Here is a 71,750-nt window from a genome sequence, read left to right on the forward strand (position 1 = left end):
GATTCAGGAACCTTCAGCTCATGAATAAAGCTTTTTTCACAGACACCTTATGACATTAACTATGGCTCCGTTCCATTTATGTGTCCCAGTGACCAGCATGCACCTGAGAACACCTGAGAGGCCCGACACTGACGTGTGTAAATGGAATCCAGCCATCTTTAATTAAATGTAATTATTAGGGACTGAAACGTCACACTTGTAATCAGTAACATCTCAAAAGGCTGCATTCCATTCAGGAGTTTTAAAAGTTGTTGTTCCTTCAACAACTTTTAAAAAAGTGTCTCCGTCTCATGACATCACCACCAACTTCCTGTTGTCTGCTCAGTCACGACGAGGTGTGATCCTTCATGTGTGAACCAACAAGAGGCTCTGGAAGACACACAGTTCACTAAAGGACTTATTGATGGTCAGTATTCCACAGCTGATCATCACTATAATGAGACGAGGCAAGTTACAAGAAGGAAGAGGGTCTTTTATTATTAAAGCTTATTAACTGAAGTACAGACTGATAGTCTCATTAACCATTTACAACAATTCAGACTTACTGACAATACAATCTGTTGTGAAACTGTAGCCTCTGACAAGCTGCTGTGCCTCCAGACGCTTTATTTTCCATTAAGCTTGACTTGAGGTTGTAAATGTCACAAACACCGAGTGCACGAGGCCTTCAAGGCTTGTATTTATATATATATAAAGGGTATAAACCCTGACCTTTTGGAGTTGTAAAGTTTCCTTCCAACAGCAGCCGTGTCGACTGGTTAACCAGCAGAACGATCGTCAACAGAGAAACTACTCAAACAGCTTTGGATGCAGCCTCCTCACAGCCTCCAGAAATGTGCTGCAGGTTGCTCCAACAGCTAAAGTTGGTCTCCTGTTGGTACAACACATGTGATTTACCTCCTTTTGTGGGCTCTAATAGTCAATAACTGTTAACCCCCCCCCCACACACACACTCAGTGATGAGGCAAGCACGCTGTAAAAGAGAAGAATTGCATTAAAACTAAATCTAACTTTGTAACTAACTTGTAGCAGCTGATAATGAAATGATTGATAACCTGGTTATTCCTTCATACGGGAGACAACATATTAATAATACGCCTGACAGACGTGACTGACATGTTAAATAATAATGAAGTTTTCACATTCACATCTTTACAAGTCACAAACACTGCTACACACCTCCACCCAGCAGCCATGACTGATGCGTGACTGGTTTTAATGTCCACACACTGTCCTCAGAAGACTGAGACTCAAAGGATTTTATTTTTAATAATTAAATAATATTTAATTTAATGGATTACACCAGTTTACCAAACAGCAGGCTGCCTGAAGGATACAGGAGCTAAAAGCATTAAATCAACAACAAAACGACTCCTTCCAAAAGCTCAAGCCCAATAAAGACCAGCTAAAATAAATTAAATTAAATCAAAGAACAGTCAAAATAACTTCTATGGAACTAAATTATAATTCTTTGACTGGAAAACAAATGAAACACAGTCACATCCAAGTTATCCTCATTAAAATGTTTGTTGAATCTTGTGGGAAATGATAAACCATGTGAAGTGCAGAAGTGGCTCGTGGTGACCCGTGAACCGGAGCACTGGACCGAGCCTTTCTGCAGAAATCTGCTTCGGATGTTAAAACAGAAACCAGTTTGATGGGAACAGGAAGTGACGGTCCCGAGATGAGATCTTGATTCTTCACAAGACACAGACGTTGGTACTTTTATTACTGTATGTGCTGGAAACATAGAGGTATTTGTAATGTTTGCAAGCACCAGAGGTATTTCTTTGTTTCCAGGTAACGTGTGTGATCCAACAGGGTGAAGGTCGCCACCAGATCCAGGGTTCATCTTACTTACAATCATATCTTCACGTCTGCGCGTCACGCGGTCTCCGACCGTATTGGAATTGGTATTCAAGTTTTTATTGCTGTAAAATGAGGAAAGCTAACGAGCCTGACTGTTTCTGTTCCTCCACCTTGTTCTCTGCCTTTATGTGAATATTTGGCTCATAGCTCAACATGTGTGGAAGACACTGTGGAGGTTGACTGCACCTCCAGCACCTGGCCAAACTATTCTCTGAGATTACGTTTTAACACAGAGAAACACTATTTCATTTCAATTCATGGCTCTAAGAGTTTTGAGTTAAACCTGAAAGATTCATCGATGGGAAAACCGACATCAGTTTAAGTTCCTTGGCGGTTTGGTAGGTCGTGGTCAATGAACGCAACTGTGAGGCGACAAAAAAAGTCTGATATAAACATGAAAAAACGTCTCATTTCAAGCAGAACATTAAATCTTCCTTCCAGCAGAGAGCCAGGTAAAACATCATAAATACTTTCAAAACTCGCACAAATAACTCGGTCGGGTCGAGTGAAAAGTCGGCGTATTCATCGGAGCCCCGTGATCTTTGGGAAATATTTATTTGCCGTCGTCTCTCTAAAGTTGATATCACAGATGTTTCTGTTATCCTCCAGGACACTGAGGAGCATGTCGGTGTGTTCACAGTCAACTTGCCTGATTAAAGGAGAAACGATGGTTTTAAAAAGGGAAAAAAAAAAAAAGTCAAGTCCTTGTTGAGGTTCACACTGTCTGCAGAGGAGCGTCATCTCCCAGGTCAGGAGAACCATCTGTCGCTGAGGGCCTGAAGCAACAGATTTTCATCATCTGATTGTTCTGGGTAGTCTGCAGCATGAGGACACACACACACACACACACCTTTATTTTGAACTACTTACACTGTGAATTATAATGAAAAACCTATGAAATGTGTCGTTGGCGTCTTGTTCTGGTTCTACAGGTGTGACCGAGACCTCAGACCATCACCGAAACAGCTCTGAAAGAGATACTTACAGTTTGAGTTGTCAGGGTCGAATGAGTCAGAGCCATCCTCACTGCGGTATGAATGGTCCGAGTCTTCTGACTCATCATCATCATCATCACTGTTGTCATCATCGCTGTTGCTGCCAAGAAGATCTGCAATCTGGGGGGGGAGGAGAGAGAGAAAAACCTTACTGGGGATCCTTCACAGCCAACAGCTGCGACACCACGAGAAACATCTGGACGAGGTACTGCACGTATAGTTATCGTTCCATTTCCATTGTCGGGCCTTCAGCCAGAGCGACCAACAGAAGCAAGCAAACCAGCCCAAGATCCGACCAGTCGAACCACTTTCCTGTGTGGTCCTGGATCAGATGTCTGATCCACGAATCAACGTGACAGCTCAGCAAAGCAAACAAGACAGGAAATTATATTTATTTCTTGTAAAGCAGCTGCTAACATTAGCACACGGCGTAGTGTACACTTCAGATCAGATTAAACTGTGATTGAAATGATCGCTTTATAATGATTTCATGGATTGCGTTAAATAGCTTTCAGTATTGTGAAGACGTATGTAAAAAGATCTGCTACCTCTTCATCTGTGGGGGAGTTGGGTCGCTCGTCGTTTTCCGGGTCGTCGTTATTGGCCAGCTCCTCTATGAGCGGGTCAGTGTCCATGTCGTCGTCGTCGTCGTCGTCATCGTCGTCCGTATCTGAGGAATCGTCATCGTCCTGGTCTTCATCATCCTGGAGGAGCAGAAAATGCGTTAAAAACACTGCCGAGTCACCATCATCCTGACTCACGATGAGCCGTATTGATTATTAGTAAGTACTACACTTCAATTAACATCTTGTTAATGTAATGTAGATGAATGTTATACATAATTACAGAGTTAAATGTGCAGCCCTCACAAACACGAGACATTTGATGCAAACTGTTGATTGAAAACTAAACTTCCTGCTCTGAGACGAACACCACGTCTCACCTGATCATCATCGTCTCCCTCCTCGGCCAGTTTCTGCCGTCCCACCTCGTACAGCCGGCACACCGTGTCCAGGCTCACTGTGTCCTGGTTCTGCAGAGTAAATGTGGACGAGACAAATACGAATCTGTGGTTTCAAATGTCATCTTTCAATTCGATCAAAACAAAAAGTAATCTGGTGAAAGAAGTTATACAAATAAGTATATAATTATAAATGTGAAACAATGAGTCGTTAACATTTTCTTTTAGTCCAAGCAGACAATCGATTCATTGAGAAAATAATTTTCCAGATGAATCAATAATGAATACAATCAGTTGCAGCTCTTACAGGGAGCACAAGAAAAAAGAAAGACAGAGCAAACAAGATTAAAACAGTCTTTTTACATGTTGTAGCACGCAGCCTGCTTTAATGTGCATCATATCTGTGTCAGGATTTAAAGCTCAGTGCAGGACTTTCACTGACCACAGGTGCTCTGGACCTGCTGAATCGGTGTATTTATATCATTACATCGCGAGAGTTTTATTTCCTGTTGCTTTAGAAACCACAAATAAATCCAAGTCTGGAGAAAAACAAGTCAGCTGAATTGCCAAGTTCAGACACAACATGTGCCTTCAGGAGATGTAACACATCCTACAATGGCCATATTGGAGGTCCTCTATTCTTGACTAATAATCTTTCCAAATGTTTAATCAAAGAACTTAAAAGAGACTTGAGCCAAAGACAGTTTGGGTCACGTTTGAAAGACCATAACATGTTCAGGCTACTTCCAAGACAACATGAACGCTGGTGAGATGGAGGCTAAAAGTCAAGTGAAGTACCTCAATGACAGCCAGGTAGCAGTCTTTGGAGTCGGTACACAGGTCAAAGATGTTCCTCTTTACGTCCACGGTGGCTGGAAGAAAACAAAACCCAAGTTCTGAGTTATGAAGTAAAGCCGAGCTGAAATATAAATTCACTGTCCTACAAGCAACTGGTGCGTAAAAACAGGAGAAGCAGCTGAGATCGGCTGAAGCTGAAGTTAGAAGGAGAAGGCCGGTGTTTTTAGACCCAAACACAAACACTTTACATTTGTTTTTCCTGTTTAAATCTGGGTTAAAATCAAGGTTCAGTCGGTCTCAACTGAGGTACCACATGAGCCTCATTCAGACCTGGAAAAAAACATTTCCAATGAGCTTTAAGTCTGAAATAAACAGGAAGTGCAGCCTACTGATGGGCTTGTAGTCAGTAGCATCAAAGGTTCTGAAGGACGAGCCGAAGGGACTCTTCATCTGCTGGTCCATAGCATCATCCTCATCATCGGCTTGCAGCATTGCTGTTATACACGTGGGGGGGAGACAGAGAATAACTTGATTCAGTCCATCAAAGACGGCCGTCTGTCACCGTGTCAGTAAACATGCGGCTCCAACAGTACGTTGTTGAAAACAGGACGTACCTCCATACATAATGGTGGCGTTGCTGTTGAAGACCACCCTGCACTGGTCCAGAGCAGGGACAGTGTGCAGGAGGTGGAAGGTCCTCAGGTCCCACTGACACCCGCTGTCAAGGCTGACAACAACAGTCCAACGGTACAGACACAAATATGGAGTGTCAGCTAACTGACTGGCCACGCTTTATGCTTGGTAACTGTTAAACTTACAGTTTGTAAAGGATTAATCATCTGACCGTTTGGATTTCGTAATACTTTCCTGGAAAATGTGATTTTAAGAAGAAAAAACATTTTTTAGATTAATTCATCATTAATTCCAAACGTGTTTATATTACCGCCTAACACATGTAAACAGTAAATATTAGTTCAAAGTTCAAACACGATCACTTGAAGGAATAGTTTGACACTTTGGCTCAGAAACAAAACTCCCGTAAAACCGCAACAACTTTTTGTACGGATTGAACAAACGAGATAAAACATGTTAATCAATGAGCTTTAGAGGTGCCGGCAGAAAGATTTAGTTACCTTTGGACTGAGCCAGGCTAGCTGGTTCCCCCTGTTCCCAGTCTTTATGCTAAGCTAAGCTAACCGGCTGCTGGCTGTAGCTTCATATTCGCTGTACAAACATGAGAGAGGTATCAATCTGAACATCTAACTCTCCAATCTCCCAAAATGTCAAACTCTTCCTTTAAATGTAGATTTCATTTCAACTGTTAGGCTCTTAAACATCACAAGACAAAACAGACCATCCACTAACATGGCGAGAACTATTTTCATCAAGTCAGGAGATGAAGAAGAAAGTAAATGAAGGTTTGGTCTCTTGCAGTTTTTGCCATTGAGCTTTATAGAGCACAAAACACAAAACAGGTGCAAAGCTCGTGTTTTAAAGTCACTTTCGATAAATATTCTAGAGAAACAGTTTAAAAACCACCAATCAGAGGATACAATCTCAGTGTTGACGATGACCTCCAGGCCGTTAGGGTGGAAAACTCCACTGATGTTCATGTTGAACTTGTCGAACTTGTGAATGGCCCGTGACGCCCGCACGTCCCACAGCACCCCGTCATTCAGCACCAGGTCGTCGGAGGGGTTGAAGGTGGCACAGTTCCTCTTGTAGTTGTTGGCCAGGGCGGGGTCGTTCAGGGTCAGAGTCTTCTGACCCGTCTGGATGTCGTAGATCTGCAGGGAGAGAAATGATAAGGAAATATGAAAAATGTTCAAAAGAGAAGAATATAAATGTTGAATGGGGGCTTTGGGTCAATCTTTTCTGGTTTGACGTGCATTCAAAAAGAAAGAAGAGACAGAGAGAATTACTGACAAAGAAACATAAGAGGTAGCGATGAAAAGAGTTACAGACTCCGTCCACTGGTTACTAACATGGAAGAACGTGAGCTCGGGTAACGTACGTGAGCGACTTGGTCCTTGGTGCCGATGACTCTGTCCTGAGAGAGTTTACTGAACTCCACGTAGTGGTCGTCTACAAACGAGTTCCTGGGAGATAAAACAAACAACATCAAACACCACAGTCCAAACACCATGAGAAGCCACGGTGTGTGAAGTTAAAGGTGTGTGTGTGTGTGAGCTTTACTTCAAGCTAAAGACGCCATCCATACTCCAGAGAGCAGATAAGGGGACGCTCCAAGAAGCAGAGGTGAGCAGCAATTTCCCATCCTGAGAAACATACAAGTTTTAATATGCGTTTTTTCATTTAAAATTATGTAATTTTACACAACCTTCATTCAAGGGAAAAGACTAAAAGCAGGTAGGACACCGTTAGCAGTCAGTTTTCAGATGTAGCTGTCTAGTTAACTGGAATACACAACACAAAACCCAGAGTTCCCACAGGAAGCAACAAACATCTGCTGATGTTTTTCTGTTCCACTCTCGATGCGTCATATTTAGGGATCACATGCTATTTTGGTTTTAGCACAAAACTACCATAAAAACTCAGTTAAAGCCAGAGTGTGGAACAACCTCACGCGAGGCTGATGAGCCCCATCACCGCCAGCTAAATCTCGGTATTTTTGTAGTGATGCTGATTTGCTTCCGGTCTGTCCAACACGACAGCAGGTGTTTTGAAATGTGTGTGTGTAAACATACCCTGGAGGGTTCGAGGTGTGTGATGGCCGATGTGTGGCAGGTGTAGTTGGCCTCCTCCTCTCCGGAGAAGACATTGTAGAATTTGAGGTGACCGGAGCAGGTTCCCAGCATCAGGAAACGCTCGCGAGCTGAGAAGGCACAACAGGTGAAACCGCTCTCGTCTCCGTCGCCCTCGTGGAAGACCGACATAGGACGAAACCTAAACAGAGACAAAAATAAATAAATTTAGCAAGGGGAGAGACACAAAGACCGGTAGAGAAATGATGAACCGGTTTACAAGTTTACATTTTCTCACCTCATTTTACAAAGTTAAAAGTTTGACCTCGTTAGCTTGAAATAAACTGAAATGTTCAAAGTCTTTTACTCCACAGGTGAAGTGTCTGTTCATTACCTGCTAAATATCAGATGTCTATCCAGACACCCTCTGTCCACGCCTCCATATTTCGGGTACAGCACCCTGCTCCCCAGGCGGGCAGTGAAGTTGGGCGATGCCTGTCGCCTCTGCTTGGGCTCAGGGCAGCGGTGGGGGGTGAAAAGGGAAAAGGGGGGGCAGGTGGTGACAGGATTGGGGCAGCGGGCGTGTTGTTCCCTCAGGTACTCGGTGATGATGCTGTCGAGGGTCGGGGGGGAAGGAAGGTGGCGCTCCAGCTGCTTCTTCATAGCTGGAGTCTGATCACGAGAGAAGAAAATGGCCACAAGTTGCTTCACTAATTTCAATGCAAGTCGACTTTGGGCTGGCAGATCCAGTACTGGAGGATCATTGAAAATACAAAACACTTGATAAAGCTGTGATAAGAAGTTTCTGTATGACCATTAAAAAAAACTTTCTTTACTCCAGAAAGACGCCAAGTTCTCAGAGCCAAAGGCGACTTATGCTTAAATTGTCTCCCAATTACTTTTACATTTAGCATAATATAAAAACAGAGTGATGCAGGAAAACAAAGAAACCTTTTTAGTATCTACTTATCGATTAATGGTTTCAGCTTTGAATCAATAAATAATGAGAGACACAACACAAAGTGCATCACTGACCTGTATGAAAGCGCCGTGGTCAGACTTCTGTTTCAGCGCGCGGAGTTTTTTTCCTGAGCTGCAATGGGACACCGAGCGTTCCCGTGTGAACAAAATCCGGCCAACCAGATGTGAGCCCTGCCCGTGAGATGTGGGATGAGGATGAGGATGAGGAGTAGGGGGGAGGGCAGAGGTAGACGAAGAGGAGCATGAAGGGTGAGGAGTGACGAGGGAACGAGAGGAAGCGGAGGCAGCAGCTGAGGACACAGGAGAGGATCCAACGTGACCCGCAATACGAGCTGCGATCCCGCCAGCTAACCGGCAAGTCCTAGGAATCACTGAGGAGGAGGAGGGAGGGGTGGCACAGGAGGAAGAGTTCGGACAGAAGGATCCTATGGGTAAATTTGCCTCTTTAACGAGCGTGTTCGCCGTCTCATGGAGCCCTTTGGCCACGAGGTGGTTTCTGATGAGCATGAGGAGTTCCTTCTCAGAAAAGGTGATCCGCGACTGGGCCACCACGTTAGCCCTCTGCAGACGAGCCAATGAGACGTCGGTACCCATGAGGAGAGGCTTGCCGGACACTCGCTCGGTCAGCTCGGCAGCATATCGGCAGAAACGGACGTGCTCGCTTCGTTTGTCCTGCAGCACTGGCTCCTTCATCAGCTAGGGAGGCAAACAGAACATTTCAGTCTGACTGCAGATGGTCTTAATCTTAGTTTAGCCTGTTGGTAATTTCCAACTGTAACGTGTTGTTCTTGCATTCAGCTTCTGTTGACTTTGACAGCTCTGATCCTGTGCTCACCTGCTGAATATGGCTGCTGGTGAAGAGCGGCAGTTTGCTGATGATCTGTCTGATCGCGGAGCTGCGAGAGAGTCCAACCAGAGCCTTGCAGGCCAGAGCACGGATCAGGTCTGCATCTGTGATGGGCATCTTCACCGACAGCAGAGACAGAAGCACCTGGGGGAGACACATATGGGAGTGTGGGATGGTCTTTTAATATTTCGTTGAAGGAGAAGACCGTGTTTGATCACGGTGGCAGCAGGCTAACGCAGCATACATACATTTGTAGACATTCCTTTCTTCTTGCTTTATATACATTTTCTCATGAAAACTCACATGAACCCACGACTCTTCTGCAATTCTTAAAAATCAAACGCAACATCATAAAATTGTCCTTTCATTCTTACCTTTATACCGTTGTTGTTCTGCACTTCTTGCCACATGTGGGCCAGCACTCTGTTGTGGGGAGCGGAGGGCTGCTGGGGGTGCAGGGACGGCCTAAGGGGGGCGACAGCAAAAGCACCCACAGTGTTCAGGCTCTGGTCTGGAGCGCACACACAGTTTATTATCACCTGGGGTGGGACAGGGAGAAGATGGGTGTTGGTGTGGAGTTCAGGTTGGCAGACAGGAAACAAACCCAGAAAGAATTTGAACTGGACACAAACTGGTAACTGTCATCCTCTTAAACTGTTGTATTTGATAAACTAATGGAAGGTTTTGTCTTAATACAGAGGGGTCCAAAAGCCTGAGACCACTAGTCAAGATGCTTCTGTTTTGCATTTGTTTTGAATGTAATACTATTTTTTCATGACAAATGATAATATCAGCTGAACAATTAAAAAAGCTGAATCTGTTCAGGAATTTCAGGTATGTCCCCCTTTTGCTCTAACGACAGCGTGCACTCCAGCTGGCATGGACTCCCAGCATGATCTGAATATGTTCCAGAGGGCTTCTTGTGACGTCACAGAAGGCTTGGCTTTCTGAGTCTTCAAGTGCCCCCCCATAAATAGTTCAATGGGGTTGAGGTCAGGTGAGTCAGGACCCCTTGGTCTTCTTTGGTCTTCAAGTAGTTCTTGCAAAGCTCTGAGGTGTGTTTGGGGTCCTTATCCTGCTGCAGTATGAAGCCCTCTCCACAAAGATGCAGACCAGAGGGTCCAGCATGTCTCTGAAGGATGGAGTGGTGCTCTTCCCACCCCAAGAGTTTGGCCTTGTTTCCCCTTCTGAGAAGTGGTTTAGAAACTGCTGCTGGTCCTCTGAGACCACTACAAGACAGCCTTCTTTTGACAGGACTTTTGCTGATTGGAGTGTGGCGTTCTTTATTTAGCAGACTGTGTATCTGTGATGAAGCTGCTTTTCTATCTCTCAGGGAACTAAGCTTGACGTATTGATCTTCTGATGGTGTGGTCACTGTTGGTCTGCCTGATCGAGCTTTGGATACAAAGCGTTTTAGAGTTCCATGCACTGCCCCCTTAGAAACCTTTAGTCCGGCCATGATTTGACTCTGAGAAAGCCCCTCTTTGCTCAGAATAACAGTTTGACTTCTGACACTGTCACTTAGTTCTGGTGCCATGTTTCCCACTATCACAGTGCTGCTTAGTGAGCAATGACCTGCTGGAAACTTGAGGCGCAGCCATATTTAGAATAGGTGAACACCGGCTGCAAGCTGAGGTCATTGAACGAGCCTCCGATGAGGAGCACTGAGAACTCTTCTTGAGAACATTACTGGACTCGGTGAAACCATGAAGCATTGTTATTGTGGATACTGGTTGCATATTGTTAACGGTGGAATTAGCTGTGAAAAAGATTTCTTTCTCTCAACACTGTAGACAGAGCACGTAATTCAACAGAACTACGAGTCTACAGCCATGCTAGCAGCTCTGAGAGGCTTTTAGCTCAATTCATTTTTACCATGTTCACCATCTTAGTTTAGCGTGTTAGCATGCCAACATCTGTTAATTTGCACTAAGCACAAAGTACAGCTGAGGCTGATGGGAATGTCACTAGTTTTGCAGGAATTTAGTCATGAATAAAGTTGTTGGACAAATTATAATTTTGACCTGATTATGGCGCTAGATGAATAGTCAGAGGATCACGTAAGTGATAACAATTGATGAAGACCATGAATGCCTGTACAAAATGTCATGGAAATGTCACTATTAAACAAAAACGCCAACCTGTTGGTGGCGCTAGAGGGAAAGTCTTTGAAGCTTTGATGATCCATCACAGTAGGATTCATTCTCAGGAAACATGAATGTCTCAACAAAATTATACACAGATATTTCAGTCTGGAACCAAAGTGGTGGACAGACGGACACACGTGCCGCTAGCTTCCATCTCCTTACTTGCAGTGCAGACTTCTGGATCTCGGCATCGTTGACAAACACCTCCCCCTCTGCGACACCCAGAATGATGCTCATACCTACAGCAGACAAACAGAGACACACTGATGCACATCCAGGACAAAGATCCAAAGGCTGAAACTCCAAAACATTTCAGTAAAGCAGAACTGAAAGTGCGTTTTACTGACCCACAGTGGAAACAGGCGACCTGGTTTCATCCAGAACCTTTACAGTGTCCGCCAGCACCAACTGGACTTTGGGGACCACCATCAGGATGGCCAGGATGTCCAAGGAGTAACGCACTGTGTCACTCCTGGACACACAGACGGACACAATGAGACAGAAAGTGAAGAGAAAGGGTGCAGTTAATCATCAGTGTTGTGAACGTGTCAATATATACTCACACAGGTGGACAGAAGAAAACAGCATTGAAAAAGGTGAAAGCTGTGTGATTTACATAAAGTCAGCCGAGGTCTCCCTTCGCAGTTCACTTCTGCATTTGTTTGAGAATTAACATTTCTTGGATTTACATGATTATGACTAACTACTGACAGCGTACTTGTGCATGCAACTTTACCTGCCATAGTAAGTCCTCCAGTCACAGGCTGTAGATATGAGCTGCAGCATTAAAGGGACACAGGACAACTTGTAGAAAACCTCTACTGGTTCCCAGTGGAGCTGAGGAGGTCCACACTCGATGAGGAACTCCATCATCTCAATGATCTGCTCTCTGGTGTACGTATAAGCCTGGAAACAGGGAGCCACACACATTTACAGAGTTTATATGTGAGAAGATGAACAGCGTTCCTTCTTTCATTTCTTTTCTAACATTTCTTTAGAAAGAGAAGCAGATTTAAGCTTCTTCAGAAGTGCATGACAGACGGCCGGACAGCTTCGCGAACACCCTCCCCCCCACATCTTTACCACGTCGGTGGTGTTCGGGCATAACCCGACCTTTACTCAAAAGCAGATATGAACAGTGTTTGCTCATGAAAATGGTTGACAGAAAATAGTTTGTTTTGGTTTTTAAACATCAGTATATAATATTGTTACATCTAGTAATTGAAAGGACATGATGATGATACAACAAATACCTTGTAAAATGGCTGCTGGGGAACGACAGTACTTCCATCTGACGAGTGCAGGGACTGTTTGACCTGTTCAGCCTTTACTGCCAGGTGAGCCTCAAAGTACCTGAACAAAGTCATCAATAATCAATTAATGCTCAGTGTATTTTATGCACATGTAATAACATGGTGCTTAAAAGATGCTCACTGCTGCAGGTTCGATGAGTAGATACAGTAATGTATGAGACAGAGTTCTGCATGATTTAAGACTTTTACAAACATCACCGTGAAGTAAATGAACTGACAAACTGAAACTTGAGCATGAAAACGACTACAAGTCTGACCCTCTGAAAAAGTCATCATTTTAAAAGTAAATGTTTAACAAAGTAATTTTATGCAACATTTAACAAAATACAAAACTTTTAAAAAGCCTGACTGTAAATAATAAAAAGGAAAACTGGAACGCTGGCTTCTTCACCTCAAGTTGGGATGCATATGTTTGCATCCAGCGACCACCTGCCATTTACTTGCATACATTTGTGCAGTTCTACCCATCTATACACGCATCCATCCATCGTCGTACCTGCGCAGGGCCATGCAGGTGTGTTTGGCTGTCTGTCGGCTGGAGAAGACCTGGTCATCACTCATTACGGACACCTCGTTCTCTGTGTTCAGGATCTCCAAAGTACTGACCTACAGAGAGAGAATGAATGAATCACAATGCAAAAGTTTCCAATTAAGACTTTAGGTACCAGAATTGATTAAACAATAATATACTCATATTGAAAATACAACTTGCTCCACATTTAAAGCACTGAGGCGATGTAAGATGACAGACGCTGTACTGACTAAGTTGACCAGCCTGCGCAGGCCGTCCTGGTGGTCGAAGAGCTGCAGCACGGCTCGGAAGGAGAACGAAATAGAGAAAAACATGGTGGCGTGGCAGACGCCTGAAGCGTGGGACGACTCCAGCAGCCACAGAGCGTAGGACACCATGTCTGACAGCACACCGTCTGGAAGCGTGCACACCTACACACACACACACACACACACAGTAGAGATAAAGGATACAAAGGCTCAGTCTCATTCTAGCCAGTTCACCCTCGGCCCGTTCACTCCGCCTCAGTTTGTGCTTTCAAACTGAGATTTATCCAAAACAAAATCAATGTGAAAACCCCGACTCTCAATCCTCCACAGTAGCACACTAACTCTATCTAAAGCCTGATCAACTGCCATGAAACTTTTACTATTCTATAAAATGGATAAAACCAAATAGATTTACCCGATAAAAGCCTACTACTACTACTTGTTTCAGAAATAGTAATTCTAACCTGAAACAGAAGCTAAACCGTTACCCTTAATTTAACCGCTTTAAGAAGTCTGGAGCCGCTAAAATGTCAATTTTCAAAAATCATCTTCATTTCAAGGTCTAACCCACCAGTGTGTGTGTGTGTGTGTGTGTGTGTGTGTGTGTGTGTGTGTTAACCGTACCCTCTCCATAGCATCCTGATTGTATGCCAGGTAGTACAAGCAGAGTGAGAGTCCGGTTGCTGCCATAGAGGGCCTCGGGATCTCCAGAAGTTTTTGCACTCCTCCATGAGAGATGAACTCTGCTGCAAACTTCTTATGGAGGAGCAGTGAGGCGAGATACTGAAGAGACAAAGACGTTCTGATTCCATTAAAAGGCCCCATATTCTGCTCATTTCAGCTCTATATTTTTATTCTGGGACTCCACTGGAGTAGCTTTGCATGATTCACAGTTCAGAAAAGTCCTTATGTATCTTGTCCTGGCTCTTCATGCAGCCGCCAGTTCACCGTCTGTCTGAAACAAGACAAACTGAACAACCTCCAAAAAACCTGAAGCGTAGTCCTGAGCAGAGCGCTCCAATAACTCAGACAGGCTGAACGGGGGGATGAGCGTCCCTGTACTTGGTGGGCGTGCTGTGATTGGAGCAGATGACCTGCTGGGGGCGTGGCTGGTATAGTTGTGACATCACAACCTTACTGAAGTCCTGGCGGCTCGTTTAAAGGCACAGTGTCAGAATACGGGCTGTGTGCGTTTCTCCGAGGACTGAGCGTTTTGATGCTTTCACAGTGTTTATACAGCATCCATACAGCATCTAGCTTTATAATCAAATAATAATAATAATAACTGTGCCTGCCGTTTTCCAGTTGTGTACAGAACACCATACGCATGACATCCACATGACTGAGACGTCTGGGTTTAAACTGGAGGTGGTGTAACACGTCCCTGTGTAGACGGACCACTTTTGTTTCAACAAGTCACATTAAAAACTAGGCAAACAAATGAGAAAGAAAGATGAGACACTGCCGAGTAAAGTCTGCAAACTCTATCTTTGGAGCTCAGCACGGCCCCACCCACAAAGGTTTAGCTTATCCTTCACAGACAGACACGTCCTCCTGTTTACTGCTGTTTTTAGAAACGTAACTGATCAGAAAATGTACAACATTACATATTGTTTTAGGGCAGAATTTAGAATTTAGAGAGTTTAAGAGTTCACTTGTATTAAATGTGTATATTAATGTACTTGACTAATGAACCGACTAACTGACTGTGACTGAGTGTTGTATTCAAAGTAGAGCAAAGCCATCAGATTTGAGAGCAGCGACGAGGGACATATGGACTGGGTGGCCTGGGGAGGATCTAACAAAATAATCTACTTCAGCAAATGTCCTGCTATAGCCATGATGTTGTGTTTGAGGACGACAGTCTTACCAGGAGGGCATCAAAGGTGAGCTGGACATTTTTGGTCTGCCTGAGGTCTATGTAGTTCATCAGCAACGACCGGGTGTCCAGCTGCATGAAGACGGCAAGCAGCTGCAGAGGAGAGACAGATTATTGACTTCACAGGTGGTTTAAGAAAAGTCAGTAAAATAAGAGATTAAAAGATGGAGGCTGAAGATACTCAAAGAACCCACTGCAGCCTGAGGAGGAAAGAGTCTACACTGGTTATGGTGAGAAACACTTTAGTTTAACGTCAGAATATCAAAGAGTGCAGTGCAATTTTTTACAAAATGTCTCATTTTAAAGTTTAAAGGGGAACTCCACCATAACGTCCGCATGAGAGTCTGTTTACAGGTGAGTTCGACTGCACATGTGGGGACGGAAGGTTGTCTAAAGCCTTTAGTGTCTCCAGAGGGAGCTGTGTGAAGTCTGAGAGAGTCTCACCTCCTGGTAATCTCCGAGCGGGGTCAGATACTGCAGGATGAGCCTCTGCTCCATGGCCGGGCTCAGCGGTGACAGGCGGTAGTCAGAGCCAATCACCATGGAGCTCACCTCAGACCAGGAGGTGCTGTTGGCCGGCTGGTCGCTGGAATCGTTTCTCTCCCCCTCCTCCTCAGTCCTGCAGGAGGAGGAGGTGAAGTTGAGTTTCTGCTTAGCCTTCCTCCCGTTTTCCTTCACTGCTCGCCTCTTCCCCCCTCCTCTTCCTCCCTGCCTGTCCTCCGTCTCCCTGGAGGCAGGGTCCGGGCTCGCTTGGTAAACAAAGTCTGGAAGCAGACGGGTCGAGCTGGATCCGCTGCTGCTGCTGCTGCTGCTGCTACAGCCACCATTTTTCAGGGCGGAACTGAGCAGTGACAAAGGTTTGGATTTGGCTTTTGACATTGGCCTGCTGCTCTCTCCGTCTCTGTCTTTTCTCTCTTCCTCCTCTCCCACATCTCCCCCCTCCGTCTTGTCTTGATGGTCAGTCGAGATGCTTGAGGTTTGGTTGGCTTCAACCTGAGAGTCCTGAGGTAGATTCTGGGGCACCTTGGTGGGACTAAAGTGACTCTTGGCCTCTTCAGTTTGCAGCTCATGCAGGCGTTGAATCATGATCGGTACCTGGATGTTCGGAGGAAACAAGTGATGTTATAAGAATCACAAAGAGTTTTCCAAGATGCTAACTCAGCCACATATGGGACTGACTATCAGAAAATGTAATATTTCATATAGCTGAATATACACACACACACACACACACACTCACGTCTCGTTATCAACTATCTCTTCAACTCCGCCCAAACTGCACATGCAGTATGTGTAGAAACAAGTTCTCCATTGATACATTTCTCCCTTTTGGTGTCTTACACAACTGATTTACAGAGCAGATAACGTGTTGTAGAAGACAAAAACCTGCTATTTCATTTCAGTTGGACTTTAATAACCTCAACGAGAATGTGGAGGCTTTAAATAAAAGTATTGGTGTGAAAACCTTTCAAACATCAGCAGAGCCTGAAAACACCACAGCGGGACGTAATATGCAAACTTTATTCCACTTGGAGAAGAAACAGTGTTTAGACAAAAGTGGGACAGTGTGTGAATGACAGGATGTTTGTGTACATGCGTGCGAGGCCCACCAGCAAAGCGTTCCCCTCTCGGTGGCTGGCCGCCACTTCCTGGTTGCTCATGGCTCTGGCCAGCAGGCCCGTGGCGTAGACACACAGCGGTCGCTCTGCTTCACGAGCCCAAGAGAACAACATCTCAACCAGACCCTCCTGTCTCACACACACACACACAATGAAGAAGCACTGGTAAAAGTTCACTTTAGTCTCCCACTATTAAGCATTCATAAGCAGTATAAAGGGCAGGCAGTTAAAGTAAACTTCAAAATAAAAACAAACTTAAAGTAGATTATTGTTGTGTCACTTTTTCTTGACGACTGATATCTTAATCTGCTTAACAAGTTAAAATGGATTCCATATAACTGCAGCATCCCTGTTATTGTAATGAATTATTGCTCTGTTTCTTGTAGGATTATTGGTCATCACAATCTAACATCCTCACACAACCTGCTTTTACTAACAAAGTTGAGTCCTCTCTGATGTAAATCTATAATTCATCTTTTGAACTTTTACCTTCTCTTGGAAGACGACGGCGGTCTCCAGGCCCGGCATGATGTTCTGCAGCAGACGACAGGCCGCCGTGTTGAGGCTCAGCTCTCTGCTGGTCATTATATACGTGTCCAACAGCTGGAAGACAGACAAAAAAAACAAATCAAAGCAATTCAACCTCAAGACACTGTTTAATTTAGATTATGCTGTTTATTTAAAACTGCTTTTAAATGCTCATTTCTTTTTCCTACTGTTTTAAGACTTCATTCATTTTCTACTTAAATATATATATAATATATATATATAAAATATGGATTATAATCATGTAGCGAAAGGAAGGTCTGGTTATGCTTTTCTGGGTTGTATAACATTATAAACTGAATATCTTTGGTGATTGGGCTGCTGGTCGTCACCTCGGACACTGGGACACTGTGATGGACATTTTTTCTCTATTTTTTGACATTTAATTAATTAATTAAACAGATTAATCAATAATGACAATAATGAATATATATATATATATTATTCCAAACACATGTTAACGTTAGGGAATGAATAATACAAAATCTACTGGGCGTTTCAGATTCATACATGCTCTGCTTGTCAGAATGTAAACGAACACAGCCTTCACAAACCAAAGTCCTCACCGCATTAGTGAAGTCATCATTCATGAAGAGCATCTTCAGGAGCTGTCCCAGCATGCACTCTGGGTCTGCCCGTCCTGCAAAGTTATACAGGGGTCAGAAACTCACCGACCGATGACTGAGATTCACAGAAGCTTCAGAAAATGTTTGGACTGTTAGAAAAGACGGAGCGTTTATAAAAGCGTAAAGATAACCTGGATGACGGTCATCAAACGGATCAGGGTCTGCTTTGTGATACTCTCCTGTCTCCCGTTCAATCAGCTCAGATATTCTGCAGAAAACACAGATGGAAGACAGTCAGCTCCTCTGTAACATCCAGAGACACAGACGGACGGACAGACGGGGTCTGACATTAAGCTCCGCCTGCGTCTCATCCAATAAAACAAATAACATAACGATGGCAGCTCTTCAAAAACAAATCACCGCTAACTTAGTAAGGATGGACACCAGTTGCTCTGTGGTGCCTTGCTGCGTTTCTTCCCATTCGTCTAACAGCGCGGCGAGATCCGCCTTAGCATCCACGGACAAGGCAACCGCCATGGCAGCAGACACGGCGGCCGACAAGGCGGACGACAGGACAGCCGACACGGCAGCCGGCGGCTCTTCTCCTGGGGAAGACATTGCTGCCTGGAAGACAGGAGAAGGAGACGAGGTGGAGGACAGAAAGAGGACAAACACGTGAGGAGATTTAAGACAAGCAAAAAGACGAAAGAGCTGTGCAGACACGCTTCAACAAAACAATCAATATGACAACATGTGTACGCGTCCCTGCATCATGTGTCAGTGTTAGTGTTAACTGTATAAGTCATAGTGTAATGGCCGAGTTATGATGGAGTTTGTACGACGTGTCCAGATGTTTAGCTCTGTGTCCAGATGTTTGGCTCTGTGACTCGAGTGTGATGGTAGGATCTTTCCATGTTGTTGTTCTACACATCTCTGTTGGCCAAAATGAACCAGTTATTAAACAATTAAAAAAAAAAAAAACCCAGAATTTGTTATCACATATAAAGAGTTTGGTCTTGTGTAATATCAAATAGTGGAACTCAGTTTGTTTTATATGATATGACATTTTCCCTCAACGCTGGTGCTTTTTCAGAAGTGGTGGTGAAAAAAATAATGACAGGAGTCAGAGAGGTGTAAACAAAGTAATATATACATATACATATACATATATATATATACTCTCTGGATAGGCTTCCTTTTCACCTCTTACACCTCTGTTCTTTATTCTTCCTAACACTCACCAGCAGCTGGTATATATAGAGAGTATATATATATATATATATATATATATATATATATATATATATATATACTCTCTGGATAGGCTTCCTTTTCACCTGGTACACCTCTGTTCTTTATTCTTCCTAACACTCACCAGCAGCTGCGTGACTGTGGCTCGACGTTGAGACGCCACAGAGCAGGCTGTTTCACACACTACAACAGATCATCACAGCTGGAAATGCCTCCGTGGTGCTGTGAATCCCCCCCCCCCCAACAGGTGTCCTCTGGTCGGGACAGCTGGCTCATCGACCAGAGGACACTTTCTGCTCTGTGTGCGAGAGCTTAGCTAACGCGGCAAGAAGGTGACAGTTAGCAAACTTAGCTAACTTGCTTAAATTCACGCCGCTTCCTTCGGTTCATCTGCTTTTTTTTCCTCTCAGTATTAAACTCCACACGGTCTCCCCGCCCTCTGATCAGCGTCGTGGTGAGTTTAGCTGCTGAAATCTCCCGAGGAGCTCAGCGAGGAGAGGAAGCAGCAGCATGTTGACAGCACGGTCGCCTCATGTCAGAGACGCAAACAGCTTCAGCTAGCGAGTTCTGTCCGTTTGAAACGTCACCCTCACCTGGAGACGCGCGTCCTCTGCGGCGGGTTCTCACTTCGGCTCGTCGTTGGCAGAAATTCCGCAAAATGTGCCGTAAAGGAGCAAATGAAAGAGCGCTGACATGAAGAAGAAAAAAAAAGTTTCACGTTTATTTTCAAACTTCTCCCGGCGGCCGCGCGCTACGTCACCGAATGACAGTCGACGTTAGATGACGAAAGACGGCGAACCTCCTGATGGGATTTGTAGTTCAAATTGACATCAAACCGTTTGTTCTAGCTTATGTACTACAAATCTCTTCTCTACATGTAACAGCAATTTATTATAACACATTAGTGTCTAAAATCAAATCCAGTATTTTCACTTAACTCAAGGTCCACTTACTATCACTTATAACCACAGGTCACTGTCTTCTTCAGAAGATGGAGTTTGGGATGTGGTTGAAAAAGTGGCTCTTCAGTTAGGATTTTTTTGTTTAGTGTTTTGGATCAAACTACTTTTCCTAAAGTCAACAATGAACTATAAGTAGTTTCATCTGACAAGTAGCTCACTGAAATATCAAGACTCATGGCCTAATGTGACACAACAGTAATAAAATCACACTCTGTTGTTGGTTGAATAATTGTAAATTGCTGCTATGTGGAGAGCTACATGCTGTATTAATCACAATATATATTCAACTTTTATTCAATTTTTTTTTTACCTTTTCAGAACAGTTTATGTATGAGATCCTTAAAATGCAGAGTATCAATATCTGCAATATTTAATGGTAGGTCCCTTGCATACCTCCAATTTAGTTTCAAATATTTGTCTTTCATTGTGTATGAGATTGGCACACTTCCCGTCAATGAATTAGGCAGAAATAACTACAAACAAGTGCAAACAGTTTATTGAGTTTCTTGGACAGAAATGGGTTCTGCTTTCACAGAGAAAAATAGTCCGTTTATTCCATCAGCGCATTCTGAATGTTTTGGCATGCACCTGTTTTCAGATGCTTGTTGAAAAATGAATTTCCCTCCAAACAGAGCAGCAACACTTTATTTACAGCCACATTTAAAACAGTCAACAGTCATATCAAAAGCAAGAACCACAGAGCTGCCAGTCTACTGCCAACAGGGTTCCTACACGGCCCACTTCAAAATGCTGTCCCTTTAGACATAAACCACTCACACTACTGTACACCATCTCACTCTGGACCTCATGAGAATAACAGGATTATTCCTTACTCATGGACTCTGGCTCTGATCTCTGACTTTGCTGCAGCAGGTGGCAAACTGAACTATTTCTCTACAGGGATCCATGTTGATTAGTCAATTAATCAATTAGTCGATCGACAGACACTCTATTGGCAAATACTTTGATAATTGTCGTTTTAAGTAATCTTTTAAGTGAACGATCCAAACATGTTCTTGTTGAAGCTTCTCAAATGTGCTGCTTTTCGTCTTTACATAATAGTAAATTTAATATTTTGGGGTGCTGGTTGGACTTTGGGCTTTAGGACATTTTTAAGCAGTTTTCTGATGTTATAAAGGCCAAACAATTAATCCATTTTCAAAATAATGGTTAGTTGCAGCCCTAAACCAATAACATACTACATTATCCATCACACGTTGCATGGGACCACAACACTTCACACATTTTTTGCAAAACATTCATTATGTGTATTTTTCCAGACATGTAGGAACCCTGTTACTCAGCTAGTGTGTTTTCAGTTTGTCTCCAACCAGCGTCATCAAAAGTCCGTACAGGAATCCCCCTGCGAGGATGAGCAGGGTGCTGGATATGGGGCCGAACGACAGGAGGGCTCCAATCGCGTAGAAGAGCAGCAGCAGCAGTATCGTCCTGTAGCTGGCCAGCAGGCGCAGGCTCAGCCTCGGCTGGTGCTTGCTCTCCAACGTCTGCCGGGATGTCGGGCTCTGCTTTAGTTTTGTGGCTAAACTTGGATCCGTCAAGTAGCGACGACCCAGGCGACCCAGGAAGTCTGGACGTGAGCAGAGCGCATTCATGTGCCCTCCGAACTGTGGGAGGACATCAGCAGGGTTAACTTACTGAGAGGTTTAGTCTGTGTTTGAATTACTCGTCACAACTAAGGCAGTATCATAAATGTTATTATAACGTATCTGGCAGCTACCTCCAGACACCACTTACCCTCTCGTTAACCAGAGAAGAGATCCTGTAGAAAAGCCTGACCAGCAGGGCGTTCTCATAGCTCCTTATGGGCTGGAGCTCCGGGTCTCCTTGATACTGAATGTCAAACCTGCGCAGTCCATTTATGATCTGCACCAAAAGACACACACACACACAGTGAGGGTTTTAGTCTTTGCCTCGTGGCCCACAGCTGTAATGCATTGGAAATACTAACCTGCCTCCTGCCCAGGTCGGTCAGAACAAGTCCGTTCTCTCCCTGGGTGCAGTCTGGCAGCTGCTTGCAGTTGCCATCCTCCTGGGAAGAACCCAGGTTGGATATAAGCTGACTCAGCTGCCCTTGGTTCAGCTACAAAACAAAGAAACATACAATTAACCAGGATGTTTTTACATGCACGAGTAAGTTCCTCTGAATGTGCAGCACTTTCTGTTGGCATTGGCAATAACAACACATGAAATGTGCAGTATATGCTCAATAATGTCATATACTATGTATGTATCAGTCTTAGGTTACAAGATTTAGGGATCAAGACAAGTCTACTTCTGTTAAAAGCTTTTGGGTTTTAGAACATCAAGAAAACTCACTGGATTTGGACTAAAGAAAGTAATCCTGAGAAGTTTTCAAAATGCCATAAGGATTTGTTTATCAAATGGTTAGCCATGCTAGCAGCATGATGGTTATTCTGGCCTGACGGTCGTCGAACGGTCCACCACTTTGGTCCGGACTGAAATACAACTATTGGATGGAAGGCCATGAAATTTGGTTCAGACATTCATGTTCCCCTCAGGATGAAGTATAGTAACTTAACAGGTCAAAATTTCAATTTGTCCAATACTTTGCTTTATGACCAAATACCTGAAAGTTTATGATATCCCAATATAATACATGTAAATAGAAGGATTTAGATATATAAAAATAAAAATATATATGTCAATAAAACAACCTTGAATGTTTACTGGGAGGAAATAAAACACAGTCAAAGTAATCTGACCTTGAAGATCTGACACAAGTTCTCCAAAGCTCTCTCCAGGAATTCGTGGGTCTTTTTCAGACATTCCCCGCTCTCCTCTGGCTCGGCCCCGGAGAAGGTGTTGTTGAGGTCAGGAGAGCCCATCCCAAACCAGGACAGGAACGAGTTATTAGCCGCCACCTCATTGGAGTGATCCGATATCCTCTTGGCTGTCTGTCTGGCTTGTGCAATTATCTGGATTAACTTCATGATCTGCAAAATGAACAAAATATAGACTTAGAAAATAAGTCTATATACGTTTATAAATATAGACAAAATATAGAAAAATCCTACACGAGGACTAAACTTACTGCTCCTCTGAGCTCGGTGCCGAACATCTGTTTGTACTGGCAGTCCTGGCCTTCCAAAGAATACACGTGGCTCTTCACCCTGAACACCATGTCTGTCATCACCCGTTGCCGTGACGACAGGTAGCTGCCTCCTTGGCTCGGCGTCAGGTAGCCGCGGGGTTGGCGGTGGTGGAGGACGTGCTCTGGTTCCAGAAACAACTGCTCTCCTGGTGAGAAACGTTTGGTTTAGTTTGTTTGTATATACTAGACATACTTTCCCTTTTATTGTCAGAGTGACCCGAAAGTCAAAAGTTATTCAAATGTGTTTTCATTATGGATTAATCTGCAGATTACATTCTCTATAATAACTGAAGGTGACGTCTTCAGATCAGTTTTTTGAGCGACCAACAGACCCAAACCCGAAGAAGTTTGTGCATTTTGTGTTGAGCTCAGAGCTGTGTTGTAAGTTGATCTCATTTAATCGTAGGTTGAGTTGGTTGACGTATAAAACATTTATAGTTCTTTAAAGAACTATTTCATATCATATAAAGAACAAGGGATTATTCTCACAATACTTCAAAACACGGATAAATCGATTGATCGTCTGTGACAACATGTCTTCACCTCATGTCCGTGTTGTTTGCATTTCTGTCCTCACCTTTCTGGATCATGTCAGCAAGGTTTGGCTGAGCGAAGACTTTGGCCACCCTGAAGACCATCAGTGCATTTTTGGCATTAACCAGATCTGTCCTCACGGTTCTGTTCAAAAACACCTGGAAGAGCTTCGTGTACATGAGCAGGTTCTCCTGAACAAACGACTCCCTGTAAAAGAGCAAGTTAACATCACATCCAAAGTGACTACAGTCACTCGTCACCTGCATCTCATCTAGTACAGCATAACCACAACAATCACCCTGCTGACCAACACAGGTAATAACACCAATTACTGTGTATTTTTAATTATCTTCCATTCGTGAGGACAACTCTCTAGAAAAAGACTCGATGTTCACTGCATCTTGGATTAGATGTTCCTGAATTTAAGCCAAAAGACATCAGACTCACCATTTGTCAGGCACTGTTCTGTTTTGGTCTGGCTGAGAATTGGTCTTCTCCCCTGTGTATCTCCACGGCTGGATGTAGCTCAGCCATGTCTCCAACACCTGAACACAGAGATGATGCACTCTAAGCTAAAACAGTGTGCGTTTCTACAGCTTTATACCTGAAATAAACCCTCTCACTCCTTACCCCAGGCGGCTTGGTGCGATAATTGAGAAACTCTTAATTCAGTGTGAAATGGTGCATCAACTAAATGGCTAAAAGGGGAAAAAAGAAGGAAGAGGTTTCCCTGCTGGAAAGGTCTAAGCAGAGATGAAGCACCACTGAACACAAGCTGGGAGCTGGGAGCTGTTGAACATGGCAGCTCCCAGGTTAGAAATATAAATATAAATATAAATAAGTATTTATTTTGGTGAGACCCACCGCTCTGAAAGAGGCGTCTAGGGGCCAGTGACCGAAGCAATGCTGGAGAAACAGGTACAGTTTCTGTTGCACAAAACGCTGTACCACCACCCTGTAGGCAAGAAGAAAACACAATATGTACACAGAATTAAATCAGAGCCATTCATTCATTTGAATCCCATTTAAAATTTAAAATAATTTTCCTAATATTGTGAGAACTGGTAGGCAGAGGCAAGTTAGTTTAGCACCTGAAGTCAAAACAAGAGACAGGCAAGAAGTACAGCTCCGCTTTTCTTGACGCTGTCAGCAGATCATAACATGGTGTCAAACATGAAGTAAGACCTGCAGCATTCACACAGAGTCTGACAGTAGCTGACCTCTTGAACTCCTCCAGCGGGCTGGTGTGCGAGTGGGCTGAGGGTGAGGAGGACAGCTGCTCGGGCTTCAGGCTGCTGGAGAAGGCATGCAGATGTTTCACCAGAAGACGCACCACCAGCACGTGCTCCTCTGTCGGGCTGAAGGGCTCCTGAAAAGGCAACCGGTCACAAAAGTGCTGCACAAATCCATGACAGCCAATCAGCTCCCAGTTTCCAAAGCAGCCAATCATAATGCATCCCAGTCCAAAAGCAGCCAGACAATCACCAAAGGCTAAGAGCATTTTCTATTTTATAGAGTACAGAGGTCTCACGCCCATTAAGCATTTAGTTTTCCCAGTGTTACTGGGAGTGACTGAGTCTGGAGTCTGTTCTGGTTTTAACGTAAGTGGCAGAGAGCAAATGGCTGCGTCACCTGTGTGGGTGCTTCTGTCTGATTTTGGTCCCAAAATCCAAAATCGATGGTGACTGACCTGCTGCTGACGGCGGTTTCATCTGAGCACGCTAACCGTGTTAAATCTGGTGCTCAATAAGATCATTTCATCGTCATCTTTCCTTCAACTCACCTCTGTGACCACTTCATTCAAATGTATCCCAACAATAATAATAAATGTTTATCCCAAGTCGAGGTTGTAAAACTGTTTAAGATATAAACATGTAAGTATCAAATTACACTTTAATAAATGACACTCTGGGAAACAGAATGAAAGGTGGGACCTCAGTGCTCCATTAACTGCTTACAGCAAAGCTGCTTTGCTAAAAGGATGCAATGATTCTCTTACAGACAATGATAGGAAACACAAACATTATGAATTAAACATCATTTATACTGAATTTATTTTATGAATGGCATGTAAGATAAAGATAGTTCAAAATGTAGTAGTATCTTTTGCTTTGCACAGAGTAATAGTGTCAATAGAAAGACATATTTATCAACCACATGAACATGTAAAGCAGCAAAGCACAACCGACTTAGTGTAAAAGCATGCCTGTAACAAACAAACAGCAAACGAGAACCAGCAGCTCCAAAGCTTCATTCCACCATTACTTTTCCTGTCAAGGATACTTCTCTGCAGAAATTCACAATTTACAGTCAGACTGGGGGGGTCTCATAGAGGAAACAAAAGAGCAAGATTTTGGGAGACTATTAAAGCAGAAGGATTTTCTGTTAAACTGTTGACAGCGGTCCATCGTAGAGGACAGGCCTCGTAACGTCTCTGGTTTCTCAAACACTGCTGCTTGTGGATCCTGATATGAAAAGATTGACCCTCTTTCAGCCTAAAGTCATTAAACGGCCACATTTTAAAGTCAAGCTTGTTGAAGCGGGAGCTGATCCCTGACCGAAGGGCGAAAAAAGAGACCAACATGAATAAGGAACTGCTGCCATTTAATAAGGCTGAATTGTCTTTCATCAGTTGGGTTGTGGGTGACAATATGTTGTGCATTGCAATTCAACAATCACTTGCATCTTTTTACGAGCCAACCTGTTTTTTTTAGAAAAGCTTTAACCATGTACATAATGACTACTTGGAAGAATAAAACAGGCAACCTAATCAGCCGAAGCTGATGTCTGCCAGCATCAGGCTGGTGAGTGGAGGGACAATGTCTCACCGTGGTTGTCAATGTGAGAGAAGTACCCTTGACTGTGACCGTAACTGACTGAGGTTTACCTCCAGGAGGCCCCAGAGGGGCGGGGGTGAATGAAAAGGTATAAGTACTTGGTAGGTGTGGAGGGTCCCAGAGCCTGGTGGGGCGTGGGGTTGGCACGGCATGCTGGACATACTGAGGCGATACTGCAGCAGCGCCAGCTGTTCAACCGTAACCACCAGGGGGGAGAGGAAGATGAGTAAGAGGAAAGACAACAACAAAGGGTGGAGGAGGAACAGCGAAGAGAGAGGAAGGGGGAGAGTCACAATAAGGGAGGACGAGGAAGAGGAGGAAGGAGAAGAAAAGGTGGCAGGAGGAAGGTACACATGAGAAAAGGAGGCAGCAAAAAGGAGAGTGCAACCAGACAGAAACAATTCAAACGTTCAGGAGGAAAAGAGCAGAAAACAGGGGAGGAGACAAACAAAAATAAAATATTGACTGTGGGAACACAAAGCTGTAACTGCCGGGGACGACACAGAGACCTGGTCTACACTCCAGACAAAGAGGACTACATGGATGTAGGGATGGGAATCCTTTCACACAACATCAAACTGGTGTATTTGTCAAGTATAGTTTTTCTATTAACACATTAATATAAATTTTTGACGTCGTTGTATGATGTACACTGACTGGACTGCTACATCCACATGTTTCTAAATAAAAAAGATACAGAAAAGAGTGTGCTGTTTTACAGCAGGTCACCATATATTCCAGATGTTAACTTTTAGATAGAATCTTGCATACCAGTTTTAATAATTCCCATCCCTAATATTTAACATTATTAACAGAGTGAACTCCAAACTGTAAGATTTTGTTTTGTGCCAATAAAACTGTCAAAATAATCAACAGTGCCCAACTGTGTTAACAGAGGCACAACATACAGGAAAATGTGTGTTTTGTGGTCTGGTAGTCCACATTAAACACATCACATCTTATACACTAAAAAAAAAATCGAATTAATATTTGACAGCATCCAATATACACCGTAGATCTGAGAACATCTCAGCCCGTTAGTTTAGGTCGTCCACACTGAAATCAAAATGACCAAAATCTTGCTGTTTAAGTCCACTCTTAACACAATGGACACTCAACACAACACAACACAACACAGTAACTCACTCTGTGGTTAATATATTTTAAGGGGTGAGTATTTAGCACAGGGAGGTACACTTGACAACAGCAATTTATGATGCAGGTCATTGGTCAGCATGTTACACGAGGAGGTGAAAGGTTGTTTTCACTGTTTCCAACGCAGCCTTATGGAGCAGTACTTGAATACCTGATACAGATAATTAATCAGCAACTATTTTGATATGTGATTCATCGTTTAAGTCATTTTTTTAATTAATAATGAAAATAACCGTTAGTTGCAGTCCTAATCTAATCTAAGCAATAAGCACTCCCACTACTTTAGATTTTGAAGTAAGAACAGACAACAATACTGCCACATAAATACTGAGGAAACAGGGTTGTTGGGTGTATAAGCAAGTGTGTGCTGCATCACACTAACCATGCAATCTATATGGCCGAGGGTCAAAGCGTGTGTAGCTTAGTCTACATACTGCATGTCTGATGCAGGAAAAGGAACAAACAACACCAGCATAAAGTCTCACTGTGATTGCTTTTGATGGGTGGGAAACCGAACCTACAGTATATTAAATATTACATAAACACGTGGCCACCATAACATATTCAGAATGGGAAATGTATTCGATGTACTGCAGCTGTAACAGGTGGACACCTTTGGAGCAACCCGCTGGATGCTTCAAGAACATTCTGCAGTGCTGCTGTTTAATAAGTGCACCTTCAACTCAAGGCTCAAGGAACCGAATCATCCTGCAGTTTCATCTGTTTGTTTACAGATGTGAGACTGACTTTCACTGCGGTTATGCTGCCTTCTAAAGAAAGAAGCTGAGTGTGATGGCAGATTATCTGGGAGGTGAGAGTGCTGCATGATCCGCGTGCAACAACAGCAGACCTGATAGGAAACAGGATGGACATTTATTCAAGGGCATCTCCACAGGCCAGAACTGCGTCAAACTTCTCAAATGTAAATTCTGCTGAGGTTCCTGAGATGGGAAATATCACTACAGGCAGTAGTGTGGAGCATCTCTGCTTGGAGATCCTTGACATGAAAATGTCTGAAGACCCCTGCAGTGAAGGAGACCCTCTACAGACTCCCCAGAAACCTTCACCGCGTTGTGGCTTTATGTTGGTGTTTCACGTGCAACCACACACAGAACGTATTAACACAACAAACACCTGGTGACGTGGACATGCCAGCATGCAGAGGACGTGAAAGGAAGCAAAAGCACTACTACCGGGAACACATGCCAAATTCCTTAATGCAGTAGCTTTACTCTGCAGCTACTCATAGCTGTACGTTCTAAACAGGATTTTAAAAACACATTTCAAATACAACCCAGCAAATGTGATGCTTCTAAAGCGGGGGACAGGGACGCCTGCTGTGAGTTCACACTGTAAGCAACTCAAGAAAACTTCTGATTCATGTCTCTTTGTTTTTCAGTGCAGCCAACAGGAAACGATGTGTAGAGTAGAAATGTGGCTGCTTGCAGTGTGAACACAGAGTTATGGGTGAAGCTGTCCTTCGATAGCGATAAACAACACATTCTTACCTAAAACATGAAAACTATCTTTTTTTTTTTTATGGACAACTTCACCCGAGCCGGCTCAGGGTGTTCTTCGTATTTACCAGCCACAGCAGCTTGAATATCTTAAAACTGAGCTCACACAATTTTACAAAACGTGGTTTCAGAGTGGGACCTGCTAACCCTGGGCTTGCTCCGAGATGGGACAGAGATGGTGGGTGGAGGTGTAGGGGGGGCAGGGGGGGTTGTGGTCAGCCAGTCAACAGCCAGCTGTGCGACGCTGCAGTGCAGGGATGGGGGGGGGGGGGTCTCTTACCTTCACCTGTGGAGACTGCAGCTTCTGGTACATTTCCAAGGAGTAGTGATGAAGCCAGATCTCCACAAACATCTTACACACACACACACACACACACACACATTTAGCCTTAATTACATACAGTTCAAACACTAAAACCAGAATCTGTTAAAACACATATTTCATTCAACTGATATTATTGAATCAGTTTATTGTCAACTGATTTTTTTTTTTTGAGGGTTTTCTTTTTTCAGATTCTGAACTACAAAACATTTCTAAAACATTTCACTTTGAGAACATTTTGTTGCTCCCAGACACAAAACCCCAAGTCATTCCATTTATAAATACTTTCACTGCACTGACAAATGTTAACCCTCTGTATACGGGAAGCGCAGTAACCCACAGCTTGATTTGTGTCCTACCTGTAACAGCGCTTCAGACCTCCAGATTTCCTGGGCTGCGGGGTCTGCGTTGACTGAGGGCTGATGGAATATGTGATGTTTCAGGAGACTGGGGCTGTGAACGCCATAACCAGCAAAAGAAACACTTGAGGATCTGTTGAGTTTAAAGTAGAAAGAGAGAATTAGAACACATCATCACATCTTCAGACAGATTTCACTCCAACAGGTTTATTAAACCTTCTTGCTGTAAATACCTTGGTGAAGGCGCAGTGACAGAACCTCTGGAGTCAGAGAAAGGGGAAGGGGGTACACTTCCTTCACTGGGGAGGAAGTATTTGAGGTAAGTGTCCACTAACACAAAGTAGGCACTGTCAGTGGAGCTTCCATGTTGGCCTTGAGGGTAGTTCTGAAAACAGAGTACTGATCAGTTCTCCCTGTGAGAAATAATATGACAGCTGGTTGTGCTCATTCCTGAGACAAGAGCCAGGCACCACTTCATTACTACATCAAGTTATTTCAACTTTTCTGTATAAAGCATAAAAGGTCAGTCAGCTTTTAGCAGCCCACAACTTCAGTGGACAACGAAGACTTATCTTCACAAAGTACCAGTGATGGTACAAACTCACCTTTGGCGTGATGAGACAGTAGGCAAAGTTGAACATGAAGAATTCAAATGGATCTGAAGAACGTTAAGGAATATCTTAACTGCACTAAAGCCTGTCTGTTGTACCGCAGAAATCTGGCAACCATATTGATAATTGATTGCCACATATTCTCAAGTTCCAGCTTGCTGCTTTTCTTTGTCATATATGCCAGTAAACCGAAGACCTTTGGGGTAAAACAACGGCTGTGGGAAGTTGTGATGGGCATTTTTTGACATTTCATGGACGAAATGATTGATCAAAACATTATTTGCAGATTAACTGACAATGAAAATAGTCATTAGTTGTAGTTCAACAACTGATAAACAATAGTAGTATACTGAGATGACACAAAACAGCTCTTATTATTAGTTATTAACCTGCACATGGTTTAGTTTTCTAATAAATGCTCGACTCGTCGTGGGCAGTCCCTCACTAACACCATACAGAGAACCCAGACAGGGCAGTGTTTGTGTTGGGAAGGATACTGAGAGCAAGGTTCAGAGTCAGCAGACCAGACAGCGGCAACTGCAGCTTGTTGTGGAAGAGCGGACAGTCGGGGAGAACCCCCTCCTGGATGCAGGCCTTCACAGGACCCTTCAAGACACGCCAAGGATGGGAATTCAAGCCACAATGTTAAACAGTGAAACAAGCTATGGCTGACATTTTGAACGTTGCACATTATCAACATAAGCACACACAAAGGTAAAAATCACAGATCAGTTTTCCCACCTCATTCACTCGGTGGCTGCGATGCACCACACCTGAACAGCACACTATTTCCTAATTGATCACTATTTATCGTCATTCTGTCGCTCAAACTGCACGTCACAGTGGTGTTTTCTGTAAACACTCTGCAGGAGACATCTAGCTTAGCAGTTCAGTTTGGGTTTGAGAACAAAGTAAAGACACATGCACAGGTGAAGTGGTGAACTTCTGCTTGACACGTGTGTTAAGTCAGACATGACGAAGCATCGGCCACCAAGAATTATCAGATGCTTAAAGAGGGCTCTGTGTGTGTGGAGAAACTCAATATCGTGAAATATCATCAAACATTCATGGCAGATGGGATGCCAGCTCTAAAATAACTGTTTAAGAGATTTAAAAAGCTGTTCTCTCACTCACACACACACACACACACACACACACACACACACACACACACACACACACACACCTAGTGGAAACAAGTGATGTAGAAAGTATCACTAAGTGCAGCTAATGATGCAAAAACTTAAGAGACAAATGTTCCTACCGGGAGATAATTGACAGGTATTTCATATTTGTATTCTTCTGCTTGCAGTTTATAGACGAGCTTCATCATTGGCCCACTGAGAACAAAATAAGATAAGAAGAAGAACAACGTTTCACTTCATTCTTTAAACAATAAGCAAAATGACCCTTGGCTGATGTGAACACGTTTTGCTGAGATCGTACAGAGAAGACACTGTAACTACCTGGGGTTTAGAAACTCCAAGACAATGTTGAACTCATTGCTCCGTGAATGCAGGAGTCGCAGGTTCCAGCCAGCGATGATGCCGTCCAGACTGCCAAACACACTCTCCACCAGCCAGGGGAAAATCAAGTGCAGCTCCTAAAGGGAATCACACACACACACACACACTGTACAGCTGTTTCAATGCATTTTTTAAAACGACAGGAGCCTCTGACTTCTAGGAGGTAAGACATGATATAAGAGACAGTAAAAAAAAAAAAAAAAAAGCTCCAACAGCTGCTCTCAAACACAACTTCAGCTGTCCACAGTGACGATTCCACCTTTGATCTTGGATTCGTGCATCTCTTTCTGGATGCAAACTACAAATTCCCTTTCAACAGAAAGTGCGACTCAGAAGTCACAGCACTGGCAGCTGTCTCCTCGTACTACAAGCAATAGCCATAAAAGGTTAGGTCAGCCCTGCCCTGCTGCATCCAGTCAAGAGACCAACAGCTGACTGAGTCTGCAATGTTGTGAGTACAAATCCAGTGATTGTCTTTTCCAAATATTTCTAGCCAACAAGCTGCTTGTTCAAACACTTTGTGGAGACTAACAAGAATGGCACTTCACAGTACAGTGTTCATAACACAGCTGCTATACAGTACATAGTCAATTATAGTTAAACTGCGCTGGGACTGCGTGTGTTGTTTCGGTATACACGTATGACCATTAGTCAAAAAACAAGCAGGTCTTTAAATATCATAGTAAAATTTCAGCAGTCATTTTTACACAACAGCATCTAGTGCACCAATCAATCAATCAATTCTAATAACATGAATAATACGTTTGGCATGACGTGACATGAATAAGCTTGTGACTTTCACCGTGTAGGAGTTAATGATGCAATAACTATCACAATCAATGCTGCCCATATGCAATTTTTATCTTCATCTTACAGCCTCACAGTGATCAGTCATTTCAGCAGATATGGCTGTAAGAAGTTCATCCCCATCCACAACATATAGACAGGACAGAGGCGGGAGGGTCCACAGTACCTTCGCAGGATATTCATCAATGATCTTCACCAGATCTTGGCACCGCTGGAGGAGAGGCTTGATGGTCGAATCAGCCTTAAGATTGGCCTGGAGCAACATCACAACACATGAACGAGCACATTTCGTGAGTCACAGAGACAAGAGACTAGATTAGCTGCTGTCATCGGGCACTACTCAGAAGGAAGACTAAAACAACAGTTAAATACTAAAACCAGCTGAAGGTATTTGCTGTATGAACGTGCAAGAATCAGAGCTGGATGTGATTTCGTCATCACCACCAGGGGTCATTCATCATGATTCTCGACTAGAAAAAGTAAACAAGAGACTGTTAAAAGAGACTCACCAGCAGGAAACTGGGCTGTTGCAATGTTGGAGCAGCCATGGAGGACCCTTATGTTTGTTTTTTTCCTATGTACAGTCCACTTGGATCCTACCTGGAGGAGGTAAACACGCACAAAAGTTGTTTTTTATTTGCTCAGTTGGAGTTAGCTGGCGACATAAACTAGCCTAGCATTACTTTGTTAGCGCCTTCAGCATAAAACAAACGTGCCGATCATTGAAACGAGAGGATGCTGTGGAAACAGGATGATAACTGTGTGTACTGTTCATCCGACATCAATGTCTTCCATTGACAGGGAAACTCAGTAGGCAGACAGACAGTCAGTCAATGAACCACGTAAGTTAACGTTAGCATGAGCGGGCTAGCTAGCGACAAGTAACTAACGTCATAACTTACTTAGCTAGCAAAGATTCCTAAACTGACAGCAGCAGCCGTGAAGTCAGCAAATGAACCACGAAGATGGAGCAAACTTTAACGCTTCTTTACCTTCGCCGCTGACACTAATTCAAGATTTCGACTACTTTCCCATCAACCGCGTTTCAAAATGTGGGCCAGTGAAGAATTGACCGGCCCCCATGCAGGCGCTGACGTCTTCTTCTGTGGTGTTTAGGCGGGTAGTCATGTTGCTGCACATTACTGCCACCTTCTGGAGCTACTGATATCCTCCAATATACATTTCCACTGTAGATCCGTTCCCTCGGGTCCTGTTCTCAACAACAACAACAACAACAACAACAACAATAATAATAATAATGCTCTGCCTTGTCCACTACCTCTATAATTAATTAGCTCTTTTCTGTCTGTCTCTGCAGTAGCTCAGTAAATGTCCATCTCTCTGCCACATGTTTTCTGCACGTTGCTTTCCTGCAATGTGCAATGTGAGGTTCAAGTTATGCCACTAAGTTTGCCACTGTTGATTTATTTTCAGTTCAATAATAATCAAGGCAGGATTGCCAAACAGGCAAAGCGGGCAGCTTCCCTGGGGGCTCTAAAGGCTCCAGGACACAAGTTTGTAGTCATTTAACTGGTTGGTTTCTCTGGGCTAAAACACTGAACCCTTATCAGGTTAATCCAGCCCTGATACAGTATCTACATTTTCTATTTTAACTAATCCAGAATACCTGTATGGACTGTAGGGACCCACATGAATGTAACCTCTGTGTTTTTCCTTCAATGTATTGACAAGATTTTATATATTACATCCTAAAGATTACATGATGCACATGACTAAATACATGACAGAGCTGACGCTGAGTCAATTTGTGTTCAAGCCACTCCAACACAATCAAAATGGCACACAGCAGAACTTCCTCTGACTTGGAACTACGATGGCCAGGTTACTGACTGCTTAAATCAAACAGTAAACACGTGTCTCAACTTAATTTGAACTCCAACTCTAATTAGTTTCTAATAACAATGATACAACATGGCATAATACAATAGTCTGCAATAATAATGCAATAATGCATGTTATGCACTCTCACTGCAATTCGTTCTTCTCTCTGTTGCAGGAATACAAAGTAGTCTAATATTAATAGTTAAAGCTTAGATATTACACTCAAAACAAATTGTGCATTATTCTGCCTTTGGAAAGTATTGTATTGCATGAAAAATGAAAACCCTTGAATGTTTTTATTTTTTTATTCTACATGTAAGTTCATTTTGTGGCTTATTCACATACAGTATAACACAATTTCATCACTCAGTTCTTGATCTCCAAGTAGAGTTGTGAAGTTTAAAAAAAGTTTTCCTTTTGCTTATGAGAAACACACAAGTTTATATAAACAGAGAAAAAGTACTACGTTCTAGCATATGAAGAAAGAAAACTATCAAAAATAGAGTTCTTTAATATACATTGATGTGAATAATAATTATTAGTTACATGGCAGAATTAATAAGCTATACATAATGTATTTTCAAGCAAGGTCCATTTCATGTGTGCGTTCCCACTGAGGCCCATACTGAATCCATTAGGTGTGCACGAAGCCTGGATCTGATCTGTGTAGATCCACATTACATCTCCAAACAAACATAAATACACGTCGAAAACATTACATGTTTTTGTTAAACACAGTTAAATGTGTAGCAGTAAACTGGGCAAACACTTGTTTAGTCTTCTGTCATTCATTTATGCTGTGTATGTATAATACACACACACATATATATATATGTATGTGTGTGTGTGTTTCTGCATTGTGTCTGAGATCCTGATACATCATAGTCTGATAAGGTTTTCTGCTTTAAGCCATTAGTCTCTCCAACACTACAAGTAGTGACTTGAAACTCATTTGAGTTAGCTTGAACTGTTTTTGGCATTGCTAAGCTAATTAGCTTAGTTGGCTAATTAGGATATTTTAGCAAAAGCAACAAATGTTATTGTTAAGGTTCAACTGGGAGCCACAACAAATGGCAGCTTGTACTTGACAGTTAATACGCTGACATTATGTTACCTGAAATATGATCAGCTGCATCTCGTCTACTGGTTTCTGTTCAGATGGACAGATTATACAGTATATTGTCAAACATGCAAGTTTAAATGTGTTACGCACCCGTAATACTTGGCACATTAGTGTGTTTGTCATGAGCTGATTTATCATTCAGACACCTGATGCCTCCATGCCAGTCTGAATTTCAAATAACATCTTCTATTTTAGCTGAAGCTATGTCCAAAACAATCATGAATATTGCTAATAATATAAATTCAGAGACAAAATAACTTTTTTCTACATGTCCGTGTTTTTGTTGTGTCTAAATATTCAGGATGAGGATATACTAATCTCTTTTTTTTTTTTTTATTACTGTCAGTCTTTCATGGCAAATATAGTTATATAGCATTATTTGCTCAAAAAGCAAACATTGTTGATGAACCCTTTCCTTGTCCTCTGCATGTACAGGATCTGTTGTCCATAGGCAGTCTCTGTGTCCTGCAGCTGACTAGAGGGGAACCTCAGGAGGGTTGTTCCTCCTCACCCGGGCTTTCCTGCTCTCCTGCTTCAGCTTCAGAGTGCGGAGTTTCTGCTGCCGGCGTTTCTCGCGGTACCACAGCTGCTCACAGTACTCGTCCACGCTCAGACTGTTGGTCCCCACCATGTGCAGGTCTTTGTAGCTCCTCAGAGAGAGCTGCTGGGGATGCTGGGACAGCCACGAGTTCCTGTGTCCCGGCAGCGGAGGTGGCGGATGAGAGGCCCCTGATTGGCCGAGAAACCCAGCAACCCCTATCTTCCCGAGGACCGCGGGGCCCGGGTGGTTCGGGCTGTGGCTCTGCTGGTAGCGGGTTGGGTGGAGGCTGTCGTTGGGGATAATGTGAACACGGTATCGGGCCAGGACCTGGCTGTAGGAGTGCTCGTGGCTGGCGCAGGTGTAGAGGCCTGTGTCTGCCAGCTCCAGGCGTTGAACCAGCAACCCCCGCTTCATGTGAAGGGAGCGGTTGTCATCACTCTGAGGGAGCTAAGAGCAGGAGAGAGGGTGACGAAGTCATCTCACATGCACATTTAACACCACGAGACAGAGTGAATGTGGCACGTTTTCCTTCATATTACAGCTGCACAGCAACAAAACTAGACAGCAGCCGCAGCATCTCTCTGACGAAGAGGGTTTGTCTGTTCGCTCACACAGAGGGTCATAGTCCTCTAGTTTGTTCGTGATATCTATATATATATATTTACTTCATTTGAACATAAATGTAAATGTAGTCATAAAAAGGTTACTCACTTCTCTGCTGTCATGCGTCTGACCGAGAGTCTGCTGCCGGCTCTCTGTGTGCTGCACCGTCCACCTGAGCTCAGCCTGCGGCGAGCGAGGAACACACTCCAGGAACGTTGAATTTCCCTCCACGCCGTACACCAACTTCACCTCCACAGAGTCCGAATCTGACGGAGCAACACAGAAAAAAAGGGTGTGAAACTGAAAAAGGAGGGATTGTGAGAAAGGCGGTACTCAGCGTATCACTTTCTCTTGACACTTGTCATGCAGAGAAACAACGCTGAGCACAGACAGGAAGACATATTAACATTTTATCCTTTTCTTAATTGACATTACAGCCACCTATTTGGCTGGAAGCAGAGAAAACTGCAGTTGCACAGTACAACCCCTAGAGGGCGCCTTACTTCAGCAGAACACCGTGGTAAGAGAAGGTATTTTACTGTATATTCTCGGCCAGCACTGTATATTTTTTGTATTATGGTAGTTCAGCAATAGTACATGACTATTTTTGCTAAAAATAAAATTGAAAAACAGTGATAACAGATAACAATTGTCTTTTATACTAAGAGGAAATGATATAATACATGAGATCAGATGTCGAACTGCAGATTAAACTTCAAAAATACACGTCAATTTATATATTTGCAGTCACACTACATACTCAAAACCCGTTTAGCTTGAATATGTATTGGAGTACATCCTCGTACCATCATCTCACTGTTTGTGAGTCCATGAAATCAGGTTGCTCTTTAAGTATTCACTGGCAGTCAAACACACTCAGAGATTTATGCAGATCTCTTATGAAGCCACCAGCCGAACAGCAGTCCCACTGTGAGGCTTTACAATCCATCCCCACAATCGCACTACGTCATCAATCACAGAGTGTACATGTAAGTGGACGTCCTCAGTTTCTAAGTACATACTGACCACACCGGCTGTCCATTATGTAACTGACGACAGGAAAGTCTTTAAAACACTTCATTCACATCAGACGGCGGAAATCCTTACCGTCCTCTGTGATTGGGCACTGACTCCAGGGGTCTCCGTACTTTATATCCTGTCTCCGTGCCCGCCTGACACACACACACACACACACACACACACACACACACATTTAGATGTCTGTTGTGTATATGTTTGCAACTGTATGTATTGTGTTATCTTAGCAAGAAACCTTTTAACATCACTTTTGCTTTAATTTGAATTTTAATACTAATTCTATATTTATCTGACTATTATCAAACATCTTAGCGCACTTAACTTGTTTTATATCACCTCACTGTTTCATCATTATTATTGTCTGTACTGATGATGTGTGAAAACATAATGGAGGCTACAGTCTGTGAGTGAAGTGTGTGCGCACTAGTAGATAGTAGACTCATCAGTTAAACAGCAGCTGACAGCAGCAGATAGTGGAGGTGCCTTTAGATACAGCTGTGTAACAGCATTAAATCCTCCTCCTCACTGTTGTTGCTGGGCTTCTGCCGGCTCCTCAGAGGAGAAAATATGAAGCCACTGCGATTATGAATGTGAAAACACGGAGCAAGAACAGGCTATGAAAATACAGAATGTTGTTTCAGCCATGGTAAAGAGTGTTGTCATGTCTCCTTCTCCTTCTAGTTCGACCTCCCTCTGTCGTTTTCCGACCCTGCCCCCCCCTCTTCTTTGCTTTATGTCCTTTAGACTGTAACACATTTATTTGTCATCCCTTCCTCGTACTCTCACCCTTTCCTTCCTTCATCTCCAGGCCTCTCATTCTCTCTCCAATAGTCTTCCCATTCCTTCCTTTTGCTATTCTCTCTCTCTCTCCGGATGTTTGGGGAAACACTCAGAGACATCTTATCCGACCTGAAAACAAACTGAACCACTGTATGAGCATACTATCAGTGTTTGTGGATCTCAGCTCATGTCAATTTCATTTTTATTGCTGCTTTTATCAAGTTGTTATCTATTGTCCTATCTTATTATACACAATATACATATTTTATATGAACTATTGATTGAGTTTTCATTGTATTTGAACCTGTGTGTCAGTATGGCCTGTGTGGGTGGGAAGTATCAGCTTCACAGTATTCTTATAGAAATATAAGCCATTTGCTGACCACAGCCTTCGATCAGGAAGCAGATACAAAGATTGAAAGTGTAACCCTCTCATGTGTGCCCCCCCCCCCCTCTCTCTTTAGAGTCTCTTTACCTCTTGCTGGTGGGGAAGAATCTGGAGCAGGTCTGTCCGTCCCAGGAGCAGTAGGGGTCTCTGGCCAGGCAGCACGCGGCGCAGTCGGACCCGTATAACTCACACCTCTGGAGCCCCAGCTGGACCACACCGAGCTCACTGGACACATACAGCTGTTGCTGTGGAGGAGAGACAGTCGAGAGGGATGAGAGTTTAGGTCTTCGGCTTTGGAGCAATAGATAAATAAAATAAATGTGGTCTGAACACTATTTATTCCATTTTTGTTTTGTCTGAATATAAAAACACTGAGGAGACCAGGTTTGCGTGATCATTGTCATTGTAAAGTCACTTGAAAAAGGGAAAAGGGGGCCATAATCTCGTGTTTCTCCTTAAACATTGTGAAGTTTTGTAAGCAGCTACTCTGAATGAGTATCATGAACACACAGACGGAGACATAAAAGTCAGGAGACAGACAGAGACACCTACTCTCTTGGTGGACAGCTCCATGCTCAGGATGGGAGTGGGACTCTGCGGGATAAAAGGGATGAATTTAGAGACTTTCCTCACTAGACAAGAACATACAACAACACTTATACATTCAGCAGGACATAATGAGGGTAATAGATGTGATTTAATGATTAGAAGAAGAATCGAGGAGAAATCGGACAAAATCTTCACCAAGTTGGGGGTTTGCCCTCAAGTTTCGACCCATTTGGAAATCATTAAATAATGGCATGAATTAATATGTCAATCGCACTGTACAAATGGCATACAAACACACTTACTGTACAGAAATTCATGAACATGAAACACTTGAATATGAATATCTGTGAAAGTTGGGTTTTATACTGTGATGGAGGCTAAATGAATGGCACCAAATAGCTTCTGCCGAATCAAGGAAAACACCCTGAAACACAAAACTACGCTCACTGTGTGCAGAGAAACCTGGAATAATGGAGGGAAGACGGGCGGTTTCTAAGATTGACATTTAAACCAACAGCATTGCTCTGATATTTCAGAGGAATGTCTCGGAGCTACGTTAAACGCTGCGGCAGGCTTTGAGGTCAGGGCAGCCACTGGCATTAGAAATCTAATAAGTCTCTTTTTTTCTTCAGAAGACTAAATTACCCCACAGCTCCATTTTTCTAGCTCACTGACTTGTTTCAGCGTTTCACAAAGGGAGTAAATGACCCCTGACCACTCAGAGCGGAGGGGTCCAACTGAAGGAGGAGATAAAGGAGACTGGGAATATGATAGAGGGCAGGAGAAACGGTATCTGTACAGTGATCTGGATCCTGTGTCCTGCCACAGCCAACAAACTGACCAACCATTCAGGTGCCTCCGCTCTGAAACCCAGTCAGGGTGCCTCCTTCAGCGGATAGAAAACTCTGAAGTAAACACTGCAGTTCATCATATGGCTGTACGCTGGTTTACCCCTGTCCTTGTTTTTGTGTGCAGCTGGTGGAAATGGTTGAGTTCCTGTTTTAATCTCAGTTTGAAGTAAACGGACAATGTGCATCTGGTATCCTGTTTGTTTGTTGCATGTTGTGGTTTTCTGTCTCTCTTCCTTCCCTTCACCTGTGCTCTGTTTAAAGCCTTATTTCCTCATGTCTTTTCTCTTTTAATTCCTGCCCTCTATTTCCGTCCCTTCTGCTCTTTCCTTTTTTTTTATCCTACTGTATTTGTCTATTTTCGCCTCCTCTCTCGTCTTCCCTATTAGCTTATTTACATAGAGGACCTTGGGAAATATGTGCCCTGCTATCTGTTTTTCTGTTTAGTGGAGTTATTCCAGACAAATATGTTCCACTGGAAACTACATGCAAGGCCTCACGCAGCACATCACATGGTGCGGGGCTGGCAGACGGGCACCGGGGGGCACCGGGGGGCACCGAAACAAGCTCCGTGGTTTTCACCATAAAAGTCCCGTGAAGCTACATGTGTGTGTTTGGCTGCGCAACGGGACCTTTAAGGTTCTGTGGGATGATGTGAACAGAAGAAATAACACATTTCAGAGCGCCTTGTCTTACACTAATGTGGGTAAAAGTAGCTGCCATTGAAAAAACTTTATTGACAGCGGTATCTCACCTGGAAGACAGTCAGCTCCTCCAGAATGATCTCCTCTGAGTCCCAGTTGTCTTTGATGACCGACACGACCTTCACCACCTTCCCATCATCTGGAGGATATCAGAAAAGAACATTTACTCATACGTCTGAACACACATAATGTACGTACACTGGTGCACACACACTAGTTATACTCTACTCACTGAGGAGAGAAGAACTGTTCACTCATTCATAATTAAGCTTTTTGAACCCCGATTGTCGTCTAGTATTACACAGACAAATGAATTAGGCTGATCTGTAGAACCAAACACAACGACTGAGAATCTCAAACAAAGAATGGCAAAAGTTGCAGCATGCTTCAAAAGTGCATCATTGATTGAACACATCAGTTCAACACAATAAAAGCTTTTCTATTTGCTGTTCGAGACACAAGCTGACTGTCAGATCTTTCCCTGCCTTAATCCTTAATTGCAGAGGAAGGGACACTTCAGCAGCCATTTGTTGCCTGGCATCTGAATACCAAGTGGTCTGGTGGAAAAACTGCCAACAATGAGCCCCTCACGTCACATATAGTGCGTCAAGGAAAAAGTCAGAGTGAATCCTCTGAGCTTAACAATGTGAAATGAGATTTTAAAGATTCAACGGTCGACTGAGCCGCAGGTTTCCATCCCTGAACAGACTCTTTGCTGTGTGACGGCGCCTTCAAACAGAACGTGTGAAGTTATGATCATAAAATATTTGGCATTCAGGTGGTTTAAGTTGTGAGGACACTGTTGCTAGGCGACTGATGTTGCTTTTAATCCAAACTGGTGAAGGATTTTGTGTTTATGGTTTTTTAATACTTTTATTGGTTAAAGGAAACAACATGAGGCAGCAGCACAAATACACCAGAACACAGGACAAGTCGTTTATAATAATATATACTTCTATGTACTATATACTTCTTCCAGTTATTCTATATTTAAACAATTGTGTTACTTTCTTTTTCTTCGCTTTCTTTAGCTCTCTAAAGAAAGATCAGTTTTTCCATTGAATACATTTCCTGAACGATATCAAACTTCTCTGGACACTCAGCTGGACACCAATTTCTTTATCTAGCTACAAGGGTTTTGTTTTTTTTGTTCAAGCCGTTTCTTGCAGGTATCTGTCTCCTCCTTGTAGAACCTCCTCAATGCTGCCGACGTACATCACAGCACAGTTGTTTGGGATGACATGTCGGACCTTCACGTTCATGATGTTTCAGGGATGAGAAAAGTGTCAACAACAAAAACATCTTTGAACACGTCCGTTGCGAAGTCGTGATGACCACATCAGTAAGTCGCCTCCATTTCAGTGGGTTTAAACATTCTGTAACTGTTGCCGTGGTAACACAGGACACATTCTATAGTGGTAACCTTAGTAACGGAGGAATCCAGGAACTAAACGCACACACAAGGTAAGAAATCTCAGGGAGGATTTATGGTGTTTTGTCTACTACAACTGCTACACACACACACACACACACACACCAGCTGTTACAGTGCAACTACACACTGCAAATAGTGTACAAACACCATACACACACACACACACACACACACACACACACACACACACACATGTCAGGATGCTCCCAGGGAACCTCATAAACCTCATGGTTTAAACTTGCCATGGGAAATCTCCTGTGTGTGTGTGTGTGTTTACAGCTGTATGGGAGTACCAGACTGAGGCTGTTACATGCTGTGTGTACACGTGTGTGTGTGTGTGTGTGTGTGTGTGTGTGTCTCTACAGATGAGTCTCTCCAACAAGCCTACCCTCCATAGACTAATGATGTGCTCCTCCGACAGCAGGCCGGCATTTCTTCTTCTTCGGAGTCGAGAGTGAGCTTCAGCTTGTGTATGTGTGCCGTACGGGCTCATCATTAAATATCTCCACAACATACAGAATGTAGAGTGTAAAAACATTTTGTGAGCCAAAGACGCACGCTGAGTTTAAAATGCAGTATTCTGCCACAAGCAGCAGATGAATCAGTTTAACTGACAGTTTAACCTGTTCTGTCAGATCTGATCTTCATCTGCAGGTACTATATTTACTGTAGCTGTTCTGAGATTATTATCTGCAATCAGTTTATTGCAAACCAGGCTGTCCATCACACTCGCTGTCCAAGAAAATACAACACTGTTAAACCACTGTTGGGCTGCTGGTATGTCTTTTACTTTTCTTCTTTTACTCTTGTGGACTCATGGTATGACGGACAATGTCAATATGTTCGTTTAAACTCTTGTTTTAAAACTGCATGATGAAATAATACAAGCAGCGGAGAGGACGGGATGATGCTGTGCAAAGGCGGTCACAGCGGTTAATGAGAGGTGTTTGATAAGAAGCCTGTTGTTGTTAGAAAGGCAGCCATGATAGCTCCTGAAGTTTAGGTTTGCAAACCCAGTTCATGCCCCCCGCCTGCTTTCGGCCACAGCATGTGGATACATTTCGCTTGTCAAATTTTGGTCTGACTGTAACTCAACTCACATGGGGTCGACGTTTTCTTCCTCAAAGGCACAGTAATGCTACCGTATGGATGAGAAGGCTGTTTCCTTAACATTTGTTCCCATTCAGTTTGAACTTTCACATTCTCTGAGGAGCTCCAGGCTGCAGCTGCAGCAGCGTGAAGGCCACTGGGTGTTCACATATGAATTATAATTAGCAGCTCACTTTTGACATTGTGGTTAATATTTAATGGAGGTTCGGGTTAATGGATCTGGTCCTCTGCATACCAAACATGGTCTAACACCTTTTGGAGGACCTGGTCAAAAGCTTATTGGACCATTGGGCCTGAGCTTTGTGTGAGTTTCTCAGCTGAAGAGGACTGAATCAAACACTTGACATGTTGGTCCAGAGTCAGAGCGCCTGGTCCATAGTGGCACCAAACCTTCAGAGGCAGGATTTAGCAGAAGAGGAAAGAGAACCGAGACCTTCCATGACCGTAGGGACAAGGTCAGGCACCTGTCTGAAACAGACGATTTTAGGTTTAAATGTGATGTATAACTGAACATCATCTGCGTAAGATCCGAAAGCTCCAACGTAACTTTTCTAAGATGACAAAAGAGTTAAAACAGCAACATTAACAGGGACGAACATGCGCTTAAAACTGAATTAGAAAACCACAACTCAACTCAGCGTATGACCTCAGAGTAACCCGAAGACTTTTCCTGAGTATATTTTATTTTTAGAATAAACCACCTTGACGTGAGCACGTGGCCGAGCACATTATCTACCCTTAGAAACAGACGGGAAGACGAGTCAAAAGATTCATCCTGGTCGAACAACATGAAAATCAGAGCACTTGAAAGAGCAGAAAGAGCATTTATCAGGCAGGTAAATGTGCAGTTGATGGGGAGATGAGAGATGTTGGAGAGGAATCCACTTAGAGGAGATGTATGGAGCCGTCGGAGCACCTCTGGCCCCTCGAACTGTCACCAGCAGTTAAATAACCTCCACCATTTATCACACACACACAACCATTCACTCTCAAACACACACACACACACACACACACACACACACGGACTTACAAAGACCAGACACACTCAAGAACCCGTTCACCCTGTCAGACGTGTTGCTTTGGATAAAACTTTAAAGAGGTACTTTAAAGAGACACTGAATGAATGCAGGATGTTCACACGCAACAAATGAACAAACGAACCACTCTCAGTCTTCAGAAACGACATTTTAAGGATTTGATTTGGTTCAAATGGGAAGTTATAGAAAGATGCTTTATTTCTTCCCCTGTTGGTTCGGACTCCAGCACCAGGTCGTGTCTCTCATGTTTCGCCGTTACGCTCGAGTCACAGAGATCCGACTCTCCGGGAAAGATAATAAAAATGATTACCTGGAGATTTATGAAATTTCAGGGATTTCCTGGCCCCTTCAAGACTCTCCATCTGGATGAAAAATTGCTCAGTTGTTTACATGATAAAGAAGATTTTTAAACTGTTTCTGGAGTTGTGACTCGAGTTGTTGTATTTCCTTTTCAGGAAGCCAGAAATGACAGCCTGTTATTTTGTTTGAAAATATAAAACAATAGGAAGTAATAATATATAAATACAGGCAGATACTGCATATATGATGGTGAACTTACAGCTGCAAACTTGTTTAAAAGGTTAGAAATACTCTTTTGAGTTCAGCAACAAAATATTTCTTCATCCAGATGGTTAAAAGAGTCTTTGAGGATTCTGGAAATACCTTCAGAACAGCTGTAAGTTGTGTTAAACAACCTTGTGGGTTTTTCAAAGACACAAAGAGAGACACAAACTGGACTTTAACGCTCTTTGAACATCTATATTCTCTTCTACCTCGGCTTAAAACTCTTCATCTATTCTGCGGACATTCGTACAGTGTGTTCATTTTAGAGCCTAAACGTGAAAACAAGTTCATCGATTATTCAACCCGAGTTCAGTGTTCAGTTTTATATTCATCAACAGCGGCTGTGTGTTTTATTCATTCTTTTCTTTCCTTTGTTTTGCTGTTTTGGAGATAGTGATTGTACCAACTGACACTTCAACTACCTCCAGTGCTTCAACTTCGACTGACGTTTCAACATCTTTTACTTCAAATAACAGTTGAACTACTTTCAGTTCTTCCATACAAACCAATAATTTTGCTGCCTGCAGGGTTTGAAATTGAAACTTCATCACAACTTCAGCGGACACTTCAACTTCTTTAACTTCTTAAATTTCAACTGGCAGCGTTTCAACTTCAACTAACACTTCAACTCCTTGAAGTGTTTCAACTTTCAGTAAGACATTTGAACTTATTTTACCTTTTACAGTGTTCACCTGCAATTTTCACCCAAAGCAAGCACGCTTTCATTTCCTCACAAAATCTTTCCTTTTCTAGTTTTTTTCTTTTGTCTTTTCCTTTAATATCTCCCTCTCCTCTTACTCTCTCTCCCTCCATCCTCCTCACCTGTGCCCAGGTGTAAGACATCGTAAGGTCCGTCCTCGGCGTCCACCCTGTCCACTACGACCCTCTTCAACATGTAGGCCGCGTTGACCTGGGTCAAGATGGGTCTGCCACCAAGAGGCAGGACGGGCTCCCACATCAGCTGGTGCTGCCGCATGAAGCTCACCACCTCGTCTGGGAAGTCCTTGGTGGACTTGTGGAGAGCGTCGTAGGTCTCGCTGGGACACTGAGAGACAATTCAGAGACATATTGTGAGCAAAAAGGTCAATGAGTGTGTTATTCAAGAAATCAGTGTTAGAGGTTTGGGGTCGTTTAATGGATGATTTTAATACTATTCAGTGGTTCCCAACCTGGGGAAGATGAATCTGAAGGGTCACAAGTTTGTCTATTATCTTCATCATCATTTAAAAACTATGCTGGATTTACAAGATTATACCAGAATCTTTTATCTCTTTTATTTTTCCAGAAATACCAGAACATTTAAAATAAAAAAAACAGTGAAGAAGCGAGGGATGAACAGATGGCAGACAGAGAAGGAAAGTCCTACAAAAAATGACTTTCAGATGTAGGTTTGTAGAGAAAGTCGCGTTTCCCTTGAGAAAAGGATAACATGAGAAAGACGGAAAGAGGAAAAATGCTGAAATGAAAGAAAGAAGAAATGTGCAGCACAGTGAGATGAGTTGAATATTTTGGACAGTCAACAACATGGAAGTCCTGACTTTCTGTGCAGCGTGCACATGTGTGAGTGAGTCAGTGATCGGAGGATGTGACCACAGCATCTCTGCGACTGTTTCATTTTGCTTTTAATCACTGGGCCTGACCCAAACCTCTCCCCCTCCACACACACATGCACAAACACTGCCGTGGCTGACCTCTTCTGCAATCAACCACATGATACAAAACCACTCCGCAGAGACGTGAACTCCCCAACAGTGAAATAACACCTGACACACTCAAACACTAAAACCTCAGCCTTCCTGACAAGTTGAAGTTTCCCAGAGGAGTTCACTGCTGAGGTGTTAAATCAGCAGAGGTTAAAGCCTCTCACGGCTTCATCAGCTTGTTTTCATTACGTGTGTTATGTGTGTTTGGGGTCTGATCTCACAGGAAACTCTCAGTTATTCACACAAACATAAATACCATCCTGTCGTCACTATATTCAAGGTGCAAAGAATTATGGACCGTGAACTCTAATAAGCACCTTGCAGAAAGTTTGCGTTTTATCTGCAAGGTTTTGAGATAATAATAATAAAGAATACAATGGAGACGTATGGAATGTCATTTGTGATGCTAAAAGCAATAAAAAACACACTTTAAGTTACATGTATTAACAAATAAGTGTCCTTGTTACCCTGAATAATCCATTGACTTCACTGAAAACAATTATTTGGTTTAAAGTTTAGCTCCAAAGAAAAACGTGGGCACAAAACTATCTGCATGACTAAATACCACTGGAGGCGTGTGAGAAAATGTTTTTTTTTCTGTGTGATTTGGTTGATCTGACACTTTACAACATGCTTTATTCAAGGTGAAGACATCCCTTCGTTTTCTCTTGCATTGAAGCTCACGTTAGTCTGAACCTCGCTGTGTGCGCATTCAGTTAGAAACTGAACTGAACCAAAAGAATTAAACCTTAAAACTACTTTACATAGATGTGGTGGCACTTTTGCAGTTATTTAACAAAATGTTGCAGTGTTGTAACAACAAATAAGGCTGTTAACTTTTGTAAGATATGATGAAATGTGTGCTTTTTGTAGGTGAATTTAGTGTGTGTGTGTGTGTGTGTGTGTGTGTACTCACAGTGCCAGGTCTCGGATAGGGGATGCGGCCCTTGTACTCCACCCAGCGATAGTCAGGACCTTCTTTGTGGGCAAACGGCCCGTTGAAAGCAGCTCGGATAGACGCCATGGAGAACACACACACTGCCGAACCACGAAAGATGGAGCTGCGAGAGAAAGACGAGTTGTTGATGCTGGTTGTGGTTGAAAGGTACAGTGGGAACGGTAGAGAGTGTGAGGGGGAGAGGGACTGAAGAGACAGATTAAAAGCAAAGGGATGAAGGTGAAGACGAAGAGAGAGGGAGAGAGAGAGAGAGAAAGGGGGGAGACGGACGGATAGAAAGGAAAAGGGAGAGTGACTGAAGGAAAAAGAAGAAGAACCAGTTGCCCTAAATCAAAAAGGAGAGAGAGAAGGGGATGAAAGAGTGAGAGAGAAGAGGAAAAGAAGAAAGACAGGACAGAAAACAGTACAACAAGGAAGGATCAAATCTGAGTGAAGGAAGGAAGGAGGGATGGGAGGAGACGAGGGAGTGAGTGAGGGAGGAGAGGTGGGAGTGCTTTATAACATCAGGGTTACAATAACACAACCAGCTGGGCCTCTTCACCTTTGACCCTGACACCCACCCACTGCTGACCTCTGACCCTCCATCCCGCTGGGCGTGCACGTGCCGGCTACGAGTGTGCACGTAAAGGTGGAGGAGAGGTCTGCTGGTCCTCTCACCCTGACTGACCGTCTGAAGACCATTGCTTCCATTGTCACAGCAAACCTTACACAAACCTCTTAGAAGCCTCTTTTAGACAAATTTGACTGTTTAAATCACAAATAACAACAACAACAATAAATAAATAAAAGTCAAATGAAAGGAACTCAGTATCCTCCACCAGAATGACATAAATATGTGTGATATGTATTTCCTAAACATCATGCTGAACTGCTGAGTACAGAATTAAAGTATTCTCACCTGGACGTACTGAAGACACCATAGATGGTCGGGTTTTGAGGGTCCTTGGTCTCCAGAACAAAGATGTCCTCTAGAAAACCACAGTGACAGCTTTAAAAGTCAGTTTTTTAGAATCTAAACACGTCATTGACGTATCGAAACTGGTGGCCAACCTGTCAGATGTCTTATTATTAGCACTTAATCGCACTAACATGTACAAATAAAGTTGAATTGACTTGTGAACTGCTGTGAACTGACCTGCTTAATTTAAAGAAAGTGAAACTGAGCTTACAGACTTATTCAAAGAGAGTTTGGGCCTCATTTCAAGTGGAGTGAGGTGAGAAAAGACAAGGGTGGAGAAAGGAGGGTTACCTAGCTCATCAAACTGTGTGTCCACTCCAGACGGACCGGGGACAGAACAGACCAGCCTGGCTTTGAGGAAGGTGGTCCAGCGGTTGATCAGACTCCTCCTCCCCCCTACGTCATTCTGGAAGTGAGAGGGAGGTATGAAAGATAAAGACAGGGTGGAGGACAACGAGGAGAAAGGGAGGGGGAGAGGGAGAGAGCCCAAAATTCACATTACAGATCTACATTTAAATCACTTAAACAGCTGGGTAGTACCTCAAAACTGGACTGAAGTACTTGAGTAGATGCCAGTTTGTTTGTACCTTGCAGACTCGAGCCACTCGGCTGTACACCCTCTTGTCCCACTGTCCGGCCTCCACCGCCCTCTCCTTGAAGAAGAAGTAGACCTTGTCGTCGTCGGGACTGTGAGTGTCAGGGATGGAGAAGGAGCCCACAAACTCCGGCTCTGAGAGGGAGGGAGGATGTAGTTTAATTTACAGAAATAATACAATATAATAATAATATAATATGCTGCTTGAACTCTCACTGGGACTGGAGCTTCTCACCATTGAGCCAGTTGTGATCATAAGCTTCAGTCCGGATGTAATGTTGACTGTCGCCCTGGATGGACGTACGGAAGACCGCAGCATTGGCTCCCATGAAATCTACTGAGGTACCTGCATAAAGTTCACCGTCTAGAAGGACAGAAAAGAAGAAAGACAGACAGAAAGACAGAAAGACAGAAAGAAAGACAGACAGAAAGGATGGCACAGATTAACACCGACAGACTTTAACGTCTTCTCTCACCACTGTGGAGCAGAATAACTGCAGAACATCACGTCTGCATTAAACACAACAACACATTCTTTCTTGTGAAATGCATTTTCCCACTGAGAGGCTGCGAGTTGACCAACGCAGAGACTGTTGCAACATGCAGAGCTCGCAGCTCGGCTTTATTCTTCAGTGGTCCTGATTAAAACAGTAGATGCTCACAAGCCGATAACGTCTGCATCTGATCAATAATGATAAACGCTTCTCTCGTTCAGAAGAATCCCTGAATATACTGAATTTATATTGTAGTCACATATAAATGATTCCAATGATTTCATTTACAATGAAAGGTTAGTTAGTTCATTTATGATAATAAGCTCCGTTCTTTTGAATCCCACACACAGAACATACTGCCCCCTGGGTAATTAAACATGTCAAAACACAACACATCGATTTCAAACAACACATCAGCTCCCAAAACCACTTCTAACTTGCACACAATTTGCATCTCCCCTGACAGCGAGTGAGTCTCAGTGATGCCACAGTATTCAAACAGCTGATATCTCATTTTATAGTGAAAAACGTTTCCCTCCCGAGGCATCTACAGTCCATGTGGACAGCCTCGTTCTGTCTGATTCAAAACAAAATAAACTCTGTTTGAAAACTTAAAGCTGATTTTATGGGGCCTCTTTGTCTAAAAGTTATGTCCGTAATGTCACATGGGGCAACAGCTGACGTCAGCATGTGAAACAACTGAAGCGGACCACACAGGGGAAGGAGACAGGGGAGGGATTGTACGCTGCAGGACATTAGTGTCACCAGGACATGAACATGGCTGTTAGAGAATGACACAACATGATTTAATGTAGTATAATGTGTGTGTGTGTGTGTGTGTGTGTGTGTGTGTGTGTGTGTGTGTGTGTGTGTGGGTGGACACAGCACATTATGTGTGGACTGGATCAGACCTACCAGTCAGTCTGGCAGTAAAAGGCTCCCTCGGACTGAAGGGACATTTTCCTCTGCCCGACTCAACTGTATGAGACAACATGGACGATGGATCCTAGAGGAGAGAGAGACAGAAAGAGAGAGACAGAGAGACAGAGAGAGGGAGAGAGAGAGACAGACAGAGAGAGGGAGAGAGAGAGAGAGAGAAAGAGAGACAGACAGACAGAGAGAGGGAGAGAGAGACAGAGAGACAGACAGAGAGAGGGAGAGAGAGAGACAGAGGGAGTGACAGACAGACAGAGAGACAGACAGAGAGAGGGAGAGACAGAGGGAGAGAGACCACACACAAACGCAGAATGGCCGATAAACAGAAGGTCAATGAGTGGACGCTCTACAAAGAGGGACGGACACCAAACACAATGTTTATAACTGACGTTTTAGACTTGAGAATAAAGCTCATTGGAAACATCTGAATGTGACATCACATTGTCTGTTTGGATAATTATCTGCAGGAATTCAAAAAAAAAAAACGCACCAACAAACAACAAAACAAGAAGAGAAGTTTGAGGGACACAGAAAACGTTTTGCCTTGTGTGGTTTAGCGTCTGGACTGCGAGAGTGTCTTTACTGACACACAAACACAGGAGTTCCCTCTTACCTCCGAGCTGAGTCCTACGTGCAGGTACGTGCACTGAGGATGGAAGGCACCTGTACCACAAGCATAGACATGGGTCTTATTGAAAGGCTGCAGCAGCCGCACGAAGTTGGCACAGTCCGTCTGAAAGTGAAATAAAACACAATAACATACATGAACATTTGAATACTTATTACTTCATCATGTCACACAAAGAGAGAATCTGTGAGGCAGCTTAAAGGAATAGTTTGACATTTTGGGAAACACGCGTATTTGCTTTCTTGCTGATGGTCAGGTGAGAGGATCGACACCACCGGCCACCACCAGCAGCCGGCTAACTTAGCTTAGCACAACGACTGGAAACAGGGGGAATCCAAAGTCTTCAAGCTAAGCTAATTTAGCTATCAGTCATCGCATCGAACTCTCACAGAGAAAGCAGATAAGAACTGTTCCTTGAAGGAAGAAGGAAAACAAAAGCTAACAGAGTCTGCGTAGAACTTTTGAAATAGAAATGAAGGATTTTATCTTACGATTTGACTAAAAATCATATATAAACATATTTAGGGAAAGATGTTTATCGTCTCATATTTTGCTGTGATTTGAAGACTCTTACCTCCAGACTCTTCCCTGCCAGCCTGCAGTGCTCCACATGCTCTCTGGCAGCAGGCCAGTAGATCTGACAGGGAAAACACAGAGAAACAAATGTTCAGCAACACTTTGAATTACAACCTCTTTATTGATTTGAACTGAGGTGCAGCGGACAGTTTGAATGTCTCACCGTACGCGAGGGCAGATCCAAGCTGTCGGGCCTCAGCAGGTAGATGTGGTCTTTCCCTCCGACCAGCAGCCATCCTTGATCCTCGTCCAATAGCAAGGCCTGGTACCCCCCGCTGACTCCGCCCTCCCAGAAGACCGCCGAACTGTTCCTCAGGTCTGAGAGAGACAGAAGAAACCATCAGCGTCTTTTACTCGGCGCCTCTATGTCTCAAACATCCGGTGGGGAAAGTAACTAAGTACATTTACTCAAATACTGTACTTGAGTACAATTTTAAGGTTCTTGTTCTTTACTTGGTTATGTCTTTATCCGTTTTATACTACGTCATACTACTCTACTTCTACTCCACGACGTGTATCTAACATTATATATACACATATAATACACTATGCTACTTTTACTGAAGTAAATGATTTGAATAATTCTTCCCCCACTGCAAACACACACACACACACACACACACACACTCACACACACACACACACACACACACACACACACACACACACACACACACACACACACACACACACTCACACACACACACACACAGCGGTTCATCAGTCGGGCTGCAGAGCCTTCGCCCCCGGTCTCCCTGGGGAGTCGGTGTTAAAGCAGGCAGAAAACGACCTGAACAAGCGCAACAAATGAACCTTGAAAGTCGGCCTCTGCCCCGCCACTCTGTTTACTCTGTGAAGCTGTCAGCCGGGTCTCCCAGAGCCGTGGAAGAGAACTGGAGCGAGGAGGGCGAAGGACTGGGAACTGAAGAGATGTATAGTCCTATAATTACAATAATAATCCAAAAATGTGTTTTATGCCAAAAGTCTTTTGCAGTTTCAACTGACCTCACGTTCTCCTCACTTCAGTCTATGTTAGAGCTAAAACGTCGATCACCAAAAAATAATCAACAGCTATTTTAATATTCAATTAATTTTCATTTTTCAAGTCAGTCAATTCTCTGGTCCCAACTTCTCAAATGTTAATATTTGTGGCTTTTATGTGATCGTAGACTGAATCTGCAGATGAATCTATAATGAAAATAATGGCAGCTGTGGTCTCTTTGGCCCAACTTGACAAATTTTCTCTCCGAGATGTTTAATAAAAAATAAATAAATAAAACAGATTTTGGGTTGATCTTTCTATTTGTCTCCATTAAGCAAACATCTCTTGTCCTCCACCTGCAATAGATTTGGTGAATTCGGGTCGACTGGAGGTAAATCCACGACCTCCAGCTGGAAATGTTAACTTGAGTAAAAGCAACTCATTAACCTTGAAACTCTGTAAGTCAGCTGAGTCGACCTGCCTGTGCTGCAAAGACTCAAGACGTTCAGGCCCGGCCCACACTGTGGATCTCCAGGACAGACTCAAACAAACACGAAACACGGGAGGCTACACCTGAGCTCATGACATCACATGACTGAGATTTATTAATGGAAGTCAAAATATGAATTTGTCTGGTTTGCACTACTTAAAAACAATCTATGAATAAAAGAAGGTGAAACAATCAAGAGACGCAGAGTGAGAAACAAACAGATATCTGCAGCGCATTGGCCTGAGCCTCAGAAAGACCTGCAGACAATAAAAGGAAGCACGGATTTCATTTTATGGACCTGCTGCACTTGGCTCTGCCTCACCCAGTCCTACAGATCCCATCCATCAAGTGCACCAACGATGGGAAATAGACCACATGATGAAAGAAAGCGTAGCAGGAGATATCTCAAAGTACTCTCGCTGAGGGGGACGCGGGGGAAAATATGACATGAAATACTGAAGAGGAGAGGAAACCAAACGCTTTACGTCACACAACACCATCGTGGGTTCAAATTGGTCTTTGTTTTTTCTTGCCCTGAAGTTTTCCATTAGTTTTCCTGATAACTTGTGCAGCCTCCCACATTTTCTTAAGTCGGCAGTCTCTAGAAAATGCATTAAAAATGAGTAAAAACACGAGACTTTCCACACCGGAATCAATTCTGATTATGGGGAGTGAAGTATTCGAAGATAAAGACAAAATGCATTAAAGCTTGAGTGCAGTCGGTGAGTTATCTCGATCCGTCAAAGCTTCTGGATGCAATTCAGTTAAATGTTGCTTTTCCTCTCGGAGCTGATGCTGATTGCTTCTGATTGGTCAGCGGTAATCTGGATTTCTGCTGATTGGTCAATGGCATGAGGTCACGACCTCCACACATCTCGATTCAGGTGCAGCTCTTAGTTCTGCGCTGGTTTCGAGGGACTCTTTCTAGAGCAGCCATTTCCCATCATTGTTCAACCATCACACGCTGACAAACCAGTTTCTACCCCAACAGAAGCCCCAGTTGGCACGTTCCCAGTCCTCCTAATTCCACTTCTTCTTCCCAATGACTCAACATACAAAACAGGACAGTAAAAGTTGAGTCTGTACGTGGTCACAGTGCAGGGACTCTGAGCCACACTCAGCGGGCACAAACATCAACAGGCACTCGCAGTCCACTCTAAAAGGTCTGATCCAGATCTAATCACCTCCTTCATTAATCACACACACATATAATATAATGGACTACACACATTCATACACTCCCACTTACGCATTCACGTCTTTCTTCTTTGCTGTTTTACAAAACCAGAGCGAATGTTTGTCTGTAAAAACACAAGAGTTGTTCTGAAAAGCTGCCACATGAAACCCAGCGGGCTAATAATATTAATATTAAAGGGTCATTTTGAGAGAATGGTAATCTGCCTCCCCTCCTTGTTTTAAGAAGCTCAATGACTGTGTGGGCATTAATGAAGAAGCTGTCTTTCAATCAGTTCACGACACTTCAAAGAAATGTAGGTGAGTTTATATTTTTCCTGGTAAACTTTTTAAAAACTCATTCTTATGAAATAAATCTTTTGTCACCAAATAAAACAAGTTTTTTTTATTTTTTATTCTATTCTAAAACTGACATTTTGGTAATAAGAGTGAGTGATTAGTGATGCACAGTACATCACATGACAATAGGATAAAATGATAAGAAACGACCAAACAAGAGCTGAGAGTTGCTGTAAAATACAACTCTTTTTCTTTTCTTGCACATCTGGTTGTTTTATCGTCTTTTCTACGATTTGACCACAGCGGAGACTTGAAAACATTCTGTAGTGAGTAAAAATCTCATTATATATTATATATTCAGCGTTTATGATGAGTGGCGTGCTGACTGTGATTTTTATGGTCTTTTCACAACGATCTGAAAGTAGCCGGATGACTTGCTGTTGATTAACTCAGTCACGTCTTGTTACAGTCGAATCAACAGGATCATTTCCACCAACCTCTCAGAGAGCTGACACTAAACTAAGCATGAAGGTCTGTGTGTGTGTGTGTGTGTGTGTGTGTGTGTGTGTGTGTGTGTGTGACAGAGAGCTCTGTGGATAATGGCAAACATTTGTAAAAGACTTCAGGCAGAACAAATTCACTGGGAGGGCTGGGTGCGTGCCGAACACCTGTACAGCACACGCATGAGTGTGTGTGTGTGTGTGTGTGTGTGTGTGTGTGTGTGTGTGTGTGTGTGTGATTGATTGCTCCCCGTGATGAACACTGATTGCCTGCAATCAGGAAGGTGATTAAAACTGGATTTGCTTCATTAAAATAGTTGGCATGTTTGAGTGTGTGTGTGTGTGTGTGTGTGTGTGTGTGTGTGTGTTCTGTGTGCTCGAGGTGAGAGGTGGAATGTGATTGGCCCAGAACACTTCAGTGCACACTACAATCAGATTTTTCACTTTGGTCTCTGATGAAAACATTTCTGAACTATGAAATAACAACATTTCTCTGCGTGTTGGGACACAAACATTCGCACCACTTTGTTTTCAGTTTGTTTCCACAGCTGGAAACATCAGGCCTTTCAGAGGAGAAAGGTTTCACCTCAGAACTGCAGCTGAGATTTCTGTCCTGGTTTTTAATGTGACAGTCGGATGTCAGCAGTGACGTATTTCAGCTCTAACACGGCGTAAAGAGAGAGAGAGCAGGCTGATATCAATGAGATTAAATTACAAACAGTGACGCTGGATTGCATCGCTTTTCCTGTCCTGTGTCCCTCATCCAGCGCAGGAATGACGGACTCCGCCACCACCAAGACAAACTGTATTATGAAGAGATAAATAACAAACGCAGACCAGAATGAAAAATGGGGTTTGATGTCTTTGATGAAATCTTAAGGATTATAACGTTTGTCAAAATAGTTGCCGATAACTTTTCTGACGGCTGCTTGATCGACTGATCTGTGAATTAGCTGGACGTAATGATTTCTTTCAGCGACAGCTTGTATATAAAAGGACAATAACACGTTTTCCTTCTCCCATGAAGATGTTCACTATCAAACAAACTACACACACAGTAAAAGCAGCGTACGTGTGTTTTGGATTCAGCCTCCAGGAGAAGTAAATGACTCAAACCTTGATCGTTAAACAGAAAAGGCCTGAGGGACCTGGACTGTGAGCCAGGCTGGATCCTGGTGGATCAAATCACAGCATGTGCTGCTGCGCTGAAACGTGTTAGTCTGAGCGTTCATGCATCATTAAAAACTCAAATAAATAAAAATGTGTAAAGAATTTAACTCCGTGTTTGGCGTGTGTGTGTGTGTGTGTGTGTGTGTGTGTGTGTGTGTGTGTGTAAATCCTCAGTGTTACAGCTCGAAACATCTCCTCTTTCATCTCCCCTCCAAAGCTCTGGTGTCTCTGATTAACACACACACACACACACACACACACACACACACACACACACACACACACACACACACACACACACACACACACACACACACACACGTGCAGCAGTCAGGCCTGCTTGCAGCTACTGAGTCTGTGCAGCGTATCAGACTTCAGGGAAACACCTTTGATCAGAGTCCCATCAGCCACTGAACAGCAGCCAAAGTCTTTGCATGAAAACATTTCTTTCTCATTTTAACGTCATGATAAAATGTTTACGGACAGCAGTCTCTGTTATTCATTCAAACTTCAAAGCTGGTTATCGTCTCATTAAAGCAGGATAAAGTTTGTGTTTGAGTTATAATGAAGCCATTAAAATATTTCACCAACAACCTCAGAGCAGCGTCACAGCTGCTGAAACACATTCATTCATTTATACAGCTGAGACTATTTAACTGAAACTGTTAAAAGTTACTTTTAGATTTCCCTTCGTGCAGGAATTGAAATGTACAGTTGTGTTTACGTGAGGAGTTTTTTTGATGAGAAGAAACTAGAACGAGTAAAAGTCTGAAGAGTGAAGTGATTTACATCTTAAAGGAAATGATTTCTCTCCCTTCAGTTTAGTTTATCTTCCACAACGTGGCCGACGTCGGAGTCCCACATGACAACATGAGTGACAGAGACCTCCCCCACGCTGAGAGGGAGGGGAGGGTGTGTGTGTGTGTGTTATCGCTGACAGATAAAAACACAGTGATTAGATAAGAACCGACAGGATTCCTCACCTGTCAGACGGCCTGTCTGCTCTGCCTCATATATTTCTGATTATCACCGCCCATCAAATACCAAACACATTATAACACACCGGCAACGCCTTCGGTTGGATCACAGAGACACACACATTCACACACAAGCTTCAATATGGATAGGGAGTGTGTGTGTGTGTGTGTGTGTGTGTGAGAGAGAGGGTAACCTGGTGTGTGTCAGCTGGCAGATGTTTCTCACGCCACACAGAAAACATCTGGTTCTCCGCTGAACTCCGACAGAAACTCTGGCAGCAACAGCAGCCATCAGAGAAGTTGACATTATCGAAGTAAAAATGTATTTCGCTGAATTTATTGACCTTTTTAGGACATTTGCTTTAAAGAAAGACTATTTAGATGATTCAAAACAGCAATGCAAAGATGTTTTTTTGCCGATGTCGACCTTCCAGAAGTCCAATATTCACCATGTAAGAATCATCTGTGGAGATTCTCCGTCGATGGCAGCGAAGCGTCTGCTGCAGAGACACCGTGAATCATAACTTCTCTGTTTCTTAAATATTAGCTAATGAATCTGATGTTTTATCCAAACTGCATATAATGTGACGCTTACGTCTTCTCATGGTGTAGAAAACAAAACAGAGTGCCAGAGAATGAGATCGACTGAAGAGGACGTGTAGCTGGAAGAAGCAAAGTTTTAGATTTCCAAAAAAATATTTATATATATTTATATATTCGTTTCTGCTTTACACACACAGGTGTGTTCACATTTAGTTGATTCCTCAGTTTCGTCATTGGCCTCTGCAGACAAGCTGCAACACATTGACTCGGTTAGCACATGCTAACACTTACAGCGGACCAGAGGGAACCAAACATCTCACAGCTCATGTGTTCGGGGTTTGGATACAAATGAAAGCAGGTCTGCAGGATGACAGAAACCAAACCCCCGCCGTGCTGACTCCGTGGCCTGGGAGGAGATGGAGACGAGTTCCTTAATCTCCATTTGCACGGGAAGCTGTCTCAGCTGTCGTAACTCCCAGTCAAACATGAATATGCACTTTTTCTTTTTAAGCACATACAATTGCGGTTGAGGCTAATAGCAAAAATATCACATTATCAACCTCCCGAGAGGCATCAAGATAAAACATACTGGAATTCACTGAAATAACAACAGACTGTGACCGCAGGCTTTACTGTTCAACAAAATGTATTATAACTTCTGAAATTCAAAACAGCAGCTTCTTTAGAGTGGGCCGGCTGTCTGGTAATAACAAACAGGAGATACAGAGAATGAGAATGAGACAGAGAGCAGCAGTATGCAGATGTTCAGATAGGATTTGGAGCAGCGCCGTTATCTCCAGTACGATCTGAGAGACCCGTCCTGAGCCATTAAAGACTGTAAGAGCACTTTCAGAGGAAAACACCAGCCAGTAAAATGTTTTTAGAGCTTGTCCTCAAGATGCCTTTCAAGGCCATTTGAACCAGGTTGTTTCCATTAGTGGCTCCGTCTTTGTGCTGCTGAGCTTTAGACTTGTTTTATTTCTTATAAATGTAAATATTCATCCGGGGAGGACAATCTGAGCTCCTCACATTCTGTATACGCTCCTCACTGAAGGGAAGCTATGGTCCAGTTTTACACATGTCATGCAAAGCGTGCTTTCTTCATTCAGTTCTGGTCACACCAGCATTTAAAACATCAGCAGGTGGGGGTTCATAGTGTTGTTCAGATGGACCACACAACGGAGAATGTCGTTTCCCCGGCAAAGAAACTGAACTGGACCCTCCCGACCTCCTCTGGGCCTCTGTGTTGTTTTCCTGGTAAACCGGGCGAGGTATAGAGTAACACATAATTCCTGTTGGAGTCTGAAACTGAACTCGTCTGTTTGTTGTTCTAGTGATTTCAGGTAGCCATGTCTCCTCTCTCAGCTTTCTGACGGCACTGACAGGACACATCCGGACGAAACCACCGAAACCACGTTTACCTGCCTGAGTCTGAGCGAAGCACTCGATGATGATGATGATGATGATGTCCATATCTGGGATATTATGAAATGACATATTTTCTTTGCTTTCTTCATTTTAATCATCATCCATCTCTGGCTCATGTATGTCTTTATCTTGTATATTTGAATCAGTGCTTTAGTTTCACAATGTTCTTCTTTTAATGCTGTTTAGCACTTTTCATAACTTTGTGTTTTATTCAAATGAAGCTGTTTGTTTGTTCAAGGCTGAGGCCAAAATAAAACTACAATAACTGCTAGCCGCTAGCTGCTAGCCGCTAGCTACAGTTCAGATGTTCTCATGTTTCTGTTGTGGTCGGTCTGTGGAAATGTGCTATGTAAATAAAGTTTGACTGATTGAAGCTCGGCGTTGGTTCCCTTTCCAGGACTGCTCACGTTTCAACACCAGTCTAAACACTTCCTGGTCTGGGTGGTAGATGATGTTTGTTTTGCATAGCGGATCCAGTAGCAGGCAGCGAGCTGCCACGGGGATGAAGTCAAGGACGTCGACCATTTTGGGTCAGCAGGCGTAAATGTCAGAGTATCGATAACTTACAAGGCCTGTGTATTTTGTTAGCTAAATGTTTAACACTCTTTTCCTCCTCCATCACCTCTTCCTTCAACACTCGTCACTCCTTCCACAGCTGCTCTCTGCACTGACTAGAAAACATCACTACATTCACTGAACACATTCATCCAATATTTCAGTCATGTTGCATAAAAAAAAGCTTCTGCTGGTTCACTTTTGTACCAAATGATTTCCTCATTGGCATCAGACAAGAGGAAAAACACAAAACAGCACAGACAGAGGCACATTCTCTCCACTGATGCTTTTCATTCAACGTCCTCTCCTCTCAAATGAAAGAACTCTCTACAGTTACAATCATTATGAAAAGTAGTTGCCAGGCAACCGAAAATCAAAATGAAGGACCACACATATGGACAGAGGAGGGCGAGCGGCCCCTTCAACCTGCCAATCATCTTCAGCTTAGTGATTCAATTATCATGAAGCTACAATGATGAAACACTGATTACAAAGACAAAACTGAACGCTGTTTAATTATTGATTCCAATTATCAATGGACAATATACAAATACACTGAAATAAATACTACACCCAGAGAACTCATTCAGTCGTTGATGTTTTTGTTCATGTTAAACAACATCGGACTAATACGCCTCTCCTCTCTCGCAGGATGGAAACACGTCTTCTTTTCAGCCAAAGTTCATCATATTCAGATCATATCTGGCTTCACTTCACACGTGTTGCTGTTCATGGGACCTCAGTCTGAACCCCAAAGTGATCCCAACTTGACCAAACTAGGTATCATGCCTGGTTCAAACCACTCCAGCGTTACTCCAGGACCAGGACCAGACTGAAGTAGATGGTGGAGCAGACGGAGCAGGTGGTTCATGTATGAACCTGATGTATTTTACAATGTGGAGCAAAAGATTTCTTCTTCTTTAAGGAGGAGAGAGAAGACGGATGAGGTGAAGGATTATCTGAAGGACGGAGAAGGATGACATCTCTCATAATGTCAGCGTGGGCCTCCATTTCTCCTTCCACACACACACACACACACACACACACAACACACACACACACACACACACACACACTCCTAATGATTTAATTGTTTATGTTGAATCTTGGCCTTGGTTCAGTCCTCTCTGCATTGTGTCCAAGAGTCTGTCTGCAAGGTTGTGTGTGTGTGTGTGTGTGTGTGTGTGTGTGTGCGTGTGTGTGTGTGCGTGTGTGTGTGTGCGTGTGTGTGTGTGTCTTCACCTACAGAACAAAGAAAATAAGGCGATTTTGCTGCTAATTCCTTTTTCATTCTGATCATTTGTCTCTTAATGTCTCTGATCCTCCCCCAGCGAGGCATCGACGTCACTTTTCACATCCTCTTGTCTTCAGCCGCTCACTTCGTGGCCTCTCTGCACGTCTCCGAGCTCTAAATCACCGCTAAAGAGTTTCCCTCTGAACCTTGACACAGAGGACTGCAGGCATTTAATATATCAGGTTTCAGCATTTGGAGGAGATTTTAAACATCGAAATAACTTAACCAGCTATTATTTCAGCGGTCGGGTCACATTTATTTATCCTTCGTTTGACCTGCCGGCCCGACTGATGTCGGGAACAATGACGGGCCTCGATGGCACTTTACAGAAATGGGACGCGTGGATGCATTTGCTTTCAGTTCTGGTGACGTCCAGGTGTCATTGCCGGCTCATGAGAAGACGTCTTCTACTGTGTCTTTTCTGTTTGCTTTCAGCCAACATTTTTCTGATGTTTTAGCTGCCTCCTCTCTCATCCTGAGCCCGTACTTAATCATGACAAAGCTGTTTATCATTGGCTTTAACTTGACTTGGCTTGTTTAGTTCATGGACTTGTTATGTCATTCTTTAAATGTGTCATGTTAACATTCATTTTTAGCCTTTTGAAAAACGGTATTTATATTCAACAGAATTTCAGGTTGTAAACGCTGTTTATATTAACAGTGGATCAAACAACTATGTGTAATGTAAAAGGAGTCGCTCTGCAGTTCTCCTCCGAGTCTGAGTGTCTTTCAGCTTATTGTTTCGGTTCCACGGTCCTCAGCTTTAGTGTTTCTCAACGCTCTTATTAACCTGTTTGAAGACCGGCAGTCTGGCAGCTCTGTGAAGCTTTAGCAGGGACAGTGCTGCTTTGATCTAAATGCAAACATGCTCTCAATGATAATGCACAATGCTGAGATTTAGCACCACACACAGTACAGCTGGGGCTGATGGGTATTTTAAAGATCCCACAGCAGGATCCTGAAGAGATGCAGTACAATACTGTACAGAACACAAACAGGAAAAAGGAAAGGCTTTGAGCGAGACTCTAAGGGCTGAAACAAGGACACGTATCTTGGACTGCTGAGCCACATGGACGCCAACAAGACAACAAGACACAATGTGAACCCAGACGCAGATTCCTCCTCCATCGTATGAACGTGCGCTCTGTTTCCGCTTCTTTTGTTTTTTTTGCAGACAGAAAACACATTTAAGTTCCACACAAAGCTGCAGTGTGGCTGTTGGCTCTGCATCACATCGCAGACTGGACTCCACTTACAGGTCGGCTGCTCAGCCGTGACATCGAGAGAAACTGCTTCACGCTCAGATTTAAACCGTTCTTATGTTGCTATAACGTCCGTTTTTCACAATCTTCCCTGCAGTCATGTCTTAAACATTCCTCTAATATACATATCAAACTTTACACATATGTCTCCTGCCTTTTTTTATTAGTTTAAAATCTCAAATCTATAACTGATAATAGCTCTTCCTTCAAGCTCCTACTTGGATTGACACGTTCGGCAGGTTCTCTCCAGGTTTCACACACTGTACAAGGACATTAGTCACATTAACTGCTACAAGTTTTCCAAGTTTGGGTGATATCATTATTAATCTCTTCAAATCAGTCTTCGATCTGCAGCACATCCTGATCTGTAGATACTTTTACATTTTCTAATTCCATAAAGAGAGAGAGATTTAACAATAAATGCCTAAATGAAAATATTCTGACAGCATTTTAATACTAAACAGACAAACACACATTAACTTCACTGTCTGGGACCAAACCAACAGTTTTGGGTCCAAACCACAACGTCTCCCTGAAACTAAAACCACAAATCATCTTCAGCAGACAACAGCTTGTTATGACCAGCGAGCTACAACTCGTACATCATCAAAATCCTAAATCATCCACAAAGACACAAAGAAGGAACTCCCAGAAGTTTCAGCCCATCTGATCCTGAGACGGTCAGCACCCAGTCATCATGTCTCCAAGCTTTTTATTTGACCATAGATACATTTATTTAGATAAACAAATAATCATCTATGATCTCAGAGATGCTGTGACCTTCTCTCACTTCGCTGTGAGACGTCTTTGTGGCGTACAACTGACGGGAGGCAGTAGAAAAGATAAATCACAGGCTGGAAGATAATCAACAGTACAGAGACGCAGAGAGCAGAAACTCAAGAGATACAGAAGAGACATTCACCCAGTCTGAGACTTCATTTATCACAAAGGAGAAACTGTCCTACACCTTTAATGTAAACCAGTGCTCAGCAGCAGCATCTCGACATCGTAATTATAGAAAACAGATGAAAGGAGAGGAAGTGATCCTGGAGTTTACTTTATAAGGTGCTGCATGTAGGATTGTGTGTTCCCCAAAATTAAGACCATATTTCCTATAAAACCTGGTGCTTCCTGTCACAGGGAAGATGCTGCCACTCTCCTCCTTCCTCCCTCCAAGATCACATTTGTTTTTAATGGGCAAGAAGATGGAAACAGGCCAACAGCCATAAGGGCCATAAGGGCCGTACACATCCTAATGAGGAATACTCACAACTCGTTCAGAGCAGTGATGCTGGAATAAATATCTGCTGCTCCCACAGTGACTGTAAGAACACACTTCAGGCTCGCCGAGCTCCTGGACTGACGCTTGGACACTGACAGGAGTTCTTTAGAGAATTGATGATCATTTTGTTCCTTATCAGCAAAGTAATGCAACACTTCTCTGGACATTAAAAATGTGCATCAATAATTCTTTTCTGTTATTGCTGCAACATTTACAAAAGGAGTAGGAGGGTGTATCAGGACAGAAACCGTGTTTGATGGCTACCACTGTCTGCGGAAACCAGGCTGAGGGAGATTTGTGGGAACAGAGTGATTTCAGCTTTAAGAGCATTCGTTGGCTGAAACACTTTACCTTCGACAGCAGTTACATTAATCACATATATTGCTTGCGTGCATTCAATGGCAGGCTGGACGCTAAATTCTCTAAATGGTCAAGAAAATGTTGTTCAGAAGATGTACATACAAGGAAAAGAAGATTTGAAAGAAGAAGACAGAAGAAGAAGAAGGTGGTGTAGATAAAGGAGAGTGTGGGGTTTTAGTATATATATTTATATATATATATATCTCTGCTCTGAAAGTACACCGCGTCCTGCCAACAACTACTTCTTTAAGGGGGATCAGCTTTTAGATCCACAACTGGTATGGAGCAACATGAAGGAGAGAGAGTCAAAGAATCTACAAGATAAAGCATCTCTTGCTAATCGGGGAGATGGAGAGTGAACACACTCCCTGTGGAGGCGAATGCAGGCCAGTGACTGTGTGTGGAATGAGGATATTTTATTAAGGAGTCCTCAGAGACTCTCTGTCTCTTTGGAATATTCCTCTTTTTCTTTCTTTCTCATGTTTTGCTGTTTATGGGGAGAAGCGACAGAGAGGACGATGAACTCTTACATTCCCTTCAAATGTCTGTTCATTAACTGACATCACAGCAGGAATGTAGCCTGGATGTTTTATTTATCCTGATTTCTAACACTGTTCATGCTGACCCATAATCCCGTGTTCACTGGGTCACGTTGTGGCTGATTATGGGTGATGTCAGAGGCTCCCAGTTCCCTTCTTAAAGGAAGACGTCTGTGGATTTGGAAATAGGCTTTTTTACTCACTTACCAATAAAACTAATATCACTTTCATCTCTGTGAGTTCAGCAGAGAGACTCGCTCATGATGTGAGAGATGTCTTTAGCTTAGCTTAGTTCAGCACAAACACTGGATGCAGTGGAAGCTAGCCTCCACAACAAGCTCCAAAAGTACCTTGTTCACATGTTGCAGCTTGTTAACTGTAAAGCTCACCAATACATCAAGATTCAGATTCTACAAACTCTCTTTGCATTAACTTGCTGTAAATCACTCACTCCCACTCATTTCATCATTAGCATTATCAACGCTACCTGTTCTGTCTGTGGGCGTGTTTTATTCAGAAAAAAAGACTTCCACACTGTGCTCCAGGAGCTGCAGGAGCTTCAGGAGCTCCAGGAGCTTCAGGAGCTTCAGGAGCTCCAGGAGCTGCAGGAGCTGCAGGAGCTCCAGGAGCTGCAGGAGCTGCAGGAGCTTCAGGAGCTCCAGGAGCTTCAGGAGCTTCAGGAGCTCCAGGAGCTCCAGGAGCTGCAGGAGCTGCAGGAGCTTCAGGAGCTCCAGGAGCTGCAGGAGCTTCAGGAGTTTCAGGAGCTGCAGGAGCTTCAGGAGCTTCAGGAGCTTCAGGAGCTGCAGGAGCTGCAGGAGCTCCAGGAGCTCCAGGAGCTGCAGGAGCTTCAGGAGTTTCAGGAGCTGCAGGAGCTTCAGGAGCTTCAGGAGCTTCAGGAGCTGCAGGAGCTGCAGGAGCTCCAGGAGCTTCAGGAGCTGCAGGAGCTGCAGGAGCTTCATGTCGTACGGAGGAGTACGAGAAAACTGGTGAACGCCAGAAGTTTTTAAACCACTTAAGAATAAATCATACAAACAGACATATTTCCCGCTGCGTCCAGTGTTTATGCTAAGCTAAGCTAAGCTAACCTTATCTGGAGCTTCCTCTGCGCTGAACACACAGAGAATTTTCTTAACATAATTTTTAAGTCCACACACACACACACACACACACACACACACACACACACACACACACACACACACACACACACACACACACACACACACACACACTACTTACTTTTAAGGAGGTTGAAGTGTTACAGAGTGTTTGGTAAACACTTGGGGTGAAACTGAGCGAGGTGTCAAAGTGAGTCAAGCAGAACTGAGTGTGTGTGTGTGTGTGTGTGTGTGTGTGTGTGTGTGTGTTAATCACTCTGCACTAGTGTAGAAGCTGACATGAACAGTCGTCCCTCTCACAGCCGCCTCCTGAGCCGCTGACAAACATCAGAGAGGTAAAAAACTCTGACTTCTGACCTGAAACCAAATCTGACAGTGTGAGAACTGCAGCGTATAAAAACCTCCCTTCAGGTAATCACAGGAAAGTGTGTGTGTGTGTGTGTGTGTGTGTGTGTGTGTGTGTGTGTGTGTGTGTGTAACTACGAGCTTTAATCTGCTGTTATCTGTTCCCACTGTCTCTTATCTGGTAACGAGTTAAAGATCGAGGGCGTCTGTCAGCCTCCGACTGTGCGACGTTAACCAGTGTCAGTGTGTGTGTGTGTGTGTGTGTGTGTGTGTGTGTGTGTGTGTGTGTGTGTGTGTACACCCCCTCACCCTCTCACCACTGTCTGCAACACAAGCAGAACAAACCAAATAAATGCCAGAAATAACATATGATAGCCAAACTGAAATTTAAATAGTACTAAATAGTAAATATGACATTGTAATAGAACAGTAATAGCAGAATTAATACAAATATAAATAGAAATGAAATTAATAATCATATAAAATAATAAGAATAATGTCAATTAAATGAAGTCAGACACACAAACAACTAGCGATAAAAGAAAAAAGCAAACCACTTGTACTATACACAGCCACTTTTGACACCAACATTAGATATTTTTTACAGTATTTCTACCACGACATGTTTAAAAAAAACTTAAATTATTAAAGAAAAAATGATTTCAGAAATGATTTCATCATCGTCACTCGTTGCCTGTTATTAGATTCAGATAGATTTAATTCAACTTTCAAATTAAAATCAAATGGAACTAATTATTAAAATTATTGTTTTCCTCACATCTTACCTCACTTTTTACCCCACACACACACACACACACACACACACACACACACACACACACACACACACACACACACACACAGTTTAACCTTAAGCGACCACAGTTTTAATGTTTTAATTAGCAGCAGTCCTCTCTGACCTCCTCTGTCTGTTCCTCCTGTTCTGGTTCGACTCAGGTGGTTGACAGCTTCATTAACATCAGGAAACCGCTCCACCCGACGTGTCACCTCCCCCCTCCACCCCCCCCCCCCTCCTCCCTCCTTCCTTCCTTTCTACCTCTTCTTTTCTTTCCTTGCCTCCTTTATTGACACCTCACCCTCCACAAACCTTTCATTTCCTGCTTCTCATTAATCTTTCATTAAAGTTTTACTCCATCGTGACTCCTTCAGTTTTCTCTCCTCTTCCTCTCTTCCTCTTCCTCTTCTCCTTTCCTTTTCTCCTCTCTCCTGTCTCTCTTGTCTTTTCCTCCCTTCTCTCTTCTGTCTCCTGTTCTCCTAAATCTACTAACTATAATCACAGCGGGGTCAAAGGTCAAGGTTCACAGCATGACACCACAAGGTACGGGCAAAACCTCCCGGTGGGCCGCACACACACACACACACACACACACACACACACACACACACACACACACACACACACACACACACACACACACACACACACACACACACACACACACACACACTCCATATTTCAGTCTTAGTTTTGGTTTGTCGTCATTCAGGCTGACTTGAATGAGCTTTGACAGATTCCCCACAGCAACACATGCATTTATTCTCTGAGTTTATGTAATAAAGACGGACACACACGTGTAGTGACACACCTTCGACTGGAGCGCATGTGTGCTGCAGATGTGTACGTATGAGGATAACTGTGTGTGTGTGTGTGTGTGTGTGTGTGTGAAGGCAGCTGTCAAAATAATAATTGGATATTTGTACGTATGTAGAGGGTTAGGGTTAGAGTATTCTAGTTCATGTTTTGCTATCAAATTAGTGTGTGTGTGTGTGTGTGTGTGTGTGTGTGTGTGTGTGTGTGTGTTGGCTCTGTACTGTCACAGCTATCAGTTTGTGTGCTTTTGCGTGTGTGTTTTATAAATTTCCCATCCCACAGTCCCACATGAGGTCAGTGTGTTTTTGTTGGATTTATTCCACACGAGCGTCAAAACTCCTCGTGAAAAACAGCAGGAAGAACCAACCGGCCGACACCGACGCACATGAAACAATAAACGAGTCGCCCAAACACAAGCTGACACACTTATATATATACATCTGACTTCTTGAAATGTAGTCAAAATACACAGCACAGTTATGAACATCCTGGAGCCACTGAGCAAGAGAAAAGCTGAATTTAAAATGCTGCTTGGCGTTGGTCTTAACACGAAGCGCACACGATTTCACAACAACTGGAAAGTATTTGAAAGGTAAAAAAGCATTTAGTTGGCGTGATAGGCGGCTCCGGGACGTCGTGCTCGGGGGGGCTGAAACTCAGTTCGCTTTGCGGGCCGTCTCCACGCGCACCTGCTATTCACGCGAATGTGCAGCAGCGCAAAGTGCAGCCGTGCTGGCCGACGGTGAGTACAGATCAGAGGGTGTGGTGATCAGTGAATACACGGAGATGCTTCGTCACGACACAGCGTGAACACGCAGCAACATACATGTTGTTGTTATTCTGTAGCCGCCTGATGACCTCACAGCTTTCAATCCCTTTGACTCTGAACCTTTAGTTGAAACTCTTCCTTCAACGTGCACCAGCTGTGTTTGTGAAAAAACTACATCTTTCATGACATTTTCCTCATTTGATTTGGCTACTTTACAACTCGACTAAATATCGCTGAGAACCAGCGTGTCGTTCCACATGGACGACTGGATGGATGGAAAACAAAAGAACATTGTGAGATGCATTACAATTCTGGTATATTCTCAAATATACATTAAATCTCCACACACACACACACACACAAACAGATCAGATGGACATAAAGGGCACCTGCATGTGTTTAACCGATCACATTCATATTTATGGTTTTTATATGTGAGGTTGACGGGCCGAGAAAGTGTGTATGTGTTGTGTTTGCCTGAATACATTTCTGTAAATGTGAGTCAGTGTGTGTGTGTGTGTGTGCGTGTGTGTGTGTGTGTGTGTGTGCGTGTGTGTGTGTGTGTGTGTGTGTGTGTGTGAGAGAGACACCAAGGCAGAGTTGACGAATGTTCGGCTGTGTGTGTTTTTCAGAAGCCAGAAAGTAATAAAGAGCAGATTGGAGTGAAAAGATAAAATGTTCACACACACGCAAACACGTCACAGGTTAAAACTTTCAGACACATCGTGTATGTCCGTCCATCTCATGTCTGTCTCTCTGTCTTTGTCTGTTTACTTTTGGCCGATGATGTGTGCACACACACACGCTCATACGCACACTCCCACACACACAAACACACTCACTCACACACTCCTGGTCAGGTTAAAGGCTAACGGAGTGTGTCTCCCTGCAGGATGAGGGCTGGTCTCTCTGGATTCCTGCTCAGGTCAGACACTGGGTCAGCTGTGACGCACACACTCTCTCCCTGTGTGTGTGTGTGTGTGTGTGTGTGTGTATTAGCCCCTGAAGCTCCTGTCTGAGTATCTGCCTTATAAAATCTTAATAGTCTCTCTATTGTTGAACCTGCAGCTACAAACGCAGCAAGAGAACCACGTCTGACTTCATTAACTGGAGTTCACTGCTTCACTTTACTGCCGTGAAAACCACTGTGCTGCTACTGTTAGTAACGCCACACACACACACACACACACACATGTTTCTCTCACCATGTAATCCATCACACGTCAGTGGTATGACATCATGAGATTTGCTCCAGAATGAGATCTTGACTATTTGGGGAAAACGGAAAGAGAAGGAGGTCACCTGCTCTCGAGGGAAAAACAATGACTGGTGGAAAAAAAACAAATCTGTCTGAAGGAAACCAAACTTCTTCTAGTTTCATCCTCAAAACTTTACATTAAATACCCAAATAAAGATTCAAGACTTAGAGATTCAACAGGCACCTAAAGATGCCACATAAGTTATGTTGCAGGAGACATCTGGAACTTTCCATTTGGTGTAATGGTGCTGCTCAGTATCTACAGTATTCATGGAGGTAAACGTCATGTTCTGGGTGCACTTTACTGATCCCGTCCCCAGGTCGTGTACCGTCAGTCCTTCAAGTTTTTCTGGTTGAAAACAACACAAAGTCAAAGGGAACCAAAGCGGTGAAGTTGTGGACCAGAAAACCACAAACAATGAGCTGAAAGAAGCCAGAAAGATTCAGATTCAGGTGATAATTCATCACTACGACCCTTTTTGCATACAAGAAGTCATGTAATCAATCGTTGGTAATAATATTGACTACAGCTGCATTAAGTACTTCGCTTCTGTTGCCATTTGGGGAAGTCTACATGAACAACTGCATCTCACGCTCTTCATCAGCAAAGTGAACCGTTATCATGAGCTTTAAATGTGGGACACCATCACACATAAAGATACCAAGGTCAAAAATGAACTTCTGTACTTCAGATTTTATTGTTTTCATTGACATGTAATCTATATTTTCATGAACATAACTTGAAGTTGAATTTGTTGTTTTTCATCTGGTTATTTGTAAAAGATCTACAGCTTCCTATGATTGGCCTCATATTATGTTGTCTTTACTCAAAATGACATTTAAACCTTCAGGACTTTGAGGACATTTAACAAAGCGTCCTTTATCACTCATTGTATCACTGACATTCATGCAGTGTTTGACCGCCACAGTCCTGTCACCTCATTAGCAATCATGCCAACCCCCCCCCCCCCTCACTTGGACACAAAACCTGAATTGTAAAGAACAACACAGTCGCTGCTTCAGTTCTTCCATTCATCCATCCACTCATTCATTCAGCGGACGGCTCACTGGACAAACATCTCACTAACCGCCACACAATGAAACCAGCCTCCCTGAACTAATTGCTGCTGGATAGGAAACAGTTGTTGGCTTTGCTGCTGTTGCTGGTTGCCAAGCGGGAAGCAAGCATTCGTGTTACAGAGACTGGGAGAGGGCAGATGACTTCACTGGTGATTTAAGTGTCTGTGCAGCGCTCTGGCTCTCATCATGAAGAACACCTTTTGTTCTTATTTTTGTTTTTGAGAAAATCGTTTTTATTAAGGAAAACGTGTATAATATAAACTGTCTTTGGAGGCACTGG

General features: G+C 43.3%; 3 protein-coding genes across 5 annotated transcripts; all 3 read right to left on the bottom strand.

Annotated features, from left to right (window-relative positions):
- Positions 1–1,444: 1,444 nt before the first annotated feature.
- Positions 1,445–18,624, bottom strand: LOC139307105 (DDB1- and CUL4-associated factor 1-like). Its single transcript, XM_070930986.1, has 29 exons — positions 18,434–18,624; positions 18,198–18,274; positions 18,007–18,080; positions 17,384–17,497; positions 16,886–17,023; positions 15,720–16,370; positions 15,267–15,368; positions 14,021–14,179; positions 13,379–13,558; positions 13,113–13,222; positions 12,557–12,656; positions 12,040–12,209; positions 11,651–11,775; positions 11,466–11,542; positions 9,531–9,695; positions 9,145–9,300; positions 8,364–9,005; positions 7,723–8,000; positions 7,332–7,530; positions 6,820–6,902; positions 6,638–6,722; positions 6,177–6,410; positions 5,238–5,331; positions 5,013–5,117; positions 4,624–4,697; positions 3,808–3,897; positions 3,413–3,568; positions 2,855–2,984; positions 1,445–2,686 (listed from the first exon to the last, which is right to left on the bottom strand). Exons 1-29 carry the CDS (start codon positions 18,622–18,624, stop codon positions 2,619–2,621), a joined length of 4,827 nt encoding a protein of 1,608 aa, XP_070787087.1. The 3' UTR covers positions 1,445–2,618.
- Positions 18,625–20,689: 2,065 nt separating this feature from the next.
- Positions 20,690–33,568, bottom strand: LOC139307106 (sphingomyelin phosphodiesterase 4-like). Of its 3 annotated transcripts, XM_070930987.1 has the most exons (19): positions 33,530–33,568; positions 33,187–33,273; positions 32,154–32,290; positions 31,952–32,027; positions 31,185–31,293; positions 30,682–30,734; positions 30,310–30,461; positions 30,077–30,209; positions 29,676–29,747; positions 26,822–26,911; positions 25,107–25,255; positions 24,751–24,841; positions 24,334–24,431; positions 23,930–24,093; positions 23,293–23,498; positions 22,964–23,194; positions 22,189–22,320; positions 21,975–22,103; positions 20,690–21,844 (listed from the first exon to the last, which is right to left on the bottom strand). In XM_070930987.1, the coding sequence occupies exons 1-19, from the start codon at positions 33,566–33,568 to the stop codon at positions 21,524–21,526; spliced, it is 2,469 nt and encodes an 822-aa protein (XP_070787088.1). In that variant the 3' UTR covers positions 20,690–21,523. The 3 variants fall into 3 exon arrangements, with proteins under 3 accessions (XP_070787088.1, XP_070787090.1, XP_070787091.1); XM_070930989.1 differs by lacking the exon at positions 26,822–26,911; XM_070930990.1 differs by lacking the exons at positions 26,822–26,911; positions 31,952–32,027; positions 32,154–32,290.
- Positions 33,569–35,180: 1,612 nt separating this feature from the next.
- LOC139307104 (semaphorin-3D-like) lies at positions 35,181–60,041 on the bottom strand. Its single transcript, XM_070930985.1, has 17 exons — positions 59,990–60,041; positions 52,597–52,763; positions 52,432–52,494; positions 51,843–51,962; positions 51,209–51,299; positions 50,035–50,163; positions 49,792–49,934; positions 49,496–49,610; positions 49,145–49,214; positions 48,205–48,349; positions 46,408–46,630; positions 41,487–41,575; positions 39,888–39,929; positions 39,423–39,580; positions 38,237–38,301; positions 37,238–37,395; positions 35,181–36,973 (listed from the first exon to the last, which is right to left on the bottom strand). Exons 1-17 carry the CDS (start codon positions 60,039–60,041, stop codon positions 36,461–36,463), a joined length of 2,343 nt encoding a protein of 780 aa, XP_070787086.1. The 3' UTR covers positions 35,181–36,460.
- Positions 60,042–71,750: the final 11,709 nt, after the last annotated feature.

The sequence above is a fragment of the Enoplosus armatus genome, assembly GCF_043641665.1.
Source record: "Enoplosus armatus isolate fEnoArm2 chromosome 3 unlocalized genomic scaffold, fEnoArm2.hap1 SUPER_3_unloc_1, whole genome shotgun sequence".
In the NCBI taxonomy this organism is placed as follows: domain Eukaryota; kingdom Metazoa; phylum Chordata; class Actinopteri; order Centrarchiformes; family Enoplosidae; genus Enoplosus; species Enoplosus armatus.

Bases quoted from the DNA above. Each gene is read 5' to 3' on its own strand.
- LOC139307105 (XM_070930986.1), bottom strand. From the start codon at position 18,624: ATGTCTTCCCCAGGAGAAGAGCCGCCGGCTGCCGTGTCGGCTGTCCTG. The intron at 6,723-6,819 runs GTAAAGCTCACA...TTTATCTCCCAG, and splicing joins GATGGCGTCTTTAGCTTGAA to GAACTCGTTTGTAGACGACC. The intron at 2,687-2,854 runs GTAAGTATCTCT...CTCATGCTGCAG, and splicing joins CGACCCTGACAACTCAAACT to ACTACCCAGAACAATCAGAT.
- LOC139307106 (XM_070930987.1), bottom strand. From the start codon at position 33,568: ATGGCTGCTCCAACATTGCAACAGCCCAGTTTCCTGCTG. The intron at 23,195-23,292 runs GTAAGTTTAGTC...TTCATTTTGCAG, and splicing joins GCACCGAGCTCAGAGGAGCA to ATCATGAAGTTAATCCAGAT. The intron at 22,104-22,188 runs GTTAGTATTTCC...CTTTTGGTGCAG, and splicing joins CCGACCTGGGCAGGAGGCAG to ATCATAAATGGACTGCGCAG.
- LOC139307104 (XM_070930985.1), bottom strand. From the start codon at position 60,041: ATGGACATCATCATCATCATCATCATCGAGTGCTTCGCTCAGACTCAG. The intron at 51,300-51,842 runs GTAAGAGGGAAC...TCTCTCCTCTAG, and splicing joins ACGTAGGACTCAGCTCGGAG to GATCCATCGTCCATGTTGTC. The intron at 39,930-41,486 runs GTGAGATACCGC...TTTATCCCGCAG, and splicing joins AGGAGCTGACTGTCTTCCAG to AGTCCCACTCCCATCCTGAG.